This window comes from Aythya fuligula, chromosome 34, assembly GCF_009819795.1.
Source record: "Aythya fuligula isolate bAytFul2 chromosome 34, bAytFul2.pri, whole genome shotgun sequence".
Taxonomy (NCBI): Eukaryota; Metazoa; Chordata; class Aves; order Anseriformes; family Anatidae; genus Aythya; species Aythya fuligula.
The window spans coordinates 309,201-371,014 of NC_045592.1; the positions used below are offsets into that span (position 1 = coordinate 309,201).

Sequence of the window (61,814 nt, forward strand, 5' to 3'; positions counted from 1 at the left end):
TAGTTTACTCTACGGCCTAACACTGCCTTCTGTTGTGATAAAATTACTGGCCATGAGACAAATCTGGTAGTTGTACGCAGCATTGCTGTCACCTCCATACTTGAGGACCCTTCTCTCGGGAACTTTTCATAGTGGCAGGGAGTGTGGGAGAATATGGGCAGGCTCCTAGAACAGTGAGCACCTGAACAGTGAGGTCTCTGCTCAACAGCTCAGGCGATACCCACCCCCTACCAGCCCTGCCTTCCCAGGTGCCCTTATGCAATAGGTTTGAGGCCCTGGAGCTTGAGAGACCAGTAGCTGAGGAAGAGGTAGAAAGTCTACCCAGGAGGATGCCTAGGGCGAGGAAGTCGACTCAACACCTCAGGACTGCCTCCACCAAGACAGAAAGCAGGGTGATTGTGGTGGGTGACTCCCTTCTCAGGGGAGCAGAGGGCCCTATTTGTCGGCCTGACCCTACCCACAGGGAAGTCTGCTGTCTCCCTGGGGCCAGGGTCAGGGACATTGCCAGAAAGCTTCTCAACCTGGTTTGCCCCTCTGACTGTAATCCTCTTTTGATAGTCCAGGCTGGCAGTGATGACATTAAAGAGAGAAGCCTGAAGACTATCAAACGGGACTTTAGGGGACTGGGATGGTTAGTGGATGGAGCAGGAGTACAGGTGGTGTTTTCGTCTATCCCTACAGTGGCAGGGACGGGTACAGAGAAGACACGGAAAGTCCACCTGGTAAACACGTGGCTCAGAGGCTGGTGCCAACACAGAAATTTTGTGTTTTTGACAATGGGGCGCTTTACTCGGCACCCGGCCTGATGGCCACAGATGGGTCCCTATCTCTAAGGGGAAAATGGGTCCTAGGCCAGGAACAAGTGGGGCTCATTGAGAGGGCTTTAAACTAGGTAAGAAGGGGGACGGGGCTGAAACAAGGCTTGTTAGAGCTGTGCCAGGGGTAGCAATGGCAAGGCTGGGAGAGCAGGCAATGGCCCAACTGAAGTGCATCTACACTAATGCACTTAGCATGGCTAACAAACAGGAGCTGGAAGCCATCATGCGGCAGGCAGGTTATGACTTGGTTGCCATCACGGAAATGTGGTGGGACCACTCTCATGACTGGAGTGCTGCAATGTCTGGCTACAGGCTCTTCAGACAGGACAGGCAGCGCAGAAGAGGTGGTGGTGTGGCTCTCTATATCAGAGAGTGTTTTGATGTCGTAGAACCAGGATGAGGAGACTGATGAGGAATTCTATAGGCAGCTGACAGAAGTTGCGAAATCGTCAGTGCTTTTTCTCGTGGGGGACTTCAACTTCCCATATATATCCTGGAAACACAACACAGCCCAGAGAAAGCAGTCTAGGAGGTTCCTGGAGAGCGTGGAAGATGGCTTCCTGACGCAGCTGGTTAGTGAGCCTACCAGGGGAGGTGCCCCGCTAGACCTTCTCTTCACAAACAGAGAAGGACTGGTGGGAGATGTGGTGGTTGTAAACTGTCTTGGGCAGACTGACCATGAAATGGTAGAGTTCTCCATTCTTGGAGAAGCCAGGAAGGGGACCAGTAAAACTGCTGTATTGGACTTCTGTAGGGCTGACTTTGAGCTGTTCAGGACACTAGTTGGCAGAGTCCCTTGGGAGGTGGTTCTGAAAGGAAGAGTACAGGAAGGCTGGGCACTCTTCAAGAAGGAAATCTTAATGGCCCAGGTGCGCTCTGTCCCCTTGTGCCCAAAGACGAGCTGAAGGGGAAGAAGACCAGCCTGGCTGAACAGAGAGTCGCAGCTTGAGCTTTGGAGAAAAAAAGAGGGTTTTTAATCTTTGGAAAAGAGGGCAGGCCACTTGGGAGGAATATAAGGATGTCAGAGGAGCTGGCCAAGACACTTTCTATCATTTATCAACAGTCTTGGCTATCAGGGGAGGTCCCAGTAGACTGGAGGCTAGCAAACGTGACGCCCATTTACACGAAGGGCTGGAGGGTAGACACGGGGAACTACAGGACTGTCAGTTTGACCTCAGTGCCAGGGAAGCTCATGGAGCAGATTATCTTGAGAGTCATCACGCGGCACTTACAGGGCAAGCAGGTGATCAGGCCCAGTCAGCATGGATTTATGAAAGGCAGGTCCTGCTTGACGAACCTGATCTCCTTCTATGACAAAGTGAAGCACTTGGTGGATGAGAGAAAGGCTGTGGATGTGGTCTACCTTGACTTCAGCAAGGCTTTTCACACCATTTCCCACAGCATTCTTCTCAGGAAACTGGCTGCTCGGGGCTTGGACTGGTGCACGCTTCGTTGTGTTAAAAACTGGCTGGATAGCCGGGCCCAAAGAGTTGTGATGAATGGAGTCAAATCCAGCTGGAGGCCGGTCACTAGTGGTGTTCCCCAGGGCTTGGTGCTGGGGCCAGTCCTCTTTAATATCTTTACTGATGATCTGGATGAGGGCATCGAGTGTACCCTCAGTAAGGTCGCAGATGACACCAAGTTAGGTGTGTGTGTCAATCTGCTCATGGGTAGGAAGGCTCTGCAGGAGGATCTGGATAGGCTGGACTGATGAGCTGAGGTCAACTGCATGAAGTTCAACAAGGCCAAGTGCCGGGTCCTGCACCTGGGGCGCAATAACCCCAAGCAGAGCTTCTGGCTGGGAGATGAGTGGCTGGAAAGTTTCGAGGTGGAGAAGGACCTGTGAGTATTGGTGGATCGTCGGCTGAATATGAGCCAGCAGTGTGCTCAGGTGGCCAAGAAGGCCAACAGCAGCCTGGCTTGTATAAGAAGCAGTGTGGCCAGCAGGTTTAGGGAAGTGATCGTCCCCCTGTACTCAGCTCTAGTGAGGCCGTACCTCGAATACTGTGTTCAGTTTTGGGCCCCTCACTACAAGAAGGACATCGAGGTGCTCAAGCGGGTCCAGAGAAGGACGACGAAGCTGGTGAGGAGTTTGGAGAAAAAGTCTTACAAGGAGCGGCTGAGGGAGCTGGGTTTGTTCAGCCTGGAGAAAAGGAGGCTCAGGGGCGACCTTATCACTCTTTATAAGTATCTTAAAGGAGGCTGTATTGAGGTGGGGATTGGTCTATTCTCCCATGTGCCTGGTCACAAGATGAGGGAGAACAGGCTAAAGTTGCGCCAGGGGTGTTTTAGGTTGGATATTTGGAAGAACTTTACTGAGAGGGTTGTTAGGCATTGGAATGGGTTGCCCAGGGAAGTGGTGAAGTCACTATCCCTGGAGGTCTTTAAAAGATGTTTAGATGTAGAGCTTAGTGATATGGTTTAGTGGAAGACTTGTTAGTGTTAGGTCAGAGGTTGGACTCGATGATCTTGAGGTTTCTTCCAACCTAGACAATTCTGTGATTCTGTGATTCTGTGATCCTTATGGGTTCCTTCCAACTTTGGATATTTAATGATTCCATGATTCTATGATAAAAGACAACAGAACATTTAAAAGAGAACAGAATATGTTTAGCTCTGCCTGAGACACGACTCCTTTTGCTCTGCTGACAGCCTCTGCAGGCTGCCCTGCACATAAGGAGTAGGGACAGGTTCAGTTGTCCTACATGTGGCATCTGCTGCCATTTCAGTTACCCAAAGGAATGCCTCCACCTGACTCACAGAGGATCAAGCACAAATTTCACCAGGTATTTCCATCTGAACAGCTCCTGCCTGTCCTCCATCTCTACTTAGGAGCTATTGTGGCTCAGTAATTCGCATTAATGTGCCAATGTTGCGGACACCTGAACTGAGGCCAGAGGAATCCCAGCTCCTGTTGGTCTGTGCCAGACATGGGAGGGATCTGAGCCCCCTTCCAGCCCCAGGAATAACAAGCAGCATGAGATGCCTTGACCAACTCTGCTGAATTCCTTCCTCAAGTGGGGATGAAGGAGATCAGTCCCTGGCCATGACTTCATGTCCAAAGTAATACTGGGAAAAAAAGATGTGATTGTTACAATTAATTGGTGTTCTGTAAGGAGAAATTACCCTGGTGTGAAGAAGTGTGTGTGCCAGGGGAGGAAGGGAACCCAAGGGATTCCTTCAGGCTGTTTGCCAGCAGGTTCCCCTGCAGCCCCAGGGCCATGTGCAGGGAGCCTGGTGGGGGGCAGAGCAAGGGAGGCCTTGGGCTGGGCCTCTGCTGCTGAGCTGGGCCGGGCTCCTGGGCCCAAGGGGAGCTCCTGACAAGCGGGCAGCGCTGCAGAGAGACAGCTCTGCCCAGGAGCAGCTTCTGTGCACAGCGCAGCAGGGCTGGGGGCACTGCCTGCAGCTGGCTCGGGGAGGGGGGAGAAGGGAAAGAGAGGTTACGGGCTGTGTGGGATATGAGAATACTGAGAGCTCAAAGGAGGAGAAATCTTCCTAGCATATAACACGGTAAGTCCCTTTCTGCAGTGTATTGCACAGGAATATCAGGGAAGGTTTCAGGACTGAGAACTTCCCATAGAAGATCAGGCCAAATGCACTTGGTATTTCTTTAGTGTGGAAAAACACAAGCTCCAGCGCAGGGGTTCCCTGCTGCAGGGTCAGTGTCCAGGCCCGGAGGGTTCCCTTGTCTCAGGCTGGCTGCAGGCTGTGAAGCCAGGGGTGCAGGCAGGGGTGGCCAGGGCTGTGGTGCAGAGCAGGGTCTCTGCTGTGCCCCAGGGGCTGTGTGCTGGGCCAGGGCCTCTGCCGCCTGCCAGGCTCAGCACTCAGCCTGCCCGGGGAGCTGCCCAGGGCGCTGCGGGGAGAAGCTGTGGGTGGAAGGAGCCCCCCCGGCAGGGCAGGGTCTTGCTGCTGGTGGGAGGCTGTTAACCTGGGGCAGCCAGCTCACAGCAACACAGCACATCTACAGGGTATTTCCCACAGGTTTTTCATTAGCATTGTCAAGGCAACAAATATTTTAAAGACATAGAGCTTTCTTGACTCTCTCTTTTCTGTTTCCATTTGCTGAGGAAGCTGGGAGGATACATTAATGGAAGAGAAAACGTTCAGTTTGGGCAAGAGGCTGACAGCTCTCTCCCAATTCAGACTGAAACCTGATAATGGCTTGTCACCATCTCTGTAGCCTAAGTCTGCACCACCATCTTGTTTCTGGCCACTGAATCTTTTCTTCTGATCTGCTTTTCTGGACTATCAATCTGTTTATTGTCCCATCACGTGCCATGCTGCTCAGAGGTTTCTGCAGGGCAGATCTGAGTGCTCAGAGATACTCAGATGGGAGTAGACTGAGAAACAGCTGCAGGAATAAACAGCTGCAGGCACTGAAGATAGGTCAGGGAAGGAGGGAGGTGCTGTACAGGGTAGATTTGGGCATCCTTCTCTCAGTTGCTGCAATGCAGATACTTTATTCTGTGTAAGTCCCCTCGTCTCCTCTCCCAGCCAAAACTACTGCCAAGAAGATCATAGAATGAATCCTATCATAGAATGGTTTGTGTAGGAAGTTACTTTAAAGATCATTGAGTTCCCAATCCCCTGCCATGGGCAAGGGCACCTTCCACTAGACCAGGCTGCTCAAAACCTGGCCTTGTAAACTTCCAGGGTTGGGGCACCCACAACTTCTCCTGGCAACCTGTTCCAGTGCCTCACCACACTCTGAGTGAAGAATTTCCTCCTAATCTCTAATCTGAATCTGCCCTCTTTTAGTTTAAAACCACTCCCCCTTGTCCTATCATTATCTACCCAAGTAAAGAGTCCTTCTCCGTCTTTTTTATACGTCCCCTTCAAATACTGGAAGGTGGCAATGAGGTCACTCCGAAGCCTTTTCTTCTTCAGGCCGAACGTCCCCAGCACTCTCAGCCTTTCTTCATAGAAGAGGTGCTCCAGCCCCTTGATCATCTTTGTGGCCCTCCTCTGGACCCACTCTAACAGCTTCACATCCTTCTTGTGCTGGGAGCTGCAGACCTGGAGACAGTACTCCAAGTTGGGCCTCACCTGGGCAGAGCAGAGGGGAACCATCACCTCCCTCGACATGTTGGCCACTCCTCTGTTGATGCAGCTCAGGATGGAGTTAGCCTTCTGGGCTGCAGGCAATCACTGCTGGATCATGTGGGGCTGATCATGGTGTCCAGGGCATGAGCTGCCATGTCTGCAACCAGAGCCCCAGAAGAGGAGAGGTGCCTCTCAGTGGGCATGCTCCCCTTTCCTATTGCATGACAGAGGGGTTGCCAGTGACTGCTCAGCATCCCTGGGGTCTGTTCACAACTGGGTGAGGCTTTCTGGGGGGGTTCTCTGCCTCTTTGTCTTCCACTGAGTGAGCACTGTGATATTTCCCCACATTTTCTCCACCCGTTCATGCTGCTCCTGCTATCGTGTTCAGGCTCTCTAGGGATGGGGGTTTCAGGTGCAGTTCCAAAAATGACCCTGAACATCCTGCCACAGATGTATCTGCATAGCAGTGAGGTGTTCCATCACCCATCTGACTTCTGGGACCACAGACAATGCAGTGCAAGACGGTGGGTAATATGCCAACGATCCCTTCAGAAGACCGCATCTTTTACCATTTCCCTGTTTTCTAATCTGTGTCACCTGGGCAGTGCAGTTGACAGGGCATGGGAAATAAGCAGGCTCTCCACCTTAGAAAACTCATCAGCCTCCATGTAGTGTCAAGTCAAGCTATTCTCCACAAGGGCGCAACTTGGTCTGGCTGTCTGAGTGAGAAGCCATCTCCCATTAGTCACTGCACATCTGGGCTGAGAAGGAGAGAGAGAGGAGATTGGAGAGCTGCACTTTGGATCTGGACCCCCCCCTGCTATGTTGTGTTCCTTTTCAGAGAAACTTCTGAGTGTGGTCATCCTAGCACTTAGAGAGGAAGGATGGGGCAAAGGTAGGAAGAAGACCAATGGAGAGACCAGATCTTCTGATGCTGCACTAAGGCCCAGGGTACACTTCTGACTCTCAGGACTCGCTAGTGTTCAGGTTGAAAGAAATCAAAGTGCTTTGGATTTCCCCTCTGTCGTGGTTTCAGCTAGGATAGAGTTAATTTTCCTCCTAGTAGCTGGTAGGGTGCTGTGTTTGGGATTTAGGATGAGAATAATGTTGATATCACACTGAATTTTTAATTGTTGCAGAACAGTTCTTCCACTAAGCCAAGGACTTTTCAGCTTCTCATGCTGTCCTGCAAGCAGGCAGTCTGGGAGTGCAGCGGGAGCAGGGAGGGGACAAAATCAGGACAGCTGACCCAAACCGGCCACAGGGGTATTCCATACCATCTGACATCATGCTGAAGAATTAATATAGGGGGGATGGCTGGGTGGGGGGACCGGCTGCTTGGGGATAGGCTGGGCATCAGTCAGCAGGTGGTGAGTAATTGCATTGTTCATCACTTGTTTTGTAAACATTAACAGTAGTAGTACTAGTATCACTATAATTATTATTTTCCTTTCTTTTCTGTCCTAATAAACTGTCTTTATCTCAACTCACAGCCTTTCATTTCTTTCTAATTCTCTACCCCATCCCAGAGAGGGAAGGGGGAGGGTGAGCAAATGGCTGTGTGGCCAGCAGGGTTAAACCACAACACCCTCTTTTAATGAATGTGCGTCTGATGTGACAAGGAATGGAGACAGTGTATCACTAAGTTTCAGAGGTTTCTGCAACAAACTCGGTAGGTTTCACTCAAAGACGTCTGTCCAAAACTGTCACTGCATTTTCCTTCTTCAACAGGTCCCCATTCCCAGGGGAATCAAATGTCCAACAGTAGCTCCATCACCGAGTTCCTCCTCCTGGCATTCACAGACACGCGGGAGCTGCAGCTCCTGCACTTCGTGCTCTTCCTGGGCATCTACCTGGCTGCCCTCCTGGGCAACAGCCTCGTCCTTACAGCCATAGCCTGCAACCACCGCCTCCACACCCCCATGTACTTCTTCCTCCTCAACTTTGCCCTCCTCGACCTGGGCTGCATCTCCACCACTCTCCCCAAAGCCATGGCCAATTCCCTCTGGGACACCAGGGCCATTTCCTATGCAGGATGTGCTGCACAGGTCTTCCTGTTTGTCTTCTTGTTTTCAGCAGAATATTCTCTTCTTACTGTCATGGCCTATGACCGCTACATTGCCATCTGCAAGCCCCTGCACTACGGGACTCTCCTGGGCAGCAGAGCTTGTGCCCAGATGGCAGCAGCTGCCTGGGGCAGTGGGATTCTCAATGCTCTGCTGCAAACTGGTAACACATTTTCCCTGCCCCTCTGCCAAGGCAATGCTGTGGACCAGTTCTTCTGTGAAATTCCCCAGATCCTCAAGCTCTCCTGCTCACACTCCTACTTCAGGGAAGTTGGGCTTGTCATGGTTAGTGCATGCTTTGCTTCTGGATGTTTTGTGTTCATTGTGCTCTCCTATGTACAGATCATCAGGGCCGTGCTGAGGAGGCCCTCTGAGCAGGGACAGCACAAAGCCTTTTCCACGTGCCTTCCTCACCTGGCCGTGGTCTGCCTGTTTGTCAGCACTGGAGCTTTTTCTTACCTGAAGCCCCCCTCCATCTCCTTCCCATTCCTGGACCTGGTGGTGGCTGTTCTGTACTCGGTGGTGCCTCCAGTGCTGAACCCCCTCATCTACAGCTTGAGGAATGAGGAGCTCTTGAATTCTGTGAAGAAAGTGATTTCCTGGAGTTTTTTCAATAGTTATAAAATTATTGCCTCTTTCCATAAATGACTCCCAGCATATCCGATGTCAGACCTGTGTTTTGCTTGTTTTCATTTTTATAGGTAATTATTTTTTTTCTGTTCCTGCACACTTTGGGATTTCTCTCACTTCATATGAAGTGGGATGTATTAACTAACTCTAACACTGGAATACAGTGCTACGATCTGTTCAGAAAAGATAGCCATGGAAAGGGTAGGTGGGGTTGTTGCTCTCTATGGATTGATTGCTAAGAGAGACCTCTTAGAAACAGCCACAGACATGTTGAGAGCTTGTGGGTAAAAACTAAGGACTGGACCAATAAAGGACACCTGGTGGTTGGGGTCTACTCAAAGCTGCCTGGTCAAGGGGAGCCTGTTGATGAGGCTTTCTTGCTTCAGCTATAAGGAGCATCATGCTTGCACACTCTCATGGTAATGGGGGACTTCGACCACCTGGATGTCTCCTGGAAAACCTACACAGCAGGCTGTAAGCAATGCAGGAGACTCCTAGAGTGCATAACTTTCTGGTCCAGGTATTAGACAAACCAACCAGAGAAGTGTTACTTGACCTAGTGCTCACCAACATGGTAGAGCTCTTTAAAGATGTCTCAGAATCACAGAATCATCTAGATTGGAAGAGACCTCCGAGATCACCTAGTCCAACCTCTGACCTAACACTAACAAATCCTCCACTAAACCATATCACTAAGCTCTACATCTAAACGTCTTTTAAAGACATCCAGGGATGGTGACTCAACCATTTCCCTGGACAGCCTATTCCAGTGCCTGGGAAGAGTACAGGGATGCAGTCTAGATGTGCAGGGATGGCATAAGGAAAGCCAAGGCACGGATGGAACTGAGCTTGGTAAGGGATGCAAAGAATAACAAGAAGAGACTCTATAGGTACTTTGCTCTGGAAAGAAAAGACAAGGAGAGAGTATCTCCTCTGATGGATGAGAATGGTGAACTGCTAATGACAGACATGGAGAAGGCTGAGGTACTCAACAATTTCTTTGCCTCAGTCTTCACTGCCAGTCAGGCTTTCAAAGTCTTTTGTTCTCTTAACCTCTAGATGGAGGCTGGGGGAGCAAAGTTGCACACACTGTAAGTGAAGAGGAGGTTTGAGACCACCTGATGTTACTAAACAAGTACAAATCTACAGGGCCTGATGACATGCATCTGAGGGTCCTGAGGGAATTGGCTGATGTAGTTGCCAAGCCACTCTCCATCATATTTGAAAAGTCGTGGCAGTAAGGCAAAGTCCCTGGTGACTGGGAAAAAGAAAGAGGGAAACATCACTCTTAATTAGGCTAGAAAGGAAGATTGGGGGAACTACAGAAGGGTAAGCCTCACCTGGCAAGATCATGCAATGGGTCCTCTTGGAGGCAATGTTAAGGCACATACATGACACGGAGGTGATCTGGGACAGCCAGCATGGCTTCACCAAGGGCAAATGGTGCCTGACCAATCTGGTGGCCTACAATGGAGTGACAGTATCAGTTGACAAGGGAATACTGACCAATGTCATCTACCTGGACCTCTTTAAGGCTCTTAAAACAGTTCTACATGACATCCTGATCTCCAAGTCGGAGACATATGGATTTGATGGCTGGATATTTCCATTCATTGGATAAGGTGTTGGCTTGAAGGTCGCACTGGCAGACTATTGATCAATGGCTCTGTGTCCAAGTGGAGGCTGGTGATGAGTGTTATCCCTTAGGGGTCTGTCCTGGGACTGGTATTGTTTAATATCAATAACATAGACAGTGGGATTGAGTGCACCCTCAGCAAGGTTGCTGATGACACTAAGCTGAGTGGTGTGGTTGATACAATAGCAGGAAGAGACACCATCCAAAGGGACCTGGACAGGCTTGAGAAGTAGGCCAACGTGAACCTAATGAGGTTCAACAAGTCCAAGAACAAGGTGCTGCACCTGGGCCAGGGAAATCCTGGATGTGAGTACAGACTAGGAGAAGAACTCACTGAGAGCAGGCCTGCAGAGAGGGACCTGGGGGTTCGGGTGTATGCAAGGCCCAACATGAGCCATCAGTGAGCACTTGTACCCCAGAAGGCCAACCGCATCCTGGGCTGCATCAACAGATGAGTGGCCAGCAGATCAAGGGAGGTGATGGTCTCCGCTCTGCTCTGCCCAGGTGAGGCCCAACTTGGTGTACTGTTTCCAGGACTGCAGCTTCCAGAACAAGAAGGGTTTGGATCTGTTAGAATAGGTCCATTTGCTGTCCTAATGAACTATCTTTATCTCAACCCACATGCTTTCATTTCTTTCTGCTTCTCTCCCCCATCCCAGAGACAGAAGAGGGTGAGTGAGAGAATGGCTCTGTGGTGCTTAGCTGCCAGACGGGTCAAACCACAACACCTGCACTTAAAATGACTGTTGGGACCCTGAGAAACTCATGCTGGGTCATGTGTGACAAACTCAGACTGAAAGACTCTAGAGCAGGTGACTTTGAGTGGCTGTGGCAGATCCCAGCATCTTGCTCCAGTCTGGGAATATGTCCCCTTCCAACTAGGGAAATTAGAATGGATTAATATGAACAGACCCATCAGGTCAATATGCACAGTAAGGGGAAGTAATAGTTGTTGTGCTGTAGCTGCAGCAGGCAATAGGCCTTGGACTGAGCCTCAGAAGGCTCAAGCAGATCTAATCCAGTTTACCCATGAGCTAAGACAAACACTGTGAGCAGAGTGAAGGACACGGAGTGGTGCCCTCCCATGAAGGAGGATGCAGAGCACAGCTGTAAGAGGCGTCTTGCTTGTGCCACGGCCGACACAGGTTCAGTTGAAGTGAAAGCCCCAGCCCCGGACAATGGAGTGAAGGTCCTTCGGCACAACTGCAGAAAGACTTTGCAAGATGTCTGCCAGTGACAGCTTGAAACACCAAATGCAGCTTGGTGGTAGTAGGTCCTTTTGGCACATGGGCAGTTGTCCTCCCTGGCAAAACCACCACGGAGGCCACCACTGCAAAGCTGCTGTGTAACACCGACTTTTGTCCCCGGGGTCCAGACAGGGGAGAGGGGAGAGGCAGGCTGTGGGGAGGGGGCTGGAGTGAGGTCACTGCCACTGCAGCAGCCTGATTGGCCCTCAGAAGGGCTGGCCGGCAGGCACTGTGACATCATCCCACACATCAGAGAGCCCCCTGGGCAGCAATGCCGTCACTGCAGAGGGGAGGGCGAGGGGCTGGCAGAGCCCCATCGAGGGGCTGGCTGGGGGTCCCCTCTGCTACAGCCACCTGATGGAGCGGGGCAGGCAGGAGGGCAGGCAGGGCTCATGACCACCTTGCTCAGGACGATCCCTGGGTGAGCTGGGTGACAAAATCTGAGCTTTAGCTCCAGCAAAAGCTCTTCTCTTTGCTCTTGACTTTTCTCGATAACATCACTTCCAGGTGAGCTCTGCCCTTGCTAAATCCATATCTCTGTCTCCACCATAAATTTCTGTTTTTGGAGCCTGTCCTTGCTGTCACCCCCTGCCAGCTCCTTCGTGGCTCCTTTCAGTGCCCTGTCCCTGCATCGTCCCAGCCCCACTGCCCCACACATGGTCCCACAGCCATGCTGCCAAGGCACCGCACATGGCAGTGCACAGTCAGGGCTTGGTCAAGGTCCCGCCGTTACAATCCTAAAGGCACCCTCAGGGTCCCTTCCTGCCATGGCCCTCCTGCCTTTGCAGCCTTCTCCAGCCCATGGCACCTGCCCTGACCCAGCCATGTCCCATGGGGGCCTCTGCAAACAGCCCTGCTCCAGGTCTGCAGGGCTCTGGGCCAGGACAGAGGCCGACAGAGCTGGCTGTTCCCCCAACACAGACCTTGAGCTCTCCCACCTCCCTGATCTCTGCCCACCTCCTTGCCCTCATCCCAGCCCAGTGGCAGTGGTCCTCAGGGTAGTGCCCACCGCAGGCTGCTGCAGGGCTCTGGGCACTGCCATCACAGTCACAGCCCCTCTGAAGGGCACAGCAGCTCCTGGGGCATAGAGGGCTCAGCCACAGAGATGTTGACATCCATATCACCAGCGTACAGAGGTCAGTGTCCCCTGCAGTGTCCCCTGCCCTCCTCAGCAGCAGATCCCCAAGAGATCTGTAGCCCCTCGGTGCCATCCACGGGACTCCCCAGGCATTTCCTGCAGCCCCGGGGCCAGGGCAGCCTGCCCCAACCAGCTGCAGCCAGAAGGGGGTTTGCGGTTCCCATTAGTTCCTCATCAGCTGAGGGTGGGTCTCAAACAAAGAGATTTCAGTAAGTTCATTTATTTTGTTTATATACACAAAGAACCTGGTTCCTCATTTACATGAACATTCACGAAAGATGTGTTGGTACTTATGTAGAAAGGGATGAATAAAGACATTTGTAGAAAACAGTTCCACAAGAAGAAAAATTAACAAATCAAAACAAAGTGAAAACAAACAGTCACCTCTGAAGTAAAACGAGGCTTTGACTGACATGACATAAAATACACTAGATCTGTAGAAGAAGAAAAGAAGCAGTCCATAATTGCTGAAGGGTCAGTCAGTTTCCTCAGCACATCCTGAAAACCCTCCATGACATCACTTTCCTGATGGCACCCTTGAGTTCCTGGTTCCTCATACTGTAGATGAGGGGGTTCACTACTGGAGGCATCACTGAGTACAGAACTGCCATCACCAGGTCCTGAGATGGGAGGGAGATGGAGGGGGGCTGCAGGTACGCAAAAAAGACGGTGCTGATAAACAGGGAGACCACGGACAGGTGAGGGAGGCATGTGGAAAAGGCTTTGTGTCGGCCCCGCTCAGAGGGCATCCTCAGCACAGCCCTGAAGATCTGCAGGTAGGAGAAAAGAATGAAAACAAAACACCCCAAAAACAGAGAACTACTAAATGGAAGCCCAACTGCCATGATGTAGGAGTCAGAGCAAGAGAGCTTCAGGATCTGGGGGACTTCACAGAAGAACTAGTTCACAGCATTGCCTTGGCAGAGGGGCAGGGAAAATGTATTGGCAGTGTGAAGCAGAGCATAGAGAACCCCACTGCCCCAGGCAGCTGCTGCCATCTGGGCACAAGCTCTCCTGTCCAGGAGGCTCCTATAGTGAAGGGGCTTGCAGATGGCAATGTAGTGGTCATAGGACATGACAGTGAGAACATAAAACTCTGCTGACATTAAAAAGAAAAAAAAGACCTGTGCAGCACATCCTGTGTAGGAAATGGCCCTGGTGTCCCAGAGGGAATTGGCCATGGCTTTGGGGACAGTGGTGAAGATGCAGCCCAGGTTGAGGAGGGTGAGATTGAGGAGGAAGAAGTACATGGGGGTGTGGAGGCGGTGGTCAAAGGCTACGGCATTGAGGATGAGGCCGTTGCCCAGGAGGGCAGCCAGGTAGATGCCCAGGAAGAGCACGAAGTACACGAGCTGCAGCTCCCGTGTGTCTGCAAATGCCAGCAGGAGGAATGCAGTGATGGAACTACTGTTGGACATGTGCTGCCATTGGCATGGAGACCTGTTAATGGAGAAGAAATATTTGGGGAGACCTCTATGAGCAAAACCTGTCCCTTACAGAAAGCTCCCAAATTGCTGTTTCTCTTTCAGGAACACTTTTCCTGGTCCCCTACTTCAGCTGAGGTCAGAGCTGGCTGAGGGTTACACTGGGAGCACAAGACTCTGCAGGAGATATTCCTTCCCTGCAGCAAGTAAATTGTATCTTGGTGATCTCAGGTCAACTACACTTGGTATATCAAGGTGTTTTTCAGAAAAGTTCCTAGAAAGACACCCAACTGCAGAGCAGGTCTTGGTGGATATTTTCTGTATTTTTTGAACTTCATCTTGTAAAGCTTTGTACAGAAGTAGCGTACTTGTTCTTGTAAAGAAGTTTTGTACTTCTTTTGTAAAGAAGTGCTCTAAGGCAGAAATCCATAGTATACTGCCCACCAAGAGAAATTCTGGGGCTACTCGAGGCAAAGGGACTGTCCAGCAGTGCAAAGTGTCGAAAGCTGGTGCATCTGTTAGTTCTGATTTCAGCTGCCCTTTATAGGCACCTCTGGAGGATGATCACACTCAGGTGTTCCCCTGAAAAGAACCTGGATGCTGCTGAGAGCAGAGGAATCCAGGCTCAAAGGGCAGATCTCCAAACTCCTCACCTCATCGTACCTGAGGAGGATCTCTGCTCTCTGCTCTTCTCCAGGGACAGAGAGGGATCACAGCAGCTGCCCACATTCAGGCATCCAGCAGCAATAGTATGGCCTTAGGACTGATGTGTCTTCTCCATGGGGCTGCTAGGTAACACAGAGCTGCTAGGGCAGAGCTGTGCCGTTGTGCATGGCAGCCTGCAGCCCAGCAGAAGTCCTGATGACACTATGGCTAGAGGTTGAAGGTGCAAGAGAAACGAAAGCAGGGGATAGCTCCAGGGAAGGTGTCTCCAGTGCAAGGATGGCAGGGAGATGCCCAAATCCCTTCTGCCATGGAGATACTGGGAGCAGCTCCCTCTCACTCCCTGCCCATGGCTCTGCTGCCTGCAGCTGTGCCTGCCTGCAGCTGGGTCTCTGTCCCCACGCCTCCTGCCTGCAGCTCACAGCCCCCATCCCACCCACTGGGTGCTCAGCTCTGCCCTGCAGACACCTCCTGGCAGCAGGGCTCTGCCCAGGGGCAGCTCACTGGGGACACGTCCTAGAGACCAGGTCACACAGACCCTGCTGACACTGTGCAAGGGGTGGTGGAGCTTTCTAGGGGCTGAGGGGCAGGAAAGGGACTTGATGGGGGTCATTGGAACCTCCTTAGGATGCCTTAGGACTGTCAGGCTTTTCTAGGAAATAATATTATATTTTGCTATTTCTACCGAGCCAAAAAGAAAACTAAAAGCAGAGGCTAAGGAAAGATGAGAGTGAAGTTCCCTTTGAAATTCCCTTGGTGTGCTGTGGAGCTGTGAGCAGGCTGCCCCAGGCAGCAGCCTCCCACCAGCGGCAGGACCCTGCCCTGACAGGGGGGCTCCTTCCACCCACAGCTTCTCTTTGCAGTGCCCTGGGCAGCTCCCCGGACAGGCTGAGTGCTGAGCCTGGCAGGCGGCAGAGGCCCTGGCCTGGCACACAGCCCCTGGGGCACAGCAGGGACCCTGCTCTGCACCACAGCCCTGGACACCCCTGCCTGCACCCCTGCCTTCTCCTGTCTCCAGCCAGAAACTCACTGGGTGCAGGGCTGGGAATTCTCCCGCAGCGAGCTCTGGGCATCCTGCCACTTCTGCCTGCCTTTAAGCACTGTGTCTCTGCAGGCAGTGCCCCCAGCCCTGCTGCGCTGTGCAGAGGAGCTGCTTCTGGGCAGAGCTGTCTCTCTGCCCCCCACCAGGCTCCCTGCACATGGCCCTGGGGCTGCAGGGGAACCTGATGGGAAATGGCCTGAAGGAATCCCTGGAGTTTCTTCCCTCCCCTGGCACACACACTTTTTGACAGCATGCTAATTTCTCCTTATAGGCTAGGAATCAACTTTCTTTATCCTGTTTCTTGGTCCTCTTTACAAGCAGGACACATAACCCAGATGTGCCCCAATGCCCTCACCCTGGGGCACAGGCAGGAGGAGCTGGATCCCAATCTGTTGTCACAGGGCTGGGACATTGATAGAAGAGCTGCTGAGGTGTCAGGGGACATGTCCCTCAGCTTGGGGTGCTGTGCTGGATAGGGACATATGGATGGGGGGATGAACAACAGGATGTTGTCCTCCATTTGAAGGAGCCACTCCTCTATGGGATGGGCAGCAGGTTGGCAGAGCCCTTGGATGACAGTCAAAATGTCAGTTAGTCAGGGTGACAGCATGGCAGGAAAATCTCTGAATCTAAATCTCTTCAGTCAGGCTGAAGAATTGGGGAAAGTCTTATGGAAGCCATTAGAGTAAGTTGAGTGCAATGACCCTGTGTCATACTGGGGGCCTTTAATCACTGAGTGTCACAGGACAGTGACAGTGCTCTGTGCAAACATTCCAAATGTTTTCTATGGGTTCTTGGAGACAGCTTCTGTGCACAGGTGCCAGATGGGCCAACCTAGCTGATGTTCACCAGGATCTGGGACTTGCAAACATGAAAAATTGTGTCTTGACACTCCTCTTGAAAAATGCATGTTGTAGTCCAGCTGCTTTTCAGCACATGGAAAGAGATGAGGTTTCATCAGGTACATCAGTGTGCAGTACGGTCAGGGGCTGTAGTCCTGCCTTCAGCATGCCACAGGTCTCCTGGAATGAGAGCGCTTAGATCCTAAATCAGGATGGGTTCCTCCTCCACTGTGGACACTGAGACACAAGTGGTCTCCTGCAGGCAGATCTGGCAGCCCAGCTGCAAGGGGCAGGCTGCCCCTCCACCTCAGCCCCTTCTGTGGTCTCCACCTCCTCCGAAGGCCAAAAGCTGTGGGCCATGGAGAGGCTGTGGCAGCCTAGAGGAGAGCATGGCATCCGTCCTAGACCATTCTCACCACTTCCCTTTTTGTCTGCAGCACTGCCCTACTCTCTCTCATCATGACATGTTGAGGGTATGTCTGCCCTTCCCTTGTGTACCACCTCTGTCTCCTGCATGGCAGACTGGGGGATGATGCTGAGGCCCTGGCATGTACTCCAATTCACTCTGTAAAACCCATCCTTCTTTCAGAAGTGAGTTCCATGCAGTGAAGAGTTCGGTCACTCCGAGGGGCTGTTCCATCCCAGGTGCCTTCGCTCCCATCTTTTGAAAAATCCAAGCCCCAGGACAAGCCTGAAACCCAACCATCATGGGAGGGCTCCCAACAGCAAAAGCATGTTGTTAAAAGGGGGCAGTAGTGGTATCTCCAGGGCTCCACTTCCTTTATTCCATGGCCTTTGCCACCATTTAGAGATGTCCCTGATCTGTTCCTGATCCTGAAAAGAACTGGGCAGAAGGGAAGTTCATCTCTCATCTCTCTCCTGAGCTGTGCCATCTCCATGCTGCTGACTTCACAGGCCTTCAAATGACATGGGCTGATGCCACAGGGGGATGCCCTGCATCACCAGGATATCGTCACTGGAGCTGCGGCAGTGCCGGCACTTCCCTGCAAGGCCTGGTCCCTGCTGGGCACTGCTTGGGTGCTCCCCAGCGCAAGGTAGAGCGGGACAATCACCTCCCTCAACTGACTAGCAATGCCGTGCTTGATGCATCCTCAGGATATGGTTGGCCCTCCTAACTGCCAGGGCACACTACTGGCTCATATTCAGCTTGCTATCAACCAAAACCCCCAGATCCCTCTCTGAAAGGCTGCTCTCCAGTGTCTCGTCACCCAAGGAACAGAGTTCCCCTGAAGGAGAGCAGTACAAGGGGAAGGGTTTCTGGTACACTCCTGAGAGGCCTGTGGGAGCTGCAGGCCACACCAGTCTCTGAGACACTAGACAACTTTCCACCAAGATGCAGATCCCAAAGAGGCACCAGCTCCCAGGAAATCCTGGCCCTGATTTGTCCCCCATCATGAGGAGACATTGAGCCATGGCCAGATGAGCCCTAGGGCTCAGGGTAGCCCTAGCATGAGGATCCACGAGTCCTGACTGCCGCATTGTTCCCTAAGTCCAGCTGGACTCTCAGGCTGGGATCCCACAGCAGCCACCAGCCCTGTCCAGCCTCCCCCACAGCCCATGACTTACACCTTTGGACAGTTGACAGCCCCTGTGTCACCCCTTGAGAAGGAGCTCCTGACATCCTTACCTTTCGAGGAGAGCTGCAGGAGCCCTGAGAACATGGCAGTAAGGGTGGAAGTAATGGTCACTCTCCAGGGCCTCCTTTAAGGTACCTGTAGAGAGCGATAAGGTCGCCCCTGAGCCTCCTTTTCTCCAGGCTGAACAGTCCCAGCTCCCTCACCTGGATCATAGAGTCCAGCTCCTGGCACCACACAGGTCTGCCCAAAATTTTAGACCATGTGACTAAGTGCACAGTCCATTTGCTTCTTAAACTCTGACAAGCTTGGTGCCGTGACTCTGTATCTGGGGAACCTGTTCCAGTGTGTAACTACCTCTCAGTGAAGAACCTCTTTCTGATATCCAGCCTGAACCTCACCTGTCGCAGCTTGACACCATTCCCTCTGGTCCTATCACTGGTCACTAAAGAGAATAGAGGGGTGCCTGCCACTCCACTCCCCCTCATGAGGGAGCTGTAGACCATGATGAGATCTCCCCTCAGCCTCCTCTTTCGAGGCTGAACAGGCCAAGTGACCTCAGCTGCGCCTCCCCTCTAGGCCCTTCACCATCTTTGTGACCCTTCTCTGGACACTCTCCAATAGTTTCATATCCTTTCTGTACTGTGGTGCCCAGACCTGCACACAGTACTCAAGGTGAGGCCCCAACAGTGCAAGGTAGAACGGGACAATCACCTCCCTCAACTGACTAGCAATGCCATGCTTGATGCATCCCAGGATACGGTTGGCCCTCCTGGCTGCCAGGGCACACTACTGGCTCATATTCAGCTTGCTATCAACCAAAACCCCCAGATCCCTCTCTGAAAGGCTGCTCTCCAGTGTCTCGTCACCCAAGGAACGGAGTTCCCCTGAAGGAGAGCAGTACAAGGGGAACGGTTTCTGGCACACTCCTGAGAGGCCTGTGGGAGCTGCAGGCCACACCAGTCTCTGAGACACTAGACAACTTTCCACCAAGATGCAGATCCCAAAGAGGCACCAGCTCCCAGGAAATCCTGGCCCTGATTTGTCCCCCATCATGAGGAGACATTGAGCCATGGCCAGATGAGCCCTAGGGCTCAGGGTAGCCCTAGCATGAGGATCCACGAGTCCTGACTGCCGCATTGTTCCCTAAGTCCAGCTGGACTCTCAGGCTGGGATCCCACAGCAGCCACCAGCCCTGTCCAGCCTCCCCCACAGCCCACGACTTACACCTTTGGACAGTTGACAGCCCCTGTGTCACCCCTTGAGAAGGAGCTCCTGACATCCTTACCTTTCGAGGAGAGCTGCAGGAGCCCTGAGAACATGGCAGTAAGGGTGGAAGTAATGGTCACTCTCCAGGAGCCCTTCATGCTGCTGGCCCTCATCTCAGGACAAGGGATGCCCACCCTGGCTCCTCAACCACAACTCCTCTGCAAGGTGCCCCTGCTCCTTTGCCCATCAGCGAGGGTTGGGTTTTGTGACATCAGGGCTCCATGCACAACAGAAAACTGTGATTTTATTGGTGTAAGCCTGAAGATTGTCTACATTTTTTTTTTAAGAATTTCAAAAATTTCACTTCAATCAGCACACTGCAATCAGCTGAAATGATTGAACACTTCTAATACAATATCTGAGGTGTCCCATGAAATCAAAATGATCATATTTAATGATGTCTATTACAGCAGGAGAAAAAATATTGATCTTCCCTTGCCATTGCCAGAACTCTGTCTCTTGTGCACCGCATTTTATCTTCCCCATCAGAGAATCATAGAATCATAAGCCAAAGTTGGAAAATACCTCCAAAATCAGCTGGTCCAACTGTTGCCCTACTGCCAATGTCACCCACTAAACCATGCTCTTAAGCACCATGTCCAGCTTTTCCTTGAACACCCCCAGGGACAGTGACTCCACCACTTCCCTGGGCAACCCGTCCCAATGCCTGACTACTCTTTCTGAGAAGAAATATCTCCTAATTTCTAACCTAATACCCACCCCCGATACAATTTGAGGCCATTCCCTCTAGTTCTATCACTAGTTTCCTGTGAGAAGAGGCCACCACTCAGCTCCCCACCACTTCCTTTCAGGTAGCTGTAGAGAGCAACAAGGTCTCCCCTGAGCCTCCTCTTCACCAGACTAAACAACCCAAGTTCCCTCAGTTGCTCCTCATAGCACTTGTTTTCCAGGCCCTTCATGAGGTTTGTAGCCCTTCTCTGGACATGCTCCAGCACCTCGATACCCTTCTGGAAGTGAGGGGCCCAAAACTGAACACAGTACTCGAGGTGCGGCCTCACCAGCGCCACTTTGCCCCAAGCCTGTAGCATTGCATAGGGTTATTTTGAGCAAAGGGCAGAACCTGGCAATTAGCCATGATAAACCTCATCCCACTGGCTTCTGCCCATCGATCCAACCTGCCCAGGTCCCCCTGCAGGGCCTTCCTACACTCCAGCAGTTCAACATTTCCCCCCAACTTGGTGTCATCTGCAACTTACTGAGGGTGCACTCAATTCCCACATCCAAATCATCAATAAAGATATTAAAGAGGATGGGCCCCAACATCAACTGCTGGGGAACACCACTGGTGACTGCTCGCCAGCTGGATTTCATTCTGTTCACCACTACTCTCTGGGCCTATCCGTCCAGCCAGCTTTTAACCCAGCATAGAGTGTGCCTGTCCAAACCACGGGCTGCCAGCTTTTCCAGGAGAATACTGTGGGAGATTGTGTCAAAGGCTTTGCTGAAGTCTAGGTAGACTATGTCAACAGGCTTTCCCTCATCCCCCAGGCAGGTTACTGGTCATTGAAGGAGATGAGGTTGGTCAGGCAGGACTAGCCTTTCAGGTATTTCCAGCTGGCCTGATTAAACAGACCATATCAGACCTTTCCAGCAGACTATGTGGACACGTGCAGTTTCCATTATTCTGCAGAGTTTCCCTCCACTTGCTCTTTGGTCATTCAGATACTTCTCATGCATCGAGTTGCTTCTTGGGACTTCAGGGGAATTCCACTTGCCTGTATTTCAGTAGCCTCTCTCATCATCCATGTAAACAACTCTGTAGATGTATTTCTCATTTACCAATTCCCATCTATTTGAATCAAATGTTTTTTGTACGCTTATCCCCTGTGCATGGTGCAACTTGGATATGGCCCACTTTTGTGGACTTTTTTTTTTTACAATTTTTTTTAACTTGTGTTTCTTTACTGTATTTTTTTGTTAAGTATTAATAACAAAGACACACACATAAAAGACAAGAAAAAACTGTTTGCATCTACTTTTCTCTGGTAAGGAGGCAGCAGCTGGTGCAAAGAAGCTGTAACATCCACCTGCAGACTTCAGTGGAGAAGTCTGGTGTAATTAAAAGTGATGCAAGTCACGGTGGAAGATGTGAGAAGTGGTGGGGATGGAGAGCTGAGCACCAAGGTTGCCCATACAGTCTAGGACTTCAAGGGAATGCGTTTCCTATCCATTCAGACCTCCTTAGGAGACACTTTGGATCAATGTCAACTACTGAATGCTGCTAAATTAAATAAGCTTACATATGAAAATGTTGTTTTGTAAAGTGGTCATTGAAAACTTCCTCTTTAACTACACTTTTGAAAACTCACTAATTAACTGTACAAGTCTGGAAGACCGGATAAAAATGGCTGAATTGTAATGAGCCCCATGGTGCATTTGGTGCTGAGTCCATAAGCTTCAGGTAGTAAGAAGAGAATGATGTAACTTCAGGAGAAGTTCAAGTCAGAAGGAGACTTTGAAGTGTCTAGGAGTATTAATGGGCCCCAGTGAGGGTCATTACTGACTAAGCCTCCCCATGGACTTGTTAGAGCACACAATGTGAGGCCATGTTGCAGGTAGACAAAGGCACTGGGCAGGAGACTCTGATGCTGAGTAAAGGCCTTGTTTTTTTTAGTGAAGCAGAAAGGCCAAGCCCTGGCCCCCAGCCCCTGGGCAGGGAGGTCCTGTTCCTCACCCATGGCTCAGGGCTCTTCCTGGGGCAGTGGGGTGTGTGATGTTGTGTGAAGGACAATGCTATGACACCTGCTGGCCTCCTCACTGGGTTGCTGCTCTGCACTGTCCTATCCCTTCCCACTTTTCCCTGCAGGCACCCAACTTGCTTCTCCACATTGCTCTCACCCTGGCATTTCCTTACTTTCACTGATATCTGCCCACCCTCCATTCGCTGTCCTTTGAAACACAGTGGCATGGGCTGACCACAGACTCCTTCTTGGTGATGTCAGGCACCACAGCACTACCCTTTCAGTGACATTTCCTCCTCCTCATGCCCACTCTTCACCTTCCAAGCAGCACTTTGTAGCAGTTTTGACACTATTCTGCTGTTTCTCAGCACCAGAGAAAGCTTTATCATCAACAAACCACTTTTTTAGCAGATGTCCAGAGATGTCAGCCTTCTGGAGACCTATGGCCTGACCAGACAGAAGAAACCTCGCCATGATCTTCCAAACCATATACCTGCTGCTGGCCTTCCAGTTTCCCAGGTAGATGTGACAAAGTTGCGTGCCTCTTGCTGTCCCACCATGTGCTTAGGCAGAAGGGATGTGAAAACCCACACCCAAGGCCTCTTCCTGCATGGGGCCTGTCAGGCTCTCATACAGAGGGCATCTCACAATCAGTGTGCCAAGCAGGTGCCTTCTGCTGCCTTATCAGGGATGCTGGCCGGTGTAAGTTGAAAAGCACAGATGTCAGCCAGGAGGCAAGGGCTGACACAGCAGCTGCTTCAGGAAGAGGTCGCCTCATAGGCCCTGTCCCCAGCCCTGTTAATGCTGCTGGCCTGTCAGCTCCAGAGTCAGAGGTGACCAGACGGTTCCAATGGATTTGAAGTTTCTGAGGCACAACAGACCTCCAAATAATACACCCACATAGCACCCTGGTTGTGAGCCTGGACTGGACCTGATTAAAAGGAAAAAATTAAATGGAATTTATCAATATTTGTTCTACTATTGCTTCAAATATGGAAACCATCTTCAAATGAAATGCACTAATTTTCAGAATTTTTAGGCTTGTCTATGAAGTCTCATCCAAATTTGCACACATTCCTTCCTAAAACCTTGAATAGTGAAACTGTGTTCCTAGTGCAACTGTATTCCCAGGACATGCGTGTATTGGCACATTGCACATCTCCACCTCAGATCTAAAATGGAGCAGAGAGCAATGAAGCTTACAGGGGATGGATAGGTCCTGCCTTTAGCTCTTTGCTGTCCACCAATGGTCACACCTGCTAGGACTTCCCTTTCGTCCTTCCTCTTTATGAGCTGGCCAAATCTTTATGGGGTGTACAGTTGCATAGCACCATGGCTCTCCATGTGCCAGACTCCAAGCAATACCCAGAAACCCAGAGCACAGCCTTAGAAAGAGGCCCAGAGCACAACTGAGGAAGGCAAATGTGACTCCTATCTTGCACAAAGGCAAGACAGAGGTCCCAGGGAACTAGAGGCCAGACAGCCTTTCCTCAGATCCTGGGCAGGTGATGGAGCAGCTAATCCTGAAAAACATTTCCAAGCACATGGGGGATAACAAAGTGATCAGGAGTGGTCGGCCTGGATTCATCAAGTATTTATTGAGACTTAACTACTGGATAACCTTCTCCAATGAAAAGACTGCCTTGGTAAATGAGGGGAGAGGAGGAGATGCTGTCTGCCTTGTCTTTAGAAAGGCTTTTCACATGTTTCCCATAACATCCTGATAGAGAAGCTGATTAAGTCTGGTCAGAATGAGGAGGCAGTGAGGTGGACTAGAAAGTTCCCACATGGACAGGCTCATAGTCCTGTGGCATGTAGTCTAGTTGGAAGTCAGTCACAAGCAGGACACTGTGAGGGCAATAGTGGGTCCTATCCTATCCATTCATTCTCCAGCCATTCTTTAATGTCGTGATCCTGTGTGGATGATATGGACTGGAATTTTAATAAACATCTGGGTTCAGAGGGTGGTTACCAGATATACACACTCTGGCTGAAGGTCTTTCAGTACTGTGCAAACAGGGAGTCAATACTGGACCAATATTATTTAACAAGTTTATTCATGACTTGTAAAATGGGACAAGTTGGCAGATGATATGAATCTGAGAGCAGTGGCTGACACACAAGATGGTTTTGCTATCATTCTGAGGGACCTCTCAGCCAAAACTGGGCAAAGATGAATTGCGTGAAATTCAACAAAGTGAAATGCTCCTGCAGGAATAACGTTATGCACAAAGATATTGCCTGGGGCCAACCAAGCTAGAAATCAGCTTGGTAGAGAAGGACCTGGGTTTTCTGGTGGTCAACAAGATGAACAGGTGCCAGCCATGTGGAATTACATCAAAGAAGGCCACCAGCACCTTGGGCTTCATTATTACAAACCTTACCAGTACATTCAGGGCGTTGGTCCTTCCTCTCTACTGACCTCTGCTGAGACCAAACACTATGTGCAGTGTCCAGTTCTGGGCTTCCCTGTGCATGAAAGACCTGGATGTAGTGCAGTAAGTCCAGTAAATGACACAAAGATCATTAAGAGACTGGAGAGTCTTCAGATGAGAAGACGCTGAGAGAGCTGGAGTGTTCAGCCTGGAGAAGAGAAGGCAAGGGGGAGGTTTTTATCAAAGGATCATAGAATGGCCGAGGTTGGAAGGGACCTCTGAAGATTGTTTAGTCTAATCTCCCTGCCAAGCAGGATCACCTAGAGCACATTGTGCAGGATGACATTCAGGTGGATTCTGAATATCTCCAGCAAAGGAGACTCCACATCCTCTCTGGGCAACCTGTTCCAGTGTTTTGTCACCCTCTCAGTTAAGAACTGCCCTCTCATATTCAGACAGAATTTCCTGTGTTTCAGTTAGTGCCACGTTGCCTGAAGGTCCTGTTGCTGGGCACAATTGAAAACATCTGGTTCCATCCTCTCGACACCCTCCCCTCAGATATTTATACACATTGATGAGGTCTCCCCTCAGTCTTCTCTTTTCCAGGCCAAACAGGCCCAGCACTGTTGACCTGTCCTCGTATGACAGGTGCTCCTCATCCTCTTTGTAGACCTCCTCTGGACTAGCTCCAGCAGTTCCATGTCCATGAATTGTGGCCACTGTGAGCCACTGTGAGCCACTGTGAGCTGTGGTGCCAAGCGCTGATGCTCAGCCCTGGCTTTGGTGTCTCCCAGCAGGTTCTGCCAGTGCCTGCAGCCACCAGAGTCCCCCAGCCCATGGGCGGCACTGGGTCCTGTCCTGACCTTTGGGAGATGCTCTGGCCACAGAGGGGCTGCCAGGAACGCTGGGGCTGGTGCTGCCTACCCACACATCCTGCTCCAGGTGTCTCTTGGTCCCTGCAGCCAAAACTGTGACTGAGGGGAGAGGACAGCCTGGCTGGGGCCTGGCAATAGTTTTGCAGTGGTGGTCGTGTGAGAACTTGCTGCAGTGCTGTGGCTCCTATCCACATGTCTGACCCTGGGCTGGCCCAGCACCACTGCCCCACACACAGTCCCATGGCCCCTCAGTGTAGGCACTGCTTGGGGCAGAGGGCATCAGGGCTGGGAAATGTCCCCCAGCGTGGTCCCCATAACAGAGCTTGGTGCCTTGTCCCCCCACAGCCCTCCTGATCTGGCTGATTTCCCCCAGTGCCAGGCCCCTGACCAGCCCCAGCCATGTCTCACACAGGGGCTCATGGACAGCCTCACTCTAGGGTCTGCTGGGGTCTGGGCACGGGTGACACGGCTGGTCATTCCCCAGTGCAGGCAAAGATCCCAGCAGGAAGAAGGAGCCAGGCACATTTCCAGGACCAGCTCCCACCTGGGCAGTGGTGAATGCCCTCCCTGTGCTCTCTGCAGGCACGGAGATGACACTGCTGCTCTGCTGCGGTGCCCATGGGTTGACTGTGCATGGCTCTTCTGGTCCAGATCGGAAGCAGACCCTGTCAGCAGGGTGTCCCTGCTGTTAATCCCCTTCCCCAAGGCCTGTGGATGTGGCAGGAGACTGAAGGGATGATGGTGCACCTCTCCTATGCAGAAAGGTTGAGGGAACTGGGCTTGTTTAGCCTGGAGAAGACAAGGCTCCACAGAGTCCTCACTACAGCCTTCCTGTACTTGAAAGAATCATAGAATCATAGAATATCCTGAGTTGGAAGGGACTCTTAAGGATCATCAAGTCCAACTCTTGACATCGCACAGGTCTACCCAAAAGTTCAGACCATGTGACTAAGTGCACAGTCCAATCTCTTCTTAAATTCAGACAGGCACGGTGCAGTGACCACTTCCCTGGGGAGCCTGTTCCAGTGTGCAACCACCTTCTCAGTGAAGAACCCCCTCCTGATGTCAAGCCTAAATTTCCCCTGCCTCAGCTTAACCCTGTTCCCGCGGGTCCTGTCACTGGTGTTAATGGAGAAAAGGTCTCCTGCCTCTCGACACCCCCTTACGAGGAAGTTGTAGACTGTGATGAGGTCTCCCCTCAGCCTCCTCTTCTCCAGGCTGAACAGGCCCAGTGACCTCAGCCGTTCTTCATATGTCTTCCCCTCCAGGCCTTTCACCATCTTCGTAGCCCTCCTCTGGACACTCTCCAACAGTTTCATGTCCTTTTTATACTGTGGTGCCCAGAACTGCACACAGTACTCGAGGTGAGGCCGCACCAGCGCAGAGTAGAGCGGGACAATCACCTCCCTTGACCTACTAGCGATGCCGTGCTTGATGCACCCCAGGACACGGTTGGCCCTCCTGGCTGCCAGGGCACACTGCTGGCTCATATTCAACTTGCTGTCTACCACGACCCCCAGATCCCTCTCTTCTAGGCTGCTCTCCAGCGTCTCATCGCCCAGTCTGTACGTGCAGCCAGGGTTTCCCCGTCCCAGGTGCAGGACCTGGCACTTGCTCTTATTGAACTTCATGTGGTTGGTGATCGCCCAGCTCTCCAACCTATCCAGATCCCTCTGCAAGGCCTTTCCACCCTCATTCGAGTCCACAACTCCTCCAAGTTTGGTGTCATCAGCAAACTTGCTCAAAATACCTTCTATTTCTACATCCAGATCGTTTATAAAAATATTGAAAAGTACCGGCCTTAAAATGGAGCCTTGAGGAACCCCACTGGTGACCGCCCGCCAGCCTGACGCAGCCCCATTTACCATAACCCTTTGGGCCCTGCCCGTTAGCCAATTGCTCACCCATCGTATGATGTTTTTATTTAGCTGTATGGTGGACATTTTGTCCAGTAGGATCCTATGGCAAACCGTGTCAAAAGCCTTGCTGAAGTCCAAAAAAATCACATCAGCTGGTTTCCCTTGGTCCACCATACGGGTGATCTTATCATAAAAGGAGCGTATAAACAGGAGGGGAATGCCTGTTTACAGGTATTGGTAGTGATCGGACAAGGGGGAATGGTTTTAGAGTAAAATGGGAGATTTAGGTTGGAAATTAGGAGAAAGTTTTACACTCAGAGGGTGGTGGGGCACTGGAACAGGTTGCCCAGAGAGGTTGTGGATGCCCCATCCCTGGAGGCATTCAAGGCCTTGCTAGATGTGGCTCTGGGCAGTCTGCTCTAGTGCTTGGCAACCCTGCCCAAAGCAGGGGGGTTGAAACTAGATGATCTTTAAGGTCCTTTTCAACCCAGGCCATTCTGTGATTCTGTGATTCTATGATTCTATGATTCAGTGTCTCTAGGTGTGGCCAGTTAGTACTTCACTAACAATGACATGAGTTACTGTCAGTCCTCCTTCCCTGTACCTGCTGGGTTCCCACTTTCTCCTCTGGGGTTGCATAGTCCTTGTTTACTTCTAAATACCTCAGATTAGAACTCACTTTATTCACAAAGATACCTGGATTTAGTACTCTCCCTTTGGTGACCCCACCTATTGTGACCTCTCAGTCTGTTGGGGCCCAGTCACTGCCCACCCCATGCACATGCTGTCCATAAAGATTCCCCTGGGCTCTTGAAACAAATTCAGATTCTTCTTCTGAAGAATATAATCTGGAAGTCACATGTGGCTATGTAATGCAGTGACCATTCACCATGTGAGATCTGTTCATCTGATTCGTGTCAGTATGGAACAGTGCTAGGGCCGCATGGTATGATGAATGAGACCTCCTGTCTTACATACCCTTGTATAACCACAAGTCTAAGAAAAACAGCGTGGTAAATGTATATAATTCTTGTATCTTGCAAAGGAATGTTTTAGCAATTCGTGTCAATAGAGAGCTTGAAGGGAAATGTATTTGTAGGCTTTTCCTTGAAGTCTCTGATATCTGGGGGGTTTCAGAATAACTGCTAACTATTATGATTATTGCATGGGACACTATGCAAGTCTCTGATATCTGGCCAGAAGATTAAGGAGATGGGGAGAGCTGAAGAACAACTAAAAGACAAAGCTTGCAGGGAATGTTGTCCAAGTCTCTGACATACAGCCAAGTTGGACAAAGGAGAAGGACAAGAGGGAGGAAGACTATGAGCCTTCAGCACGAGAGACCCCCAGAGGGACCACCAGAGACTGATGCGCATACTCCAGTAGGAGGGTTTGGATTCTGGAAACTAATTATAATAACCCTGTTTTTTTTAGAAGTAGTAATGAATATGTATCAGCCTAGGAGCATAAAAATCAGCTGCTTGATGTAATCGGTGTGTGTCTTGGTGGAGCAGAGTGTCTCCTGGTGCACCCAGCACTGTTTGCTTACCTCTATTCCTTTAATAAATTGTAAACTTTGATTATAGTCCTATTTTGAAGACTGAGCCATTTATTACAACCATCTCTGCTGTCACTGCACATGATGGTCTTGTACCCAGGGCGAAACAGCAACTATTTAGGCCTATTGCTGGCACAATCTTTGGAGGAAGAGCCCAGTCTTCAGGCAAGATACTGAGGACATCCCATTTTATTACACAGCTGTTCTGGGAGAGTCCAGTTGGAGAAAGTCTTTAAGATAGACTTTGATACAGGCTTCAGGTGAGAGAATGCGAAGTCATTCCTCAGTATCAGCTGGAGGAAACCACGTATTTTTCTAGGAACAGCAAAAGAATAAATACTAAAATAAAGACTAAAACAATAAATAATATCAAATACACAATTATTATTAAGGAAGCAATACCACACAAACTTGGAACAGGATATATTGGGAGTCATTTGGGAAGAGAGACAAGAACTTCATGAATACTAAAAAACATTCATGAAAACATTTTCCAAATGACATCCTTGAGCTCTGCTGCCCAGGAGGCTCATGTAGTGCAGGGGCTTGCAGATGGAAATGTAGCAGTCATAGGACATGACAGTGAGAAGAGAATGCTCTGCTGATATCAAGAAAAGAAACAGAAAGACCTGTGCAGCACATCCTGTGTAGGAAATGGCCCTGTGTCCTGGTTTCAGTTAGAACAGAATTAATTTTCTTCCTAGTAGCTGGTAGAATGCTATGTTTTGGTTTAGGATGAGAAGAGTGCTGATAACACCCCAATGTTTTAATTGCTGCAGAGCTGTGCTTATTCTAAGCCAAGGACGTCTCAGCTTCTTGCTCTGTCCTGCCAACAGGCAGGCTGTGGGTGCAGCAAGAGCTGGGAGGGGACAGACCCAGGACAGGTGACCCAAACTAGCTAAATGGGTATTCCATACCATCTGACGTCATGCTAAACAATATATAGGGGTGGCTAGCCGGGGGAGGGGGCCGGACTGCTCGGAGTTAGGCTGGGCATCGGTCAGCGGGTGGTGAGCAATTGCATTGTGCATCACTTGTTTGTACATATTATTAGTAGTGGTACTATTATCATCATTGTATTATTATTATTATTATTATTATTATCATTATCATTATCATTATTATCATTATTATTATTATTATTTTCCTATCTTATTAAACTGTCTTTATCTCAACTCATGGGCTTCACTTTCCATTTCTCTCCCCCGTCCCAGAGAGGGAGGGGGGAGGGTGAGCGAACGGCTGTGTGGTGTTTAGCTGCCGTCCGGGTTTAACCACAACACCCTGCTGGCTGTAGACCCTTGTCCATGTCATGTCACCCCAGATCTGAGCTGAGAAAGATGACTCAGATTTTCATGTTCCTTGTGAGGCAGCTCTGTTGGAAGCTGGCCTGATTCCTGGTGAGCTGGCAGCACTGCTCGTATGGCATCCCTCGTGGTGCCCAGGCCCTCTTCCTCGTGGGCATGGCTCACTCAGCAGGTTCCCAGTCTGCCCCAATGTGTGGGGTTATTCTTCTTCTGTTGCAGGACTAGGCTTTTCTCCTTCTAAATGTCAAGAGGTTTCTCTAGGCAAATTTCTGCTGTTTCTTTGGACAGATGCTCCAATGTGTCAGCTGTTAACGTCTGTAGGCAGATGGCTCGCCCTGATTGTGCTGTCTTTCACAAGATAGCAACATTGGCAGTTGCAGGAGAGTTTGGACAACACAGGAGTAACTAGTTGAATGGAATTGCAGCACAGATTCGCAGAAGGCTTCAGCATGGAAGGCTGCCAGATTCTACCTTTACTGTGCTTCCTTCTCATGCCTTCTGTCATTTTGTTTGGAGCTTTGTCCTAAATGTTGCAAAGCTTTGCAGGGACAAAAACAGAAGGGCCAAAGCCTAACTAGAGATCAGTCTGGCTGTTACCATCAAAGACAATAAAAATGTTTTAAGGAATACACAAGAAGGGGAGGATTAAGGAGAATCTTCATACTTTATTGGATGTGGAGGGAAACATTTTGACAATAGATGAGAAAAAGACTGAGGTATTTAATGCCTTCTTTGCCTCAGTCTTTAGCAGCAAGACCAGTTGTTCCCCTGGTACTCAGCCCCTGAGCTGGTAGATAGGAACAGGGAGCTGACAAAGGGGTGACACTTCTCTCAACTTCTTCACTCTCCCTTTCTCCTTCTCCTCCCCTTTCTCTTCCAGGCTAGGTACAATAGCTCTTAAAGCTTTCAGTATCCTGGGGATGGTCAAACCAGCCTGTTCCTATTGTGATCTCCTGAATGTGCTTCAGCTTTTGTTTAAAGTTAAACAAGTATTTGAGAGTGCCATCCAGAAGTCTGCCCCAAGGCAGGAGATTTAGTAGAGGCTAGGAGTATGGGAGGATACTAGCAGGCACCTAGAGCAGTGAGCACATGCAGTGCTTTGGAACTTCACCTCTGAGCAAGTGCAGAATCCTAAAAAAAAATGGTGAAATGCATGAAAAGGTGTTGTGAAAAGACATAAATTGCTGCAACATGCTGGGGCTTTTCCTATGTATAGAAGACACAGCCAATGCTACTCCAAGTCCAGTGACAGGCCCTCCCGCGACTCCACCCTGTGTGACGGTCCCTGCAGCCACTCCAATTCCTCCGAAAGGCCCTGCAGCCACAGCAACTCCTGCGATGGGCCCTGCAGACACTCCAACCCCTGTGACAGGCCCTGCAGCCACTCCAGCCCCTCTGATGGGCCCCATGGTTGGGCCAGAGAACCAACCCATGCCACTATTAGTTGCTCCTATATGCAAGAGAAAACAATGGATGTAAAAAGTGTTTATTTTCTTTTTCTTAGAAAGGAAAGAAACTCCTGTGCAGGCAAGAACGCAGGAAGAAGACAAGGAATGCTTCAACAAAGTTGGGCCATCAAGGAAGAAGGAGGGCAAAGAGGAAGAGATCAGAGCATCATCAGTAACCACAAGACCCCTATTCCAGGGCGAGCTATGGGATTTGTGAAAAAAAATCAGTCATCATTTAGGTGAGCACACTGTCACTTGGCTGCTCCAGTGCTGGGAGAACAGGGCCAATAGCCTGGAATTAGAGGGCAGAGAAGCCAAGCAGCTGGGATCCCCCTCTAGGGAAGGGGTGATTGACAAATCAATTGGCCCTACCATTTACCATGGACTGACCCAGACTGCCCTGCAATGGGGGAAGCTCCTGAACACCTGCAATACCTTGGTGACATCATCATGTGGGGCAACAGAGCAGAAGAAATATTTGAGAAAGTGAAGGAAATAATCCAAATCCTTCTGAAAGCTGGTTTTACCCTAAAACAAATGTCAAGGGACCACCACACTTGATTGCCATGCAGGCTGGCCAGGGTCAAGGGGACCACTGATCGAGGACAGTCTGGGCATCGGTCATTGGGTGGTGAACAATTGCATTGTGTATCACTTGCTTTGTACACCTAATTATTATTGTTGTTATTGTTGTTGTTATTATTATTATTAATCTCTACCTTATCTGTCCTTTTAAACTGTCTTCATCTCAACCCATGAGCTTTACAGTTGTGGAGCTGCAGGGGCAGTGAGCTAACAGCTGTGTGGTGCTGAGTTGCTGGCTGGGATAAACCACAACGTCATGTTTGACAACTGCACATCAATACCACAAATCACACTTCTAACATCAGTCTCTCCCATGTTCAGCGAGGAGCAGTTGCTGATGACTTCAGTCTGCTCCAAACACCACACCCCAGGAGAGACCCCGATGACTTCAGGAGCTGTCAGCCCTGAGGCCTTGGGGACACCTCGAGGGAGCCCAAAGGCACAGAGCAATCGATGTTATGGTTGGGTGCTGTGCTGCTGAGCTGGGCCAGGCTCCTGGGCCCAAGGGGAGCTCCTGGCAAGTGGGCAGAGCTGCAGAGAGACAGGACCAGCTCCTCTGCACAGCACTGCACTGTCTGCAGCTGGTGTGGGGAGAGAAGGAGACAGGGGCTGGAGGCAGTGAGGAAGGCAACAACAGAGAGCAGCATGTGACAGGACAGATCTACAGAGTCTTGACACCGTGAGTCTCTGGCAGCAGGGCAATGCAGATGGGGTTTCCAGACGGGTCTTCTACAGCTGACACATCTGATGGCTGATAGCTTCTCTCAGGATGGCTCTTTCTGTTTCTCCAGCACAGAGTAGATGTTTTAGAGAATGGCATTGATTTTTCAAGAGGAAGACCAAGGCAGGGTCTACCTGAAGGGTAAGAGTTTTTCTGCAGTCTGTGCTTGCAAATTCTTGCAGTGGAAGGCAGGCAGGCTTCATGGTAATGGGTTGTTGGGATTGTACAGGAGACCGAGACTCCTAGAGCATTGCACTGAGAGATCAATGTGTCAATGATGAACTTCATAAAGTCCCTTTCCACACCTCAGCCCACAGACTGCACCAACACCATCTTTGTGGCCCTCTCAGGTTTTATCCTAGCTGATCTTTAGGAGCTACAAACCCTCTGATGCCCAGTGCCCTGTCTTTGTATCTTCATGCCAGAACAGAACACACAGGATATGCAACAAGCATGAGCAGTCTCCTCTGCAGGCAGAGCTGCAGCAGAGGACAATCTGCTGAGTGTCCATCTGTCCCTCCCTGGCCTTGCCTCCCCTGGCAGCAGCACAGTGCCATTCCTTCTGGCTTCTCCACCTGGCCATGCTGCTGCTGTTCTGGTTTCCAGGCTGGCTGGGGATGGGGGTTTCACATGCCCATGGAGTGAGCCCTCGTTGTGCTTGGGCGAAGGGAAGTACAAGGACAGGGTGAGGTGTCTGGAAATGTGCACTTTGAGCCTGGATTACTCTGCTCTCAGCAGTGTTCAGGTCCTTCTCAGGTGAAACTCTGATTGCAATTGTCCTGCAGCTCAAAGAGATGTCAGCACAGGGCAGCTCAGACAGGCACTGATGGACAGACTGGCCATCCTCCCTGAAGGATACTCTGCACTAAAGGGACAGTCCCTTTGCCTCTGAGGATCTACAGGATTTCACTTGTAGTGCAGCAGAAATGCCCAAGATTACTGCCTTAGAAAAAGACCTTAAGTGCTGGGGGGGGAATTGAGAACAAAAAATAAAAAATAAAAAATAAATTTTAAAAAATCCCCGAAGATCTGCTCAGCAATTGGTTGAACTATGAGCAACAAAGGGGTAAGGTTCTTTGATATCATCACTACATTTTATCTGAGATATGTTCCTCTTTACCTCATACTATAGGGCAGGACTAATTCCTCTGTTGCCTACAGCAGAGTCCACTTCTCCCAGTGATACCATCAGGCAGCATGAATCAGAACTCCTGAAAGTGACCTGCCAAATGTCTGCCTGGAAGGGTACAAGTATATTAGGGGGTTTAAGCTGAGAAATAGAATGAGTTTTTCTCACTAACTCTGCAATAGCTTCTCAGATAAGTCTGCTGTAACTTGGCAGTGCTTTCTCTTCCTTGGGCAGGACCAAAAGACCCAAACCAGCAAATGGCCAACAGCAGCTCTATCACCGAGTTCCTCCTGCTGCCATTCGCAGATATGCTGGAGCTGCAGCTCCTGCACTTCGTGCTCTTCCTTGGCATCTACCTGGCTGCCCTCCTGGGCAACGGCCTCATCCTCACAGCCATAGCCTGCGACCACCGCCTCCACACCCCCATGTACTTCTTCCTCCTCAACCTCGCTCTCCTCGACCTGGGCTGCATCTCCACCACTGTCCCCAAAGCCATGGCCAATTCCCTCTGGGACGACAGGGCCATCACTTATGACGGGTGTGTTGCACAGGTGTTTCTGTTTGTACTTTTTATGTCCGTGGAATATTCACTTCTCACCATCATGTCCTATGACCGCTACATTGCCATCTGCAAGCCCCTGCACTATGGGAGCCTCCTGGGCAGCAGAGCTTGTGCCCAGATGGCAGCAGCTGCCTGGGCCAGTGGCTTTCTCAATGCTGTCCTGCACACGGCCACTACATTTTTCCTGCCCCTCTGCCAAGGCAATGCTGTGGACCAGTTCTTCTGTGAAATCTCCCAGATCCTCAAGCTCTCATGTACAGACTCCTACCTCAGAGAAGTCAGAGCACTTGTGTTTAGCTTTTCTTTAGGCTTTGGTTGCTTTGTTTTCATTGTGGTGTCATATGTGCAGATCTTCTTGGCTGTGTCGAGGATGCCCTCTGAGCGTGGCCAGCACAAAGCCTTTTCCACATGCCTCCCTCACCTGGTTGTGGTCTCCCTGTTTGTCAGCACCATCATATTTGCCTACCTGAAGCCCCTGTCTATCTCTTCCCCATCCCTGGACTATGTGTTGGCAGTTCTGTACTCTGTGGTGCCTCCAGCATTGAACCCCTTCATCTATAGCATGAGGAATAAGGGACTGAAATATGCACTGTGGAATCTGATATCTTGATGTGTTTTAGAAGAAATTATTTTTCAATCATCTTCTGGAAATGACTCATAATGTCACTTATTATAGGAAGAACTAATATTCTCTTCTATATTCTCTTTGTTGTTGTTGTTGTTGTTTCGTGTCTTTGAGTATGTATTGTTAGCATTAGTATTTTTTAGTTTTAATTTAGCTGTTGCCCAATAAAATATCATTATTTTTCCCATTTCCAATTCAGTATGTACATGTATTTCTGAAGCAGCTGACAGGTCATCCCTTGACTCCTGGCTGGGATCTATGCCTTTAGGCTCACATCTGCCAGTGTCTGTGATAGGCCAGCAGATGCACCTGCTTTGCACATAGTTTGTGAGATCCTCTCTTCCTAAGTGCCTGGAAGGCCCCATAGAGGAAGACGTCTTGGATAGCTGTTGTCATGTCAGATGTTTCAGCTTTGCCTAATTCATCCTTCAGGGCTGCTTTCAGTTTTCTACACAGAGGGGGCCACTGCCTCCCAGATGCCCGGGGGAACATAAAGCCTGCATGAGAGCCTGGAAGAAGTTACCCTGGGTCCATAGAAACCATTCTGTAACCGAAACTTGTAAGCAGGAAGTGCACTTTTGTGGTGTTGCACAGCTGCTGGGCACATTGTGCAGAGTGCTCCTACAGACCTTGGTGTCTTTCTCCATGCTGGCTTAGGAGCTGGTTCTTTCTCAGGCATGGAGTAGTCAGCAGAGGTGAGACAGATACTCTAAATTCATGAAAGCCATCAGAAAACTGCCCCTAAGAAGAAGGCTGATATGGGCAAGTCAGGAAAGCCTGACCAGGAGAGATGAGAGATTTGATGGAGGGAAGAGGAGCTTGGATAGCAGAAGATAATGATTTTGAAGAGGTAAGAATGTTCAGGTAATGTTGATCCCACCATAACACTGACTTAAAGCAGTCGTGTGAGGCCCTTAACCTATTTTAATCTGTAACATTAATCCCTAAACCAAAATGCTACTAAACTCCCTGAGAAGAATACACTACTCTAATGTTTGACCACAGTATCCCTTAAAGCCAAACTTAGTCCATAGCCACTTTCCATTATGCTTCCACTGAATCTTGCTCGCCCTGATCCCTGCCTTTAACACTAGCATTAAAATGCTCTACTTAACCCTAGTCTTCTTGCAGACCTAAACTATTGAAGAATGGCTCAAAGAGCAAGGGCACGGTTCTGTTATATATGGAGTGGTAATTCGTGTCGAGAAAATGGTTGATATTAATAAAGAAGGGGGAGATTTGGGAATGTGGCCATGGGGGTTGGAAAACCCTGTGATTGAGATAACACCAGACTCTTAATGATGAGGCCAACTGGAATATAAAAGAGTTTAGAGGGAACAAAGAAGGGTGATTCAGGAGACTCCATGCAGTCTCCGGTTTCTTGTTCTCCAGCTGGTTTCTTGTTCTCCAGCCGTTAAGTCATGGATGTTTCTGGGTGTTTGCTGTTGTTGTTACATTCAAAGTTGTTTGACCAATGAAAAGTTGTTTTGAAAAGAACTACTGTGGAGAGAAGGGTATAAGAGGGGAGCCTGCCCTCAAGATAAAAAAGGCAACACGATGAAGTTACGTCATCAATAAAGAAGCAGGAAAAAGAAGTGAAGAGGAACAGGCTGGCAGAATGGAGACCAGGACGGGAACAGGCACTTTGATCACCTCATGAAGATAGGTTCAGCCAGACTCAGCAAACTGCTCAGAGAAGCTCGTACAGAAAGTCGCTGGAAACGGGCGCACTGGAGCTGGAGAGAAGCTTGAGCTGAGAGAAGCGGACCCGTGCACACAACTGCCTCTCGCTGGTAAGCAGTTGCGCATTATGGGGAATCATACGTCCTTAGGAACAAAGACTGTCCTGGTAACCTTACAGCGTATTCTCCTTCTTAACAATCAGACAGTTTATGAGCCTGAAATATGGGGCCAAACAGAGGTCAAGGTGTGGGAGTCTGCAACTAAAAACGACAAGGTTGCAGTGGGATTGCTCGGCACCTGGCGAGAAATCTCTGAGGCCTTAAAGAGCCATGTGGAGCCACAATCACAAACGTGTGGCTTGCCAGATAGTGAGGGAGCTGCAGGCTCCTTTACTGATCCGACTGCTACGCCATCGGCCCTTCTGCTGCTACAGCCATCGAAGGCTTTTGCTGTTACGCCCCCCAGGTGACCTGAACGTGCCTTTTGACCCAGGCCTATTGGCCTTGAAAAGTAGATGGATATGCTTTTCTTCGATCTGGGAAGAACGGGATACATAAGGCCTGAAGACCGAGTTGCTTGACAACTTAAAGCGAGACATATTGTTCAAAAGGAATGGAAAACGGACACTTGTTAGTAATCAAGAAAAGGAATGTAAAATGGAAACTTAAGTCATGGAAATTAAAGGATTGTTTGTTACCTATCCTGATTGTACGTATGTATAGGCATACTCGGGTTAGTATGTAAAGCAAAGTTCGGTATATTTAGAATGTGTGATGTTCGTGTGTGTGTGTTGGTGGAGCGTAGACTCCCCGCACACCCAGCGCTGTTTACTTGCCTTTTATACCTTTTAGAAATATTTGTTTTATAAATATTACAAAATTCAGATTGAGTTGAGACCTCATTTATAACACTGCCTAGGACTGCTCATGCCACCCCTCACTACTGGAACAGAGAAAATCTGTGATGTGTCGACCTCTCTTGCCTGTTAGAGCAAAAAAAAAAAAAAAAAAAAAAAGTTAAAATTGTTCCCTGAAAAGCTCCATCTTTGAATGGCTAAATTTCCTCCAATCATACCTGTACTAACTGCCTTTCTAGGTGGGAATATTCACATCTATCTATCTGTATAGTGAAATATATTTGTATAGCTACAGCTGTAACTACAGCTATATGTGCAAGTAAATGGAAATGTATATGCAGAGTTACACATATACACATAGATAACTGGGAGAGAGACAGGCAAGTGGATGGGAATCATGGATTTTACATCACCTGAACTATCAGGAAACCAACCCAGCAGTGCTGGGAGCTGGGGAGAGGCGAGACTTGGAGGAAGGTCCCAGTGACACAGCTGGGAGTTTGGTTGTGATGCCATTCCTGCCACACTGACCTGACAGCCTGTTGGCAGGCAGGCAGACACGGCGATGTCATCAAGTGCATCACAAACCCCATGGGACATGGGGACCATCAAGAGCAGCAGCTGTGGAAGCTGCAGGCAGATGCCTGGGCCCCTGGGGAGGGCTGCGCTGCAGTGATGCCAGCTGGACATGGGGTGGGAGCCTGTGGGACAAGGCATGGGAAAGTGCTGGATATGACAGAGCACAGTGTGAGAAGGGAGAGAGTACAGGCAGGGCTGTGAGGGACAGCAGCATCTCATATGCCCTTGGTGGGCAGAGATATGAGCAATGGCCAAACAGCCATCCCAGCTTTTCCCAGCTTCCCCCCAATTCTCCCAGCTCCCTGCTCTCTGCCCACCTCCCTGCCCTCAGCCCAGCCCAGCAGCCCAGGCTGGGATGCCCAAGACAGTGCCCACTGCAGGCTGCTGCAGGGCTCTGGGCACTGCCACCACAGCCCCAGCCCCTCTGAAGGGCACAGCAGTTCCTGGGGGCACAGAGAGCTCAGCGCCACAGAGGGAAGCATCCGAGGCAGAAGCATACAGAGGTAAGTGTCCCCTGCTGTGTCCCATGCTCTATTCAGCAGCAGATCCTCAGAGGCCTGCAGCCCCTCCGTGCCATCCCTGGGGTTTCTCAGGTAGCTCCTGCTATGCCAGGGCCAGGGCAGCCAGGCCCGAGCTGCTGCAGCCAGAAAGGGTTTGCTGGTCTCATTACTTCCTGATCAGCTGAGAGCGGGTTGCAGACAAAGAAGCTGTGGCTTCATTTATTTTGTTTAAATACACAGAGAGTCTGGCTCCTCGTTTATGCAAAGCCTCAGGGTCACAAAAGATATGTTGGTACAAGGGGATGAAGAACAGCATTTCTTTGCGGAAAACAATATCACAAGGGGAAATGAAAAACAAATCAAATCCATCCAGAAGTTAAGACAGCTTGCCCTATCATTACATAAACTCTAATTAATCTGAAGAAGAAAAGAAGCAGTTTATAGCTGCAAAAAGGTCCAGCCAGTTTCCTCAGCACATCTTTAAATATCTCCATGACATCACTTTCCTAATGGCATTCATGAGCTCCTGGTTCCTCATGCTGTAGATGAGGGGGTTCACTGCTGGGGGCATCACCGAGTACAGGACAGTCATCACCAGGTTCAGGGATGGTGAGGAGATGGAGGGGGGCTTCAGGTAGGCAAATATGCCTGTGCTGAGAAACAGGAAGACTACAGCCAGGTGAGGGAGGCACGTGGAAAAGGCTTTGTGCTGTCCCTGCTCAGAGGGTATCCTCAGCACAGCCCTGAAAATCTGCACATAGGAGAAAAGAATGAAAACAAAACACTCCAAAAACACAAAAACACTAAATGTGAGAAGCCCAATTTCCCTGAGGTAGGAGTCTGAGCAGGAGAGCTTGAGGATGGAGGGGATTTCACAGAAGAACTGGTCCACAGCATTGCCTTGGCAAAGGGGCAGGGAAAATGTATTGGCAGTGTGCAACAGAGAATAAAGAACCCCACTGCCCCAGGCAGCTGCAGCCATCTGGGCACAAGCTCTGCTGCCCAGGAAGCTGCCATAGTTCAGGGGCAACATAGCGGTCATAGGATATGACAGTGAGAAGAGAATGCTCTGCTGAAAATAAGAAGATATCGTGGTTTAACCCGACCGGCAGCTAAACACCACGCAGCCGTTCGCTCACCCTCCCCCCTCCCTCTCTGGGACACGGGAGAGAAATGGAAAGTGAAGCCCGTGAGTTGAGATAAAGACAGTTTAATAAGACAGGAAAAAAAATAACAAAATAATAATAACAATAATAATAATGATGATACAATGGTGATAATACGAAAGTAATAATAGTATGTACAAACAAGTGATGCACAATGCAATTGCTCACCACCCGCTGACCGATGCCCAGCCTAACCCCGAGCAGTCCGGCCCCCTCCCCCCGGCTAGCCACCCCTATATATTGTTTAGCATGACGTCAGATGGTATGGAATACCCCTTTGGCTAGTTTGGGTCACCTGTCCTGGGTCTGTCCCCTCCCAGCTCTTACTGCACCCCCCAGCCTGCCCGTTGGCAGGACAGAGCAAAGGCTGAGATGTCCTTGGCTTAGTATAAGCACTGCTCTGCAACAATTAAAGCATCGGGGTGTTATCAGCACTCTTCTCATTCTAAGCCAAAACACAGCATTCCACCAGCTACTAGGAAGAAAATTAATTCTGTGCTAACTGAAACCAGGACAGAAGACAATCAGAAAGACCTGTGCAGCCTGCATAGGAAATGGCCCTGGTGTCCCAGAGAGCATTGGCCATGGCTTTGGGGAGAGTGGTGGAGATGCAGCCCAGGTCGAGGAGGGCAATATTGAGGAGGAAGAAGTACATGGGCGCGTGGAATCAGTGGTCGCAGGCTACGGCGGTGAGGATGAGGCCGTTGCCCAGGAGGGCAGCCAGGTAGATGCCCAGGAAGAGCGCGAAGTGCAGGAGCTGCAGCTCCCACGTGTCCGTGAATGGCAGCAGGAGGAACTCGGTGATAGAGCTGCTGTTGGACATCTGATCCTCCTGGAAACTGGAATCTGCTCCTCTAGATAGGGAGGCCTGTTCAAGGAGGAAAGAGAATTAAAATGTTAGGGTAGACCTCTGTGAGGTAAACCTAGCCTATTGTTTTGTAGAAATCATAAAAAAATGCCTCTGCTTTTGGGAAGACTGGTCCTCTACTTGATCTCAAAGTGATGCTGCCTGATTGTTCTATGGGGGGCAAGAGACTTTGCAGGAGACAAGTCTGTACTAGAACAGTAAGTAAATGGAACATGAGGTGGTCTCAAATGAATCGTGTTTGATGTAACAAGGAGTTTTGGAGCATTTTTCTCAAAATTCACCCAACTGCAGAGCAGGGCTTTGTGCATAGTGCTTTGGTTTGTTACTTTACACTTGCCCCCCCCTACACCTGAGGAGTGTATTTAAGGCACAAATGCTTGGCGCTTGTAATACTCACCAAGTAAAATCTTGGGGTCCTGCTAGGCAAAGAGACTTTCCCTTAGGGCAGAGTGAGGACAGCTGGGGTATCCGTCAGTCCTATTCCCAGCTGCCCTGTGCGGGCACCTCTGGAGGACGGTCACACTCAGGTGTTCCCCTGAAAAGAACCTGGATGCTTCTGAGAGCAGAGGAATCCAGGTTCAAAGGGCAGATCTCTTAACCCCTCACCCATCTCATCGTACCTGAGGAGGATCTCAGCTTTCTGCTCTTCATGACCGTCACAGAGGGTCATAGCAGCTGCCCATATACAATGATTCAGCGGCATTTGTATGGCGTTAGGACTGCTGTGTCTTCTCCATGGGGCTGCTAGATAACACAGAGCTGCTAGGGCAGAGCTGTGCTCTTGTGGAGGGCAGCCTGCAGCCCAGCAGAAGCCCCATGTAAAGAGTTAAATTTCCTTAGATGTGATGTCCTGAAAGGAGAGTCAGCTTCTTCTCCACACACAGCATTTCCCCAAGACCCAACAGTTAGGAGGGAACATGGATGCCTTTTATTCATGGACGCATCTGAGAGAACATCATCATCAGTTTTTGAGCTGTATCTGAATTCTCATCCCCAAAACTCTAGTGAGTCCAAAGAAACTCATGACATTATTGTTAGATGAGAAAAAAAGCCAAGGAGTTTTTATGGGGAAGGCATCAGCAGGGCACGGATGGTAGGGAAGTGCCCCCCACCTCCTGCCTGCAGCTCGCAGCCCCCATCCCACCTGCTGGGTGCTCAGCTCTGCCCTGCAGACACCTCCTGGCAGCAGGGCTCTGCCCAGGGGCAGCTCACTAGGTCCAGGTCACACAGACCCTTTTGACACTGCCCATGTGGTGGCGAAGCTTTTTATGAGCAGACAGATAGGAAGGGGACTTGTGCAGTCCGTGTAATCCTATTTTTGAAGGCTGAGGAGACTCTGATTTCTCTTGGAAATAGCAGAGTCTATTTCTACTCCCACTAAGCCAAAGAAGAAAAAAAAATGAAAGCAGTAACTCAGGAAAGCTGAGCCTGAAGCAGCTAACACCTGCCCTGACTCTCCTCTTGCAAAGTCTCCTCGGAAACCACTGGTGGTGCTGTGGAGCTGTGAGCAGCCTGCCGCAGGCAGCAATCTACCACAGGAACCGGACTTGCTGGGGGTCCATGTAAACCTCCTCGTGATGGCTTAGGACTGCAAGTCTCTTCTTGGCTTAGGACTCTCAGAATCTCCTTGGAAATATCAGATCTATTGCTCTTATCACTGAGCCAAAGAAAAGAAAACTGAAAGCTCAAAAGGCTCAGGAAATCTGAGAGTGAAGCCGAAAACCCCTCTCTGATCCTTATTCTTGCAATATCCTCTTTGATACATCCTGCTTGCGCTGTGGAGCAGGCTGCCCCAGGCAGAAGCCTCCCGCCAGCAGCAGGACCCTGCCCTGCTGGGGGGCTCCTTCCACCCGCAGCTTCTCCCTGCAGGACCCTGGGCAGCTCCCCAGGCAGGCTGAGTGCTGAGCCTGGCAGGCGGCAGAGACCCTGCCCCAGCACACAGCCCCTGGGGCACAGCAGGGACCCTGCTCTGCACCACAGCCCTGGACACCCCTGCCTGCACCCCCGGCTTCTCCTGCCTCCAGGAACTGTGGCTGCATTGCCCTCCAGCCAGAGACTTACCGGGTGCAGGGCTGGGAAATCTTCTCCCGCAGGGAGCTCTGGGCATCCTGCCACTTCTGCCTGCCTTTAAGCACTGTGTCTCTGCAGGCAGTGCCCCCAGGCCTGCTGCACTGTGCAGAGGAGCTGCTCCTGGGCAGAGCTGTCTCTCTGCCCCCCCACCAGGCTTCCTGCACATGGCCCTGCTGCTGCAGGGGAAGCTGATGGGAAGCAGCCTGAAGGAATCCCTGGAGTTTCTTCCCTCACATGGGTACACACTCTTATTGACAACAGTGTTTTTTTTTCCTATTGTAAATAAGTGTTCAGAATGAGAATCACCTCTCCTTGTCCATCATTATGCAGGACACCAATTTATGGACAGGGATAGAATCTCCTCTTTCCCTGCAGAAGGAAGCCATTAACAGGAGAAAAATTGAAGCATCTTATCCTGCATTTCTAGTCCTGGAGTAGTTGGGTGCTCGGATCCCCCGTAGCATTCCTCATAACCACAGGGGCTGAATTCCTTTGGCCTCCATTGAGGTGTCCTCAATAAAGGCACCTGAAAGTGAGATATCTCACTAATGTTGATAACTGAAGCAGTGCAGCTAATTAGAGGAAATAAAGGACAGGAAAGAGCTGCTCAGATACTCCTGTGGTCATCTGCCATCCACAGCAGTAGGTCTCTGCTGTGAAGGAAAGCCTCTTCATGCCCAGGCTCTTGGCACAAGGTCTGGGACAAGCCTGAGTTTGGCCCTTGTGCCACAGCTGAGGTGCTGCAGCCCAGATGTGCCCCAATGCCCTCAGCCTGGGGCACAGGCAGGAGGAGCTGGATCGCCGCCTGCTGTCACAGGGCTGGGACATTGATGGAAGAGCTGCTGAGGTGTGGGGGGACAGATACCTCAGCTTGGGGTGCTGTGCAGGATGGGTGCAGATTCTTCAGAATAGACAAGCAACAATAATAATCAGGGAGTACATTTGCCATTCGTTCGTGTACCACCTCTGCCTCCTGCATGGCAGACCGGGGGATGGTGCTGAGGCCTTCTGAAATCTCAGAGCCCCATGTGATATCTGGGATGGAAGGCCCTGGCATGTGCTGCAATTCCCTCCATATAGCACATCCTACTCCTGCAAGGGAGCGACATGCAGTGAAGAGGAATTCAGGTATACTGAGGGGCTGCTGCATCCCAGGTTCCTTCACTCCACTTCTTATATTCCATGGCCTTTGTCACCATTTGGAGATGTTCCTGGTGGATTTGTAAGGAAACGCTGGAAAAGAACCGGGCAGAACGGAGGTGACAGTTTCTCAGGACAAGAAGGGAAATCTCTCATCACTCTCCCAGGCTGTCCTGTCTCCTTGCTGCTGAACTCACAGGTCTTCAATGACACATGCGGATGTCACAGGAGGATGCCCTGCATCACCAGAATATAAGCACTGGAGCAGCAGCAGTGCCAGCACTTCCCTGCAAGGCCTGGTCCCTGCTGGGCACTGCTTGGGTGCTCCCCACCGCTGTCCTTCTGTGGCCAGGAGTGGGGTCAGCAGGCAGCAAGCTTGCAGTGGGCGACCCTCACTGATGGGTGGAGAAGCAGGTGCACCTTGCAGAGGAGTTGTGGTTGAGGAGCCAGGGCGGGCATCCCTTTTCCTGAGATGAGGGCCAGCAGCAAGTGAGATGGAGGGTGCTGCATGGATGGGTGACCATCACCTCTGTCCTGACTTCCCTGTTTCCAGTGCTCCTGTATGTCTCCTCCAAAGGTAAGGGTGTCAGGAGCCCCTTCCAAAGGGGTGGCCCAGGATCTGTCAGCTGTCCAAAGCTGCAAGTCCTGGGCTTTGGAGGAAGGCTGGGCAAGGCTTCTGGCTGCTGTGAGAGCCCTGCCTGAGTGTTCCTCTGAGCTCAGGGGACAATGTGGCAGCCAGGACTCCTGGGTCCTGATGCTAGAGATGCCCTTATCCCTAGGGCATCTCTAGGCATGTCTCCTTGCTATGGGGTACAATCCAGGGCCAGGTGTCCCTGGGAGGTGGTGTCTCTTTGGGATCTGGCTCTGTTTGGAAAGATGGCCAGTGTCCCAGGGCCTGGTGTGGCCTGCAGCTCCCACAGGCTTCTCAGGAGTGCACCAGAAATGCCTGTGTTGGAAATCAAGCCTTCCTCTTCTACTGCTCTCATTCAGGGGAATCTCTCTTCATTCCCATTTGTGTGGCCAAGCTGGCAGAGCATGTCCTGAGTGCTGAGATGCCATCTCTTGAGTGCCACGGCCCTAGTTCTGAACCTTTCACATACCCCTGTTATAAGTCGCCCCCTTAATTAATTTTCAGAGAGCATTGCATTAATAATAGAAATGAATTTATTGAGTAAGCAACAGCAAGCAAAACAGCGCTGGGCGGCCGGGGAGTCTCGGCTCCGCCAACGGCGCGCACTACACCCCCCCCAGGGTCCCTTTTTATGTCTTGGTGATTTCAGGATTACGCAGCACATCCTGGTGTATTCTGCGACTGTGCACACTGTTGCTAGGGGGTCGTCTCTGTCCCTCTGGTGGTCGTGAAGATGAAGGCCGTAGTCTTCCTCAGCGTTGTGGTTCAACTTCTTTCTTTATTTGGTCATGTTGGCCCAGCGTGGGACAGGAAGGCAAGATGTTGATACACTAATTTAGCAACTTATCAGGAGATGGTTACATGAACTTTGCAGCAGTGTTTTCTAAACAAAAGAGGCTACTGAGATGCAGAAGGAGAGAAGGGGAGAGGGTTCTCTTTTTGTTACATTAAGCAAAGGAATTTTCATAGTGTCTAGCTAAGCATTATACATCTCCTTACTTCAGCAGGAAACTTTTGCAACTCCCGCTCCTAAAACAGAACTCCTTGTTTTTATAATACAAAAGACAATGAACAAACATTTATGGTGTATGTATTACACCCCTACTGTGGTGTATTTACCGTGCTACGCAGGTGATCTCCTCCACACTACTCCATCACAACCCCTCCCCAGAGGAAAAGAGGAAGTAAACATTTTTTTGTGTGGTAGTTTGGGGTCCCAGGATTTGGAGTTTTCTTCAGCAGTAGCTCTCCATGGGCTGCAGCTTCCTTCAGGCCAAATCTACCTGCTCCACCGGGGTCTCCTCCATGGGCTGCAGTGTGGAGATCTGCTCCACCGTGGGACCCATGGGCTGTGTGGGAACTTCTGGTGTCTGGAGCACCTCCTGACCTTGGTGTCTGCAGGACTGGTTCTCACTCCTCTCTCTCCCAGCTACTGTTTCCCAGCAGGTTTTTCCCTATTTAAATCTGCTCTCACAGAGGCACAACCAGCATCGCCCAATGGCTCGGCTCTGACCAGCAGCTGCCGTGGCCTGGAGTGGGCTGTGCATTGGTCAGCAGGTGGTGAGCAATTACACTGTGCATCACTTGCTTTTTGCGTTCTACTATCATCAGCATCATCAACAACAACAACAATAACATCTTTATTATTATTATTTCCCTTTATTTGCTCTCCTATTAAACAGTCTTTATCTCAACCCAGGAGATTTTATCTTTTTTTCCCCTTCAATTCTCTCCCCCATCCCACTGGTGGGGTGTGCAGCAAACGGCTATGCGGTGCTGAGCTGCCTGCCAGGTTAAACCACAACACTCCCTTTGGCACATAAGGTAGGCCCCAAAGGTTAGAAATAATGACAGATCTGCCCAGAGCATGTTAAAATTAAATTGTTATAAGCTTATTATTTGTTGAAAACGATGTTGATTTTTTGTGGATCTCAGGATTGTAGTTGTGTTTGGTCTCTGAATTATGTTCGATAGCACATTACCAACTGTGTGTTCCTTGCAGTGTTGTTTATCACTTTTGGGGGGCTGGTTTAAGGTTATTATTTTGCTGTAATGTGTAACACTGGCTTATGGTATGATAAAATTATTGGATATGAGACTGATCTGGAAGTTGTACTCAGCATTGCTGTCACCACCACACTACAGGAACCATCTATGAGAAACTATTCTGCTCTTGTGAGGCCCCATTTAGAGTACTGCATCCATGTCTGGGGTCCCCAGGACAAGAAGAATGTTGATCTGTTAGAATGGGTCCAGAGGAGAGCCACGAAGTTGGTCAGTAGGCTGGAAAACCTCTCCTATGAAGTAAGGCCGAGAGAGCTGGGAATGCTCAGCCTGAAGAAGGGAAGGATCAGGGGTGACCTCATTGCAGCTTTTCAAATTTTAAAGGGGGCTTATAAAAAAGATGGGGAGTGACCTTCTCCTCATGCAGCCAATGATAGGACAAAGGGGGATGATATTAGACTAAAAGTGGGAGATTTAAAGTAGAGATTAGGAGGAAATTCTTCACAGTGAGGCACTGGAACAGGTTGCCCAGAGAAGTTGTGGATGCCCCATCCCTGGAGGTGTTCAAGACCAGGTTGCATGAGGCCCTGAGCAACGTGTTCTAGTGGGTGGCATCACTGCCCATGGCAGGGGGGTTGGAACTAGGTGTTCTTTAAAGTCCCTTCCAACCCAAGCCATTCTATGATTCTGTGATTCTCTTCTGGGACTTCCTGTGGCCTCAGCTTCCCTTCAGTCTTCCAGAAGGACCTAAGCTGAAGAACCTTGTCTGGGGGTGATCTCTAGGGTAAGGGCCAGCACATGGGTTGGGAGAGGCTGTCTGACTGTCTCAAGGATATGTGCTGCATACAAGTACAGCAGGAGAGCAGGAAGCTCACATGGCTGCTGGGTCATGCTTCCACCAATGCAAACCCTGACCTGGGATCCCAGCCTTGCTTTCCAACCCACCCTTCAGGAAGTGCAATGATATTAAGAGATGGGAAGTGTACAGCAGCAATCCTTCTTCAGTCACTGCTCAGGCCAGGTGGTGCACCAGGAAACCATGGACATGTGGTTCTGCATAATGAGCATGAATTAGGGTACCCATAGTCCCAACGTTGTCTTGGATGAGATGAACACCAGTATTTGAGGCAACTTCTAGACAAGGTCAGCTCCCATCTGATCTCTCCCCATCCCTCCTCTCACCTGTCCAGCTCTTCCTGGCCTAATGAGGTTGCTCAGCTTACTCAGCCTGGAGAAAAGAGAGCGTTGGAGAGGAGGAAAACAACAGCAGAGAATGGCCAGGGGACTGTCAAGGAGATAAAGCCACCAGTAGTGCTTCCAAGCAGGAGGATGAGATCCAGCTGGCAGAAGTTGACCTCTGGAAGTCCTTTCCAACCTGAATTATCCTTTCATCCTATGACATGTATCAGTGGGACCATTTCTGATGGTCATGGGCCTTTGAAAGGACCAAGACGTTTGAAGGATAGAACACAGGGCTATCTCAGGTATTCTTTATTCTTTGTGAAGCTGAGGTGATTCTCAGCTTCGCAAAGGGGCAACTGGAAGCAGAGATAATGCTGTGAGAGTTGGGGTACATACGGGAAGGTCTGCTATGCACCAGCACTGCCAAAAGTATGAAAAGTGCCCGTGTCAATATGCAATGTGCACACCTTGTGTTGGCAATTGCAACATCTTACTCTTGGGAACTCTTCTGACATTGTGTGGTGAGTATGGATGAGTCTTGATGATTGCCCTGCCTCCATTTAGCTTCTGGAGGAGCCTGACTCAGACTTCAAAGGGCTCAGGGACTGGAGAAAGGGAGACACTGCTTGAGAAGTTTACAGACTTTCCAGCAGTTCAGAAGTTTCAGCCTCCTTTGAGAGCACATCAAGCAATGCTCCCTCTCTGCAGTCCCTGGGGAGAGCAGAGCTATAGCAGGAACCTCCAGAGAGTTGTTGTTGCTATAAACCCCAGAACACTGCACAGAGCAGGGGGCATGGGATGCTGCTGGAGACCCACCACAGGAGGTGCTGGGAGGAGAAAACAAGGACAAAGCAAGGTGTGAATCCTGGGGCCAGCTTGGCAGAAAAATCAGGGAAGGGAAGGGAAAAGAAGGACATGGTGAGGAAGAGGCAGAGAGACCCTGGTGAGACCCTGGCCTTGGTCTTCATTCCCAGGCACCAAGAGTGGAGAATTCACCGCTTCATGCTGAGGACTTCAGGTGAGTGCTGGATGTCCTGAGTCAGGCTGGTGGTTGTTTTGCTGCTGGGTGTCTGCACAGGGTAAGTTTTGGAGACCTCAGTCTCAGTCCTGTCCTTTGCTGTGTGTCTTCCCACCTTCTCCTAGACATCCTGAGCCCCAGTACCAAGCAGAAGAGATGCTGAGATGGCAGTGCTGAGTTAGAGGTGGGCTGGGGGTGTTGGAGCCAGCCCTGAGGTACTTACCCACCTTGGCTTGGATGGGGAAGCATTTGGGGAGGGTGTGCATGGAGGCAGATTACCTAAGTCCCCTCTTGAAACTTTCTCCTCTCCTCTCTCTCTCTATACAAAAAATCTGTATTTGGTACTTTTTGCTTTATTTTTTTTAGCTGTGAAGTCCACCATAACTCTCTCTGTCCTGTTTTCAGCTGGGAGAGAGAGAATTTTGGTGCCGTGCTTCAGATTTAGGAGGAAAAATATTGATGCCTCACTGATATTTCAGTTTCTGCTGAGTAGTGCTTGCTCAGAGTCAAGGATTTTTTTGTCTCCTCACACTGCCCTGCTAGTGGGGAGGCTGGGAGTGCACAAGAATCTGGGAGGGACAGATGATCCAAACTGCCCAAAGGGATATTCTATACTGTATAATATCACACTCAAAAATAAAACTAGGGGGGAGTTAGCCGGGGAGCTACTGTTGCTCTGAGACTGGCTGGGCAGCAGTCTGCTGGTATTGACCAATTGCGTTGTGCATCACTTGTTTTGTGATTTTTTTTCCCCTCCCCCTTTTTGTTCCTATTAAACTGTCTTTATCTCAACCCATGAACTTTAATGAGTTTCACTTTTTTTTAACCCCATTCCACTGGCAGGGAGAAGTGAGCAAATGGCTGTGTGGTGCTTAGCTGCCTGCCAGATTAAACCACAACACTTTCTTAAATTTAACACAGAAGTATTCTTTCTCACAGGTCTCCTTCCTGGCAAGTGAGAAAAGAAAGATAAAAAACACTGCATGGGGGAAGGACAGATTGACAATTGGACATCACCAATGGATTTTCTGCTGCTGGGACTGGGAAATGTCCCTGAACTCCAGTCACCACTTTTCTTCCTGACATTCATGATCTACTCAGTCACCATGGCTGGGAACATCCTCATCATCGTGCTGGTGGTGGCAGTGCAGCATCTGCACACCCCCATGTACTTCTTCCTGGTCAACCTGTCCTCCTTGGAGACCTGCTACAGCTCCACCATCCTGCCCCGGCTGCTGGCCAGCTTCCTGACGGGGGACGGGACCATCTCTGCTCATGGCTGTATTACTCAGTTCTACTTCTTTGGCTCCTTTGTAACATCTGAGTGTTACCTGCTGGCAGCCATGTCCTATGATCGATACTTGGCCATCTGCCAGCCCCTGCTCTATGCAAGCTTCATGACCTGGAAGGTCTGTATCCAGATGGCAGCTGGATCTTGGTTAATGGGTTTTCTGCTGTCTGCTGTAGTCATATACCTCTTATCTCAGCTGAAGTTCTGTGGCCCCAAGGCAATTGACCACTTCTTCTGTGACCTTATCCCACTGCTAGAGCTCTCCTGCAGTGAAACCAGAGTGGTCACGCTTGTAACTTTTATGCTGTCTCTCCTAGATCTGGTTTTCCCTTTCTTGTTTATGCTGGCCTCCTATGTGTGCATCATAGCTGCCATCCTGAGAATCCCATCCAGAGTGAGCAGGCAGAAGGCCTTTTCCACTTGCTCCTCTCACCTCACTGTCATCACTGTTTTCTATGGCACCCTCATCATTGTCTATATGATGTCCCGATCAGTCTCGCTAAGGCAACTCAACAAAGTGCTCTCCTTCTTCTACACTATCCTCACGCCCCTGGTCAATCCCCTCATTTACAGCCTGAGGAACAGGGAGGTCAGGGAGGCCCTGAGCAAAGGGCTTAGGAAAGCTGTGGTCTGCATACAGAGATCATAGTAGGTGAGTGACCCTTGGCACAGGCTACCTGTGGGTCTTTCACAAAGGCAAGTGCCATGTACTGTATGTATCTTTAGAAGTCTGTGCCTTTAAGCCTGCTTGCAGAGTGATAGGAATGAATGAGAGAGCTTCTTGGTGAGAAATACTGCTTTATATAGACAGATTGTGAAAAATGTTGTGGGTTTGCTTTTCCCTTCTTAATGAACTGTTCAATGCTCCTCTGATATCAGCTGCACCTCTGATCTTATCGTCACCTTCTTGTAGGGAGGTGGAGATAGATACCTCCCATTTCTAGATCATTTACCCTTGGAGGACCACCCGTGTCTGTTGTGTCCATGGTAGTAACTGGTAAGCGATTTCCCTGTCCTGATCTGGACACATGAGCTTTCTCCTCTTCTCCCCTTCTTCTGCTGTGGACAGGACTCAGAGAGTGACCCACTGTGCACCTGGTGGCCAGCCAAGGTCAACCCACCATACTAGAGTTTCATGGATGCTTTTGAATAATGATATATTTCCCTTTATTTAATATTTCCCCCAACATGCGTGCTGAACCTAAGACCAAAAGTCCTCAGTAAGTCCTCAGCTTGGGTCCACCTGGAGCACTGGAGTGAAGCCATAAACACTGGAAGGATGCGCCCTCTCCTGGGACTGCTGGAAGCCTCTGCATTCTCCACAGGAGCTGGGAGATTATAGAGGACACCCTGATGCCCTGTTCACCATCTCCATGTCCATGGGACCCTCAAAAATGTCCTTCAGTCCTAAGATACAGCCTAACTTCTTATATCAGGAACCTGGAGAAATTGCCCCAGAAATCTCAACAGTCTGGTGCACACAAGTAAATACACACAAACACACACAAATATGCATGTCCAAACACACAAACACACATCTCATCCACACACAAAGATGTGTACACAAGGCATGGGCACAGCCAACCAGACACAGACCAACTCCAACAGGGAATAGCACTTTCACAGCCACCACTCCACCACTAGCACACAGAGCCATGAGCAACACACCTGGCCCCACCCCCTTCCTCACCTCAGCCTGCTCTGCTGTGAAGGTCATGAGCACTCCATGCATCCCCTGCAGCACTTACCCATGGGCACAGATGCACCCATGGCTCCCTGAGTGTGGGCGTGGTGTTTGGAACCACCCCGATGTCCTACCCAGGCTCTGAGCTGTTCCCCATTTGGCAGCTCCAACTCTGGCTCTCTTCAGTTCCTGCTCTCCTCCTCCTCCTCTGACCAGCCCCACCTGAGCTTGGCCAGCAAAGCAGGCACATACATTCACCTCCAACACACCAAGAGTATTCAGCAAACAGCCATCACCAGAGCTGAATAAGAAGGTAGGACAGAGCCTAGCGACTGGGCACGGGGTCTGGACAGACCAGCCCTGACCAGCCCCCTGTCCACATGCAGCTGCCCACGTGCATCCCCTCCTCTCCTCTTCCACAGGATTCTTCCTCCTCAATCCACTTTGATCCCTTCCTTTCTCAGCCACAGTCACTTCCCCACTTATCAACTTTTTCTAACTATATTTCCCCCGCTGATCCCTAGTTTGCTGTACCTGTCCACTCACTTGATAGTTCAGATACCATTGCCTACATCATTTGGACCTTCACTGGCATCACACATGGGTTCCCTGGACACAGATGCCTTTGCTAGACTTGATGCCCAGAGGGTCCCCACTGCTCCCCTCCAGCTCTCTGTGCCATTTGGCCATTGCTCACATCTCTGCCCACCAAGGGCTCGTGAGATACTGCTGTCCCTCACAGCCCTGCCTGTACTCTGCTCCTTTCTCCCACTGTGCTCTGTCACACCCAGCACTTTCTCATGCCTCATCCCAAAGTCTCCCATCCCATGTCCAGGTGGCATCACTGCAGGACAGCCCTCCCCAGGGCCCAGGCATCTGCCTGTAGCTTCCACAGCTGCTGCTCTTGATGGACTCCTGAGGCCTGCCTGGTCCTGGCCCATCACACTGTTGTGAGGAGGTGACCTCAGCAGCAGCAGCCCAGACATGGTGGCTCAACAGAGCTGTCCCCTGCCTGAGCTGCCCCCTCTGTCCCGTGGGGTTTGTGATGCACTCGATGACATCGCCGTGTCTGCCTGCCTGCCACCAGGCAGTCAGGTCACTGCAGTAGGAATGGCATCACAACCCACCTCCCAGCCATGTAACTGGGACCTTCCTCCACCTCTCCCCTCTCCCCAGCTCCCAGCACTTCTGGGTTGGTGTGTTGGGTCTGTCTGAGCTGGAGTCACCTTTTCCCTACAGCAGCCTACACAGTGCTGTACTCTGCACTCGTAGCTGGAACAGCACTGATATCACTCCAGTGTTGTGTCTATTGCTGCATAGTGCTGGCACAGCATCAGGACTCCTTCCAAGCCCCCAAGAGCCAGCAGGCTGGGGGTGGGCAAGTGATGGGGAGGGGACATTGCTGGGGCAGCTGACCTAAACCAACCAAAGGGATATTCCATAACACCTGATGTCACACTCAGCAATAAAAGGGGGGGCTCTCGTGGGGGAGGGGGCTGTTCCTCCTGAACAACCACTACGCGTTTGGGGCCCTGCTTCCCAGGACGTGGCCGAACACCGCTTGCTGATGGGAAGTAGAGAATAATTTTTCCTCTCTCTGTGCTTCCGCGCGGACTGATTGCTTCTTTTGTCTCTGTTTTTTTTCCTCCCATTCCCTTTCCCTTTAATTAAACCTTTCTTATCTCAAACCTCGAGTTCTCTGTGTTGTATTTTCTCCCCCTTCCTCTTTGAGGAGAGGGGGAGTGAGAGAGCGGTTGTGGTGGAGCTCGGCTGCCCACCTGAGTAAAACCACCACAGTTGGTTTCCTGATAGTTCAGGTGATGTAAAATCCATGATTCCCAGCCACTTGCCCATCTCTCTCCCAGATATCTGTGTGTACACATGTAACTCTGTATATACATTTACCTTTACTTGCACATATAGCTGTAGTTACAGCTGTAGCTATACAAAAATATTTCACTATACAGACAGAAAGATGTGAATATTCCCATCAAGAAAGGCAGATAATACAAATATGTGTGTATATATATATATATATATGTATATATATCTTCCCCTGTACTTGCATTGCCAGAATTTCTCCTATGCATTGCACTTCATCTCCTAGGTCTTTGAGGCATTTCCATCTGGCCTTACGAAACAACCCATGCTGGAAATCACCTTTCCAGCAGAGCATGTGGATGTGCATTTTCCACTCTTCTTCAGAGCTCCCCTCCACTTGCTCTTGCTCTTTGGTCATTCAGATACTTCTCATATATGCAGTTGCTTCTAGGGAGTTTGGGGAGAGAGTTTGGGCCTCCTTTAAGGTACCTGTAGAGAGCGATAAGGTCGCCCCTGAGCCTCCTTTTCTCCAGGCTGAACAGTCCCAGCTCCCTCACCTGGATCATAGAGTCCAGCTCCTGGCACCACACAGGTCTGCCCAAAATTTTAGACCATGTGACTAAGTGCACAGTCCATTTGCTTCTTAAACTCTGACAAGCTTGGTGCCGTGACTCTGTATCTGGGGAACCTGTTCCAGTGTGTAACTACCTCTCAGTGAAGAACCTCTTTCTGATATCCAGCCTGAACCTCACCTGTCGCAGCTTGACACCATTCCCTCTGGTCCTATCACTGGTCACTAAAGAGAATAGAGGGGTGCCTGCCACTCCACTCCCCCTCATGAGGGAGCTGTAGACCATGATGAGATCTCCCCTCAGCCTCCTCTTTCGAGGCTGAACAGGCCAAGTGACCTCAGCTGCGCCTCCCCTCTAGGCCCTTCACCATCTTTGTGACCCTTCTCTGGACACTCTCCAATAGTTTCATATCCTTTCTGTACTGTGGTGCCCAGACCTGCACACAGTACTCAAGGTGAGGCCCCAACAGTGCAAGGTAGAACGGGACAATCACCTCCCTCAACTGACTAGCAATGCCATGCTTGATGCATCCCAGGATACGGTTGGCCCTCCTGGCTGCCAGGGCACACTACTGGCTCATATTCAGCTTGCTATCAACCAAAACCCCCAGATCCCTCTCTGAAAGGCTGCTCTCCAGTGTCTCGTCACCCAAGGAACGGAGTTCCCCTGAAGGAGAGCAGTACAAGGGGAACGGTTTCTGGCACACTCCTGAGAGGCCTGTGGGAGCTGCAGGCCACACCAGTCTCTGAGACACTAGACAACTTTCCACCAAGATGCAGATCCCAAAGAGGCCCCAGCTGCCAGGGAAACCTGGCCCTGATTTGTCCCCCATCATGAGGACACATTGAGCCATGCCCAGACAAGCCCTAGGGCTCAGGGTAGCCCTAGCATGAGGACCCAAGAGTCACAAGCTCCCACAGCAGCCACAAGCCCTGTCCAGCCTCCCCCACAGCCCACGACTTGCACCTTTGGACAGCTGACAGCCTCTGTGTCACCCCTTGAGAAGGAGCTCCTGACAACCTTACCTTTCGAGGAGAGCTGCAGGAGCCCTGAGACCATGGCAGTAAGGGTGGAGGTAATGGTCACTCTCCAGGAACCCTTCATGCTGCTGGCCCTCAGCACAGGACAAGGGATGCTCGCCCTGGCTCCTCAACCACAACTCCTCTGCAAGGTGCCCCTGCTCCTTTGCCCATCAGCGAGGGTTGGGCAGCGAGGGTTTTGTCACATCAGGGCTCCATGCACAACAGAAAATTGTCATTTTATTGGTGTAAGCCTGAAGATTGCCTACAGTTATTTTAAGAATTTCAAAAATTTCACTTCAATCAGCTAAAATGATTGAACACTTCTAATACAATATTTGAGGTGTCCCATGAAACCAAAACGATCATATGATGATTATTACAGCAGGAGAAAAAATACTGATCTTCCCCTGTAGTCGCATTGCCAGAACTCTGTCTCTTGAGCACTGCATTTCATCTTCCCCGTCAGAGAATCATAGAATCATCAGTCAATGTTGGAAAATGCCTCCAAGATCAGCTGGTCCAACTGTTGCCTTACTGCCAATGTCACCCACTAAACCGTGTTCCTAAGCACCATGTCCAGGTTTTCCTTAAACACCTCCAGGGACAGTGACTCCACCATTTCCCTGGGCAACCTGTCCCAATGCCTGACTACTCTTTCTGAGAAGAAATGTCTCCTAATTTCTAACCTAACCCCACCCCCAGTAAAATTTGAGGCCCTTCCCTCTAGTCCTATCACTAGTTTCCTGTGAGAAGAGGCCAACACTCAGCTTCTCACTACTTCCTTTCAGGTAGCTGTAGAGAGCAACAAGGTCTCCTCTGAGCCTCCTCTTCACCAGACTAAACAACCCCAGTTCCCTCAGCTGCTCCTCATAGCCCTCATTTTCCAGGCCCTCCACCAGGTTTGTAGCCCTTCTCTGGACATGCTCCAGCACCTGGATGTCCTTCTGGAAGTGAGGAGCCCAAAACTAAACAGAGTACACGAGGTACGGCCTCACCAGAGCAGAGTACAGGGGGATGATCACCTCCCTGGTCCTGCTGGTTACGCTACTCCTGATACAAGCCAGGATACTGTTGGCCTTCTTGGCCACCTTGGCACACTGCCAGCTCATCTTCAGGCAAGTTTTGACCACACCCCCAGATCCCTTTCCTCTGCACAGCTTTTGAGCCACTCTGCCTCAAGCCTGTAGCCTTGCATTGGGGTTATTGTGAACAAAGGGCAGGACCCGGCACTCAGCCGCGGTGAACCTCATCCCACTGTCCTCTGCCCATCAATCCAAACTGTCCAGGTCCCCCTGCAGGGCCTTCCTACACTCCAGCAGTTTGACACTTCCCCCCAACTTGGTGTCATCTGCAAACTTACTGAGGGTGCACTCAATTCCCACACCCAAATCATCAATAAAGGTATTAAGGAAGATGGGTCCCAACATCAACCCTTGGGCAACACCACTGGTGATTGCTCGTCAGCTGCATTTCACTTCATTCGCCACTACTCTCTGGGCCTATCCGTCCAGCCAGCTTTTAACCCAGCATAGAGTGTACCTGTCCAAGCCATGGGCTGCCAGCTTCTCCAGGAGAATACTATGGGAGACTGTGTCAAAGGCCTTGCTGAAGGCTAGGCAGACTACATCAATGGGCTTTCCCTCATCCCCCAGGCAGGTCACTGGTCATAGAAGGAGATGAGGTTGGTCAGGCAGGACTTTCAGGTAATTCCAGCTGGCCTGATTAAAGAGACCATATCAGAAGTCACCTTTCCAGCAGACTATCTGGACATGTGCAGTTTCTGCTGTTCTGCAGAGTTTCCCTCCACTTGCTCTTTGGTCATTCAGATACTTCTCATGCATCAAGTTGCTTCTTGGGACTTAAGAGGAATTCAACTTGCCTGTCTTTTGGTAGTCTCTCTCATCATCCATGTAGACAACTCTGTAGCTGTATTTCTCATTTACCATTTCCCATCTATTTGAGTCAGATGTTTGTTTTTACACTTATCCTCTGTGCATGGTTCAACTTGGATATGGCTCATTGCTGTGGACTTATTTATTTATTTATTTATTTATTTTTTTAACATGTGTTTCTTTGCTGTATTTTTTGTTAAGTATTGATAATAGAGGCACACATGTAAATAACAAGAAAAAACTGTTTGCATCTACTTTTCTCTTGTAAGGAGGCAGCAGCTGGTGCAAAGAAGCTGTAATATCCACCTGCAGACTTCAGTGGAGAAGTCTGGTGTAATTAAAAGTGATGCAAGTCATGGTGGCTGATGAGAGAAGTGGTGGGGATGGAGAGCTGAGCAGCAAAGTTATCCATACAGTCTAGGACTTCAAGGGAATGCGTTTCCTATCCATCCAGACCTCCTTAGGAGACACTTTGGATCCATGTCAACTACTGAATGCTACTAAGTTAAATAAGCTTACATATGAAAATGTTGTTTTGTAAAGTGGTCATTGAAAACTTCCTCTTTAAACTGCATTCTTGAAACCTCACTAATTAACTGTACAAGTCTGGAAGACTGGATGAAAATGGATGAGTTGTAATGCGCCCCATGGTGCATTTGGTGCTGAGTCCATAAACCTCAGGTAGTAAGAAGAGAATGATGTAACTGCAGGAGAAGTTAAAGTCAGAAGGAAACTTTGAAATGTCTAGGAGTATTAATAGGCCCCAGTGAGGGTCATTACTGACAAGGCCTCCCCATGGACTTGTTAGAACAGACAATTGGAGGCCATGATTGCAGGTAGGCAAAGGCACTGGGCAGGAGACTCTGATGCTGAGTAAAGGCCTTGGTTTGTTTGGTGAAGCAGAAAGGCCAAGCCCCGGCCCTCAGCCCCTGGGCAGGGAAGTCCTGTCCCCCACCCATGGCTCAGGGCTCTTCCTGGGGCAGTGGGATGTGGGGTGTGTAATGCTGTGTGAAGGACAATGCTATGACACCTGCTGGCCTCCCCATTGGGTTGCTGCTCTGCACTGTCCTATCCCTTCCCACTTTTCCCTGCAGGCTGTAGGCACCCGCCTTGCTTCTCCACTTTGCTCTCACCCTGGCATTTCCGTATTTTCACTGTTGTCTGTCCACCCTCACTGGCACATCTTTGAAACACAATGGCATGAGCTGACCACAGACTTCTGCGTGACCTCTAGCACCACGGCACTACACTTTCAGTGACATTTCCTCCTCCTCATGCCCGCTCTGAACCATCCAAACAGCACTTTGTAGCAGTTATGACATTCTTCTGCCGTTTCTCATCACCAGAGAAAGCTCCATAATTCACAGCCCCCTTTTTTAGTAGGTGTCCGAAGCCATCAGCCTTCTGGAGACCTATGGCCTGACCAGACAGAAGAAACCTCACCAGGATCTTCCAAGCCATATAACTGCTGCTGGCCTTTTAGCTTCTCAGGTAGATATAAAACCCACACCCAAGGCCTCTTCCTGCATAGGGCCTGTCAGGCTCTCAGACAGAGGGCATCTCACAATCAGTGTGCCAAGCAGGTGCCTTCTGCTGCCTTATCAGGGATGCTGGCAGGTGTAAGTTGAAAAGCACAGATGTCAGCCAGGAGGCAAGGGCTGACAAATCAGCTACTTCAGGAAGAAGCCACCTCAAAGGCCCTGTCTCCAGCCATGTTACTGCCACTAGCCTGTGTGCTCCAGAGTCAGAGGTGACCAGATGGTTTTAATGGATTTGAAGTTTCTGAGGCACAACAGACCTCCAAATAATATACCCACATCGCAACCTGGTTGTGGGCCAGGACTTGACCCAATTAAAAGGAAAAAATTTAATGGATTTTATCAATAAATTTTCTACCATACCATTGCTTCAAATATGGAAACCATCTTCACAGGATCTACTGTGTTCATAGTAATACACGATGTTTCTCTCCCTTTGCCTCTCTTTTCTTCTTACTCTACCTTTCAGGATTTCAGAGAGCTCTCCAGTAGAGACAGTCATTGAATCACAAAATAACTCATGTTGGAAGAGACCCCTGAATGGCATCCTCTTCAGATTTCCTGCTCAAGGGAGCCTAAACTAGATGCGGTTGGTCAAGGGCTCCTCTGTGCTTGGCACCACCCAGAAAGGATCTGAAAGCGTGCTCCATCCTGTAATTCCGAGACTTAATGACGACATTCAACAGTGTTGGCCCAAGTGCTGATCATTGAGGGATGCTGCTAGGAACTGCCTGACAGGAGAACTTTGCAGCACAGATGACACCTGGGCCTGATTGTCCAGCCAAATTCTCACCCACAGCCTCATCCATTTGTTAAGTCCACATAGCATCAATCAGGCTATGAGAAGTCTCTGGGAGACAAAGTGACAGGCCAAGGTGCAGGTAGACAGCGTCCCTTTCTTTCCCCTCCCCTATGGGTTCAGCAACCCTGTTTTTGTGCTTCAAGTGCCTGGAGGTGGCTGTGGAAAAACTTGCAGCATCACCTTCTGAGGGACTGAGGTGAGGCTGACCAACCATAATTCTTTCCACCCTCTTTTCTCCTCTTCTGGAAGACAGGTTTGATGTCATTCCAAGTCTCCAGAAAGCTCTCTGGTCCCTCTGGCACATTTGCTGACATAGTCCAGGAAGGAAAGGGAAGGTGATGCAGGAGACAGGCAAGAACACACAAGTTTTTCCCTTGCACACCCAAAGGCAGGTCATGCAGTGGTTGTGGTGTCCCTGTGACACCTGCTGTCTCTCCCAGATTCTGGAAGGCACCCCAGCCCTGCAGTGCATTGCCCTGCTCTGCACTCATCTGAGATGCCCCACAGCATGAGGAATGGACACAGGCTGAGGGCATTTGTGCTCACTCAGGTTTACCTAAGTACACGCACAAAATGAATGCACTGAAGCCTCATCTGTGCAAGGCATGCAGGTGGAATTTTGACTGATCCATTCTGTGTCCTTCTGTGGAGGAACAAAACAACCTATCTGAGCTGGGTTAAGAGCCAAAAAAGTCATCCAAGACATAACCAGGACAATATCCAGCCCCTGTTCTGTACCGTTTATATCATGACAGGTCCCAGACTTTCCAATAAGTCTTCATTAATCATCACCCTGCAAGTAAAACACAGATATCATTCCCTTAGTCTATGGGCCACCTCTCTGAAATCTTCATAAAATGTTCAAGGAGTCCATTTAGTCCATGAATTGGGTTCTATCTCTTGCTGTGGCCCCAAAGGACAGGAGAAGACATATATTACATGGAGTGACAGGGCACCAATGCCAGCTCAGGTTAGGTCACTGCTGCACTTGCACTGCTCCTTGTGAGGCTCCTCTGCTATTGGTTCGAGTGGTACCTCCTACAGAACATGGCTGCATGGTGCTTATCTGCCTGCTGGGTTAAACCACAGCACAGACCAGGCCGCAGAATCTGACTCATTGCAATGAGCTCCTCCCCTCACCCCTGCTCCAGCCTGGGCTTGTCCACCGGCCACAGTCCTTTAGAGGTGTATCTGTTCCAACACAGCCTTATTCATGAGCCACAGTCCCTTCAGAGCTTTACCTACTGTGTCATGGAATTACCAGCAGCCACGGATGCTTGCAGATGTGCCTTCAGAGGTGTACATTTATCCATGGGCCACATTCACTTCATTCACAGGCATACCTGATCTAGTGTGGCCTTTTCCATTCCAGAAGCATGATGTGGAGTTCTGGCCTGCAATGTAGAGATTCAATACAAAAACAATTCAAGCAAATGTGGGTCTGGGACATACATGTATTGGCTGATAGAGGACCAACAGGGTCAGGCATTGGAAGAAGCCTGATGTGTTGTGAGGAAACCACGGGTATTGGTAAATCCTCAGAAAAATAAAGAGTTCTATTTCAAGATAAAGCCAGAAAGGATGGAGAGAAATTAGGACAGCTTTGGCAATCATGGGGTCAGAGTGAGCTGGGAAAGTGAGTGTGTGGTAATAGTATGCAGGGATGCAAGCACAGGTAGAGGAAAATTTGGGACAGGCTGTGGAGGGGGATGGCAGAGGGCCATTGTGGGGCTGGGGCCCCCAGTGGAACTGATGTCCTTAGGGCTACAGCTGCGTCCTCTTCCACTGAGGCTTACTAGAGGACACTGGTCCCTTACTGCCCCAGGGCCTTGTTACCCCCTCAACCCCACAGAGCCTGGCAAGTGTCCTACCAGTGTCCTACACTTGGAATTGCACACCCCCACATCACACTGCCCTTGCCAGAGCCCCGAGCAGCCCAGGAAGTGCAGGATCCCCCTTCCCAGGGGATGCGCTCAGGCCTTGGCCATCCCCCTTGGTGAAACACATCAAGGGCTTTCAGAGTAACTTCTCCATTTGATTTTCCACCTGTAGCCAGTGCCTCTGATTTCCTCTTCCACCATCTCCAGGGATGGGCACCTTGTCTGGTTATTTCCCTCGTGGTCTCTTCTGGGATGGCCCTCATCGGGGTTGGCCAACACCCTCAAACTTTTGGGGGCTTGCTTCTGCCCTTTACTTCTTCAGAGACTTGCTTCAGGATCTGCAGTTCAGGAACTTGGCAGTAGAGGGCGAATCAACATGCAAAACTCCCTCACAAGCCAAGGTTTTAGCATAATTCTCCCGAAGTCTTCAATTCCTGTGGAGTTCATTAAGGAGAT

General features: G+C 50.2%; 4 protein-coding genes across 4 annotated transcripts; 3 read left to right on the plus strand and 1 right to left on the minus strand.

Annotated features, from left to right (window-relative positions):
* Window positions 1–7,615: 7,615 nt before the first annotated feature.
* Window positions 7,616–8,575, plus strand: LOC116500329 (olfactory receptor 14C36-like). Its single transcript, XM_032205253.1, has one exon. It carries the CDS (start codon window positions 7,616–7,618, stop codon window positions 8,573–8,575), a length of 960 nt encoding a protein of 319 aa, XP_032061144.1.
* A 25,891-nt stretch (window positions 8,576–34,466) lies between these two features.
* LOC116500330 (olfactory receptor 14C36-like) lies at window positions 34,467–35,144 on the plus strand. Its single transcript, XM_032205254.1, has one exon. The coding sequence runs from the start codon at window positions 34,467–34,469 to the stop codon at window positions 35,142–35,144; it is 678 nt and encodes a 225-aa protein (XP_032061145.1).
* Window positions 35,145–39,201: 4,057 nt separating this feature from the next.
* LOC116500331 (olfactory receptor 14C36-like) lies at window positions 39,202–39,810 on the minus strand. Its single transcript, XM_032205255.1, has one exon. It carries the CDS (start codon window positions 39,808–39,810, stop codon window positions 39,247–39,249), a length of 564 nt encoding a protein of 187 aa, XP_032061146.1. The 3' UTR covers window positions 39,202–39,246.
* Window positions 39,811–49,839: 10,029 nt separating this feature from the next.
* On the plus strand, window positions 49,840–50,796 carry LOC116500333 (olfactory receptor 150-like). Its single transcript, XM_032205256.1, has one exon. It carries the CDS (start codon window positions 49,840–49,842, stop codon window positions 50,794–50,796), a length of 957 nt encoding a protein of 318 aa, XP_032061147.1.
* The last annotated feature ends 11,018 nt before the right edge of the window (window positions 50,797–61,814 follow it).

Coding starts and splice junctions, on each gene's coding strand:
- LOC116500329 (XM_032205253.1), top strand. CDS start 7,616: ATGTCCAACAGTAGCTCCATCACCGAGTTCCTCCTCCTGGCATTCACA.
- LOC116500330 (XM_032205254.1), top strand. CDS start 34,467: ATGGCCAATTCCCTCTGGGACGACAGGGCCATCACTTATGACGGGTGT.
- LOC116500331 (XM_032205255.1), bottom strand. CDS start 39,810: ATGTTGCCCCTGAACTATGGCAGCTTCCTGGGCAGCAGAGCTTGTGCC.
- LOC116500333 (XM_032205256.1), top strand. CDS start 49,840: ATGGGGGAAGGACAGATTGACAATTGGACATCACCAATGGATTTTCTG.